Genomic DNA, 72089 nt, shown 5'->3' with positions numbered 1-72089 from the left:
GCCATAGTAATGGCAGGTAGAGCAGCGGCACTTTGCTGTTAAATCCTCAGTGAGTGGTTAATTATAGAATTAGGGACTTTACAGCAAAAACCTGTCCATTTTCCTGCTAGCACAAGTAGAGTCTCAAAGGCTTTGGGAAAAAGATCTGTGGGTTAATGAATTATATATTTTTAAAAAGGAATAAAATAAACTACTAAGGTTCCTCTGTAATAAAAGATGGCAGATGTCTTATAGAAAGAGACCAAATTATTCTGTTGAAAGAAGCAATACATATGCGCTTGTGTCATAGTTTAACCCCAGCCAGCAGCTAGAACCACACAGCTACTTGGCTCATTCCCCTCATGGCAGAATGGGGGAGACAATCAGAAGAGTAAAAGCGAGGAAAAACTTGTGGGTTAATATAAAGGCAGTTTAATAGATAGAGCAAAAGCCACGCACACAAGCAAAGCAAAACAAAGAATCCATTCCCATCGGCAGATAGGTGTCTCCAGGAAAGCAGGGCTCCATCACACATAATGGTTACTTGGGAAGACAAAACGCCATCACTCCAAGCGTCCCTCCCCTTCCCTCTTCTTCCCCCTGTTTTATATACTGAGCATGACGTCATATGGCATGGAATATCCCTTTGGTCAGTTGGGGTCAGCTGTCCCAGCTGTGTCTCCTCCCAGCTTTTTGTGCACTCCCAGTCTACTGGCAGGGCGGCGTGAGGAGCAGAAAAGACCTTGACTGCTCAGCAACAACCAAACATGCCAGTGTGCTATCCCACTATTCCCATCCCAAATCCAAAACATAGCACTATATCAGCTGCTAGTAAGAAAGTTACCTTTATCCCAACTGAAACCATGACAACTTGCTAAACTGATTTGTTTGCTGCGACCTGTTTCTTTAAACGCCAGCTATTTTGTTCTGTGTGACGGTAGTCACAAAGAAGGCACAGTTATTTTAGCTCCTTCATGGAGCCTTCAGAGCATTTATTCAAGCTGGTTTTTTAACCCAAGAATGAGTTGTCTGCTGAGAACGCATGGCTTGCTCACTTTGGGATGGAGTTTTACTCTCTGTAAGTAGGGGAATAAACAAAAATGCATATTCCTTTTTTGTCGGATGCCTTCAATCCAGGAAACAATGTTGATTTCATCTTCCTGAGTCAAGAAATTCTTTTCTAAACAGAGAAGCATCTAATTTTGCCTTCTAAGTCCCTGAGGGTTTTGTTAAGGGGTAATCATTTCTGAAACTACATGGGCAGTGAAGATAAATCCTATACTGGCATACACCGAGACCTGAAATTGAGATCTATCTGGAGCACTGGACGGTTGAAACACGAAGCAGATGGCTTGGCAGCTTGGCAGACTGTAGGTTCGTACTCCATCAGTCTACCTTCATAAGTTTTTAAAGCATAAGCTAGTTTGTACCAAAAGACATCAAATAGACAGAGAATGTTGACATATCATCCATGTATTCTAGTAGTAGAATAATTTTGAATTTGATATTTGACACTAATAGAAGATAAGTCACTCTAGTACCTTCAGGGTAGGCCAGGGAGCCAGAAATCCATTATTTCTCCTGTAGAGCGTTGCTTTTGTCTACATCCCCGTACAATTCTGCAATTTCATGCAATTAGGCTGAGTCAGTCCTACATACATGCTTAGCTGTAAACTTGCCTGTTGACTTCCCCTGGTCTGAATGTGCTTTCAGGTATGATCTAACACCATTATTGCATTGACTTCACCAGGAAAGCTTACAGTGTACACCAGTAAGCTCGTGCAGAGCTCTCTGCAAGAAAATGCAAGAGACTGCTGGCTGTATCTATTGCTCAATGCTAAGTGAAGAAAAATCCTTGCATTAACGTTCATAATCCATGGTAGGCAAATCAGACTAAGTGGAAACATAATCCTAAGACTTTTAGAGATGTTTAATCAAAGTAACACTTTCCAACACTTTGGTACTCAAAGCTGTATTCTTAAAAGTGAAGCCTTTACCAGCAGGGTTATGAGAAACAGCTGGTGAGATGGGAAAAATCAATTACTCATATTCACACAGTGTAAGAATAAATTAATAAGTTCCCTTTAGTTTTATCTTTTAACAAATCTTCCAACTGAGCAGATAAGAAAACTTTGGCAAGACTACAATACCTACATCTTCTTATTTTTTACCTGCTGGCAACAAAAACGAGCCACAGAAATCTAGTGATAAAAAATTTACAGGTTTTTTTTCTGCCTTTTTTTTTTACTTCTATAATGCCAGGTGAAAAAAAAAATAGGCTTCTTCTACCTCGTAGACATGTAGAACATTTTAATTTCCACTATAACCGTTCTCATCAAGTGTGTTTCTAACAGAGATGAGAAACCTGCCACTGAAGTGAAGTTAGCTATGGGCTAGCGAGGAAGAAATGGGCCCATCGCTGATGAACAGTCAACACTTCCCTTGGGTGGGAAGTTGGAAGCTTCTGTTAAGGAAATTATATAGTACATGGCTACTCAAAATGCAACTCTGGACATGTTCTCACTAACACTTTGTTGCCCAGTTTCTACCTTTCTGTTTCTGATAAAAGTATCGGAGAGGCAGGTCAGTGTGAGAAAAACTTCAAGTTCACCGGCTGCCTCAGATATCCTCTGATCTTGTCAACGTGGGCATGACACAAGATCCAGACACACAGCTAATGGGAACCAGGAGAGATCCTTGAAGCTGAGGCTTCAGATACTCATTATGACTTTTTTTAAAACCAATTTTGGATCTTGAGGACATGAAACACAGCCTTTTTTTGCTCAGATATCTAAGGAGAAAGGAGTATGCTAAAGAGTGTCGGGGTATCTTTTTAATAGGATACTAAGTAAGTGTGGCATAAAGGGGACCTAAATAGATTTGCACCCAAAAAAGCCCTGTGAATCTGTGTCAGTATCTTCGAGGAGGACATAGTGATGTAAAACTTAACAAAATGCCAGTTCAACATACTACACTATGTCTTAAAGGTTCAAGCTACTTTGGGATTTTCATTTTGTCAGGCAAGCATCTGAAATCCTGCTCCTTTCAGTTTTCAAGGCTTTGTAATGTCTCTTTGTGCAACAAAATTAGTTAAGACAAAGAAGTCACTATGTATACCTTTAAATTCTTTTGCCCAAATTGTCTGCCTGTCATGGATTTCATGCTGACTTGCCACAGGTAAGAACAAAACAAAATCCTGACAAAGAGTATCCTGTCCTTCAGTGATGGAACAGGTAGAAGGCGGCTGATAAGTCCTGTTTCATTAAACAGATTTCAGAAAAAAGCTGAGTAATAAAAGTTTCAGTACACAGTGGTCACAAATACTCGTGACAGCCTCATATTTTTATTTTAAAGACCGTTCATAACAGGCAGTTTACTATTTACATAATTCAGATTACAGAGCAGGATATTAAAGCTTTTTGATGGTCATCCAAATATTCTTAGGATATCATCAACAAAAATGAAGTCCAAAATCACCCAGTCTTCTTATACCAGAATAAATTAGCATTGAAAAGCAATAATAATTTACAAAGGAGACTACATGGACAAAGTGATCAAAGCAACACAACTCTGTTGGGGAATTCATCTCCTGAAAGCACTTCTGCTTCCATGGGCTTTTAATGTCCCTCTTAGATGTTTTATGAGTTAAATCTTGATGCCCTTACTCAGTATTTCTACAGTGAAAAAGGCAGTGATTTTGCCTCAGAAGAACATCAGATGTAGTTACTGACTTAAGAACTCCACAAGTCAAACACTCTTCTCCCTAAAGTCCTCCTTTCCCCCCAGCTGGAGGCTCACCCTCCCAGTTTTGCTGGTGGACTGGACAAGGCACCTGAAAAAGATGCATCTTTTTGAATTTGTTTTGAGTTTGATTTAGTTCCTTATCATATTCACAGTGTACTCTCACAAACAGCCCTGCCAGCACAACCGTAGGGGAGCTGCCTGGTGGCGCACGGGCTAGGGATGGGGAAGATGGCAGTGCCTTAAGGCATCATTGAACCACAGCCTCAGACATGCGCCCTTTCACTAGGGAAGTCTTTAATTAATGCCTAGCTTGTAGTACTGCTTTCTGTAAGTTATGATGATATATGCAGACAAATCGGTGAATTGATTGCCAGGTCATGTAAAAGTCAGCTGGCTGTATCACTGACTGAAGAGTGCAAGCTGGTGAGAAACTACTGCAAGTAGTTTAGAGTCTTTCAGCCTTATTGAAAGCAGTTACCAGTGTTCCTCAGGCAAAGACAGGCTCCTCTGTCCAAGGAATACTTTTGATGTTGAATAAAGTGTCTTTAAATTAGTATTGCACACAGCAGAAAATCACGATTTAGTATTTATGTTTAATTCTGTGAATAAAGTGTCTTTAAATTAGTATTGCACACAGCAGAAAATCATGATTTAGTATTTATGTTTAATTCTGGTAGATAGAATTAGCTGCAGTACTTGGAAAATAGCCCTTTCATTAGGATCACATTGATTTCAGCATCAAAATCTGGAGGTGAAATTGAATACCATGGCCAAATTCATCTAACATTTTGCTGATGAAAAGGAGAGTCTTGGCTTCTCCCTCTTTCCTACGCAGCACCCACATGAGGGTCCTGAGTGCATCACCACCTTCACCCCACTTCCAGGGGTACGGCTACCTATGATTATGGCCAGCTTTGATACCAGACAGCTGCCCAGCCTTGAAGAGCTAAGAGAGCAAGAGCTGTGAGGTGCCTCTTTGAAGTCAACTGCCCTTTGCTCAGGTGAGGCTTTTAAGGTGATGCTCTTGGCCTTGGTCCTTGCCAGAACTCTGCTGCAGCCATGCCTATGCCCAGCAACACATCACACTGACATGGCCACAGCCCATGGACTTAACTTCCTGGCTTCACCTCAGACCCTGCCCCGTCACTATCGACTTAACTGGTGATCCAGGCTCTTGGCTGAATCCAGCTGCCATCACAGGGTCTGTTCCGCTCGCCTCCCTCAGGTACTGTGGGACAGGGTTGTGGGGTCTCTACCCTGCCTGCCCTGCTGTCATCCCATCTTCCAACTCCTCTTCCCTGCAGGACATCCCCACTCCAGCTGCTCCCTGGCCATCTTGCTGATCCAAAGGGACTCACTGCTCTGGCAGTAAGCGATTCACCTTTTTGTCACGCCAATTCTCTACTGAGCATTGTTATTACAGTGTATTATTATCATAACATATCACATAACATAGATGACACAACCCATAAAGTTAATGGCCACTCATGTCCATGACCTGGCTCTCCTCCGATGTTGCAAGACGTAGGATGATATCTGTAGTGTCATTAGGTGGGCAGCTGCTGTTAGGACAGCTCACAAACCTGAGCTATTTCTGCCACAGCTGATGTGAGGACCCTTTTAGGAAGGGTCCTGCAAGCGAATCCAACTGCCCAGCATAACCAGCAGGCTATTTGAAAAGAGGGCTCAGATAAGGTAAGCCAAGTCTGCTAACACCCAGAAACATCTGAAAGATAGTACAGCTATACCACAGTGCACCATAACGTACACCTCAGTTTTTGACTCTGCTAACCACTTGAGTTCACATTGAACCAGTGATTAATTATATTGTTTGTCACCTTGACAACATCTTAAACTCTGATTTTAGTAGCTGGGCTATACAATAGTAAAAAGTAGGAGGCCTTAATTATGTGTTTCTACATTCAAGATGTCTTCATCTTTATGCCAATTAAAATTTGTATTCATTTTACTTCATGAAGAAGCCACATTCCCCTAGAAAATTAGCCCTTTCTGAAGGACCTCATGTCAGGACACCAGCACTGAGAAATGAATTCATTTGCAGCAAGAACTTTCCCTCCTCCTTCTCTTCCGTCAGAAGAGGAAAAAAAGATTTGCTGTCTCCTCTGCTGTGGTTGGTCATATTGCTTTTCAGCATGGTTATCTCTCCACCACAAAGGGGCTCAAAAAAGCAGCAATTGCTTATAATATGCTCTTCCCTTCATCAACTAGAGTGCTAACTGGAGCCTGCCCAGGAAGCAGCGATGTTGAGAGCAGCACAGGAGATAATATGAGAAAGGAGTAGCTAGATGCCTAGTGAAGCTGCAATGCCAGAAGTCGTAAGAGGGTTTAGAGACAACAAAACCAGTGTCGGATGATGCACCCTCAGCAAGTTTGCCGACGATACCAAGCTGTTTGGTGAGGTAGACATGCTGGAGGGGAGGGATACCATCCAGAGGGACCTGGACAGGCTTCAGAGGTGGGCCCAAGCCAACCTCATGCAGTTCAACAAGGCTAAGTGCAAGGTCCTACATCTGGGTCAGGGCAATCTCAAGCACAAATACAGGCTCAGCGGGGAATGGCTGGAGAGCAGCCCTGAGGACAAGGACCTGGGGGTGCTGATTGACGAGAAGCTCAACATGAGCCAACAATGTGCGATCACAGCCCAGAAGGCCAACCGTATCCTGTGCTGCATCAGAAGTGTGGCCAGCAAGTCAAAGGAAGTGATTCTGCCCCTCTGCTCCACTCTCATGAGACCCCACCTGGAGTACTGCATCCATCTCTGGAGTCCCCAACATAAGAAGGACATGGACCTGCTGGAGTGTGTCCATAGGAGGGCCACGAGGATGATCCGAGGGCTGGAGCACCTGTCCTGTGAGGAGAGGCTGAAAGAGTTGGGGCTGTTCAGCCTGGAGAAGAGAAGGCTCTGGGGAGATCTTATTGCAGCCTTCCAGTCCCTAATGGGGGCCTACAGGAGAGCTGGGGAAGGACTTTTTACTAGGGCATGTAGCGATAGGACGAGGGGGAATGGCATTAAACTAGAAGAGGGCAGGTTCAGATTGAACATTAGGAAGAAATTTTTCACTTTGAGGTTGGTGAGGCACTGGAACAGGTTGCCCAGAGAGGTTGTTGAGGCCCCATCCCTGGAGGTGTTGAAGGCCAGGCTAGAAGTGGCCTAGAAGGGCAACCTGATCTAGTGGGAGGTGTCCCTGCCTATGGCAGGGGGGTTGGAACTCGATGATCTTCAAGGTCCTTTCCAACCTAAACCATTCTATGATTCTATGATACAAAAAACACTAGTCTCGGTCATCGAAAGTTGTGGAGTAGGTTTTGTCTCACTTACCTTGTACACTATGTACCAACTTCAGAGCACCTGGAGTGCCTTTACTAACCAGTGATGAAACACAGGCACTGTGAGGGCATGCACAGTGGTCAGATCTTTCTAGTTATTTATTTTACAATTAATGCACTTATTCACTTTGTTGACAGAAAGGGAAGCCTAACGTGGCAGACATAAACATCCCAACCGTTATCTCTTGCATTTTGACAGATACCCTTCAAATATGTCCACTCTGAACACAGGATACTTCTCACTGCAAAAAATGCCAAGAAAAAAACAGGAGGATGAGGTTCACCAAGAGCAGAGAGGCAGAAGACTAGAAAGGAAATGTGAAAAAAATGTCCCTTCCTTTGTGAGGACTTTTACATCACATTCAGAATTTTTTTTCACAAAAGGTTAGTGCCTTTTCAGAGAGATGAAATCCAATCAGAAGGTGTCTCGGCCCTATATAGATAATCATTATGAATTAAACCAATTTGTCATGTTGAAATGCAGTTTCATGGCTCATTATAGAGATTAGAGACAGAAAAAGTGTATCTAGTTCAGGTATTAAATGAATCTTCTCACTGATTTACAGACGTTAAATGGTCTGAGGTATCCAGACTATGCCTAGAATGAAAATAAGGTTAGACTCTTTCAGAGTAGCTTCACATCCAGCTTAGGAGATGCAAGTTCATTATTTTAGTCATGGATTTCCAAAATCAGTGTCACAGAGAGCTTCATTCCTTACTGAATGCTGACCAAATGTGGCAGATATCCCTTCTGGGTCAAACAGCTGAATAAACATATGAATGTGATAATCAGTAGTTGGCATTTTTTACCAATTTTAAATGAGTTGGTTTGGTTTCAAATTGACAGTCATCAGAGGAGAAAAATACTTCGTATCTCTACAAAACATTATAGCATGCTATCCCAACACGGAGTTATCACTTTGAGGAACAAAAATCCCTACAAAAACACCTACTTCAAAGCTAGGGAGACCTACACTACATTTGTGGTCACTGCAGTAACTGTGGTTTATACCCAAAAAGACTATAGGCTGTATAGACAAAAATGATAAAGAGTACTGTTATTGCCTCCTGCTTTTGTTCCTCAATTGAGGAAATGAAGGATTAATCCCAGATCCTCAAATATGATTAATCATGGAAGTGTGGGTCTAATTAACTCTGAGTCTCACAGCCAAAGCAATTTGCTGAAGGTCACCAGGAAGCCTGTGACCATTTCAGAAAAGGAACTTGAACCTGATGAATATGAATCCAAAACTGTAACCAAACACCGTTTCTTACTTCCGCTCGCAGTATTTAGGAATACTGAGAAGACCACCTCCATGATGACCTCTCTGATACTTTGAAAGCACCAACACAAACAAGCTACCAACAGGCGAGAGAGGCTGTGACTTCACAAAGTACTAGTCACCCTGCAGCGACTGATCTTTAAATTGTGGTTGTGTCAAGTGGCTTGTGCCTTGGTGACTACAGGCTAAGCTACCTCACAGCTGCTGTGGGGTGAAAACACTCCCATGGGCTCGCCCAGCAGAATACCTCCTGTGGTGTAGACTTGCCTTGCGGTGATTTGTTTGTACAGTCAGCCACTGCTTCTGCTAACTTCCACGGATTAGCAGAAGAAACGCCCCGGAGGTGAAAAGTAGCCACATCTTTATCCCATTTTTTGTCATAAAGTATATTAAAACATTTTATGGGTTTGGGTTTTGGTTTGTTTTTTTTTTGCTTGTCTAGTTTTGAATATGAAATAGACTTAGTGCAATTCTCTGACAGGAGTTCTATCATTGCTAAGCTGATTAGAAATCCAGGAGCAACACAGCTGAGCTCCATTATAAGCTATCAGTAACAATCACCGCTGGGAATTACTGTGTACTCCTGAAGAACAAAATCCATTTAAAATCAGAATGAGAGATGCAGGACAGTCAGAGCAGCTTGGAAGGTGACTGGGTAGTGTTATCAATTAAATGAATTTTAAAAAACATCAGTTTTTTAAAGCTTTACTCACTGACATGGTATAAAACCCGGTCCACAGGGATTCCGCATCTCATCAGGGGCAAAACTTGGCAGCAAAGAGAGAGCTGGGCTATAAATCGTTCCTGATGGCTTGGTTCCTTGAAAGCCTGCAGCAGCGTAACCACTGAACTTTTCAGAGTACTTGATCACACAGCCAGCCTGCCCTAAAAGGGCGTTCCAATAAAATGCCTCTGACACGCCTTATCAAGCAGCGCAGAAAACTGCTGCACATGCAGGACCCCTGGCATGAATCCAAGCCTTGAAGGTTGCATTCAGCTGACGAGGAACTTTCTGAAGCTGAAGGACATTTCACGCTCTTCCCACTGCTGTCTGACATCATCATCACGATTTGTGCCTGATGCAGGCCAGCTGTGTGCCACTGCATAAGTGCGCGAGCTGGCAGGGAACAGGCCAGCAGCTCTGTTACAGAAGCAATCCTGATGGCTCCATGCGTTGAACAGCGCTGAGTGACCATGTGATAGCGCATGGTGGTGTGGCAATGGCAGAGTAGCTGAGCGTTGAGCGCAAACTGTCTGCATCCTTACCTTTGTTGTAGAACAGCTAGTCGGATAACTATTGCTTCCCCCTCCTCCTTGTCTTCCTCTAAAATGGACTTCTGTTGTTACCTTGCTGCCATTTGATCCTTACCATGATCTTAGCCATCTCCCTGAGCAATCATTCCTGCCTTTTAGTAAGGAAGTGTGGTTTTACGTAAGTAGCGAGATTAACAGGCATTAATGGTAAGGCAAAATTATTACAAGTTTCCTCCAACTTCTTTTTTGACTTACTTCCTTCCTAATTTTGAAGAATTATCTATATTTGCAAGAGGGAACCAAAGACTCCTTATAAACTCTATTTTTTTCTCTGCTGAAATAGAGAACACACATGTCAAGACAAGAGGTCTACAACTGAGACAATTCTCTCTCCACACAGACCACCAAAGACTTCAAATTCTCCATTGCTAGTGATCTGCGCCAGATGGCTCAGAACAATTGCTTTTGAAGAATATCTTGGAACGTGTGCTTGCTTGCTTTTGAATATGAAGCTGAATGGACTTGAAACTTATGTCAAAGGGTCATCCCAAAGCTCCAACTCCTATGGCAACCTCATCCTGGAGGTCCCTACAGCTTGCTATTCCAGCATTTCCCCAGGACCCTGCACTTTTTTTCTCAATATGCCCTCCTCTGGGGACCTAGATGCCTAGTTTTTATGTAAATCTCTGGACAGTGAAAGCTACCGTACCAGAATTTGGCTCTGACTGACAAGGAACACTTCACACAAGACGTGGGATGACAAAGCATGCTGTTGGGTGTGGGGAGCTGGGGGTTGTGGTTCCTGTTCACAGAGTAACTTCCAGTTTTATTCAAGGATTCTGTAAGCTGTGTTATCACTTCAGAGGAAGGAACCCAGGTCTTCGCCTTTAAACTTCTCAGCTGTGAGACTTAGGATCTTTGAGGACTCATCTCTTGACCCCATTGTGCTTGCCCTCCTGACTGCTTAGAGACTTCACTTGGAGGGAGCTGCTGTGGGTACCCTGTACCCAGGTACAGCCTGGAGGTCAACACACTGTTGGAAGGAAAGGTAGGTGGTTTGCATCCTCTGAGACTGATGAGGATGCTGAATCCAATTTGCACACTTCCTGGATCAGCTAGACTCTTAGAAGATGTGAATTCTGTTCTGTGAAGTACTTGTGTCTCGATGTAGCACTCAACTTGATGGCGGCACTTGATGTAGCTTCCTACCTCTAATGGTAGAGAAGGACTGGAGTTCAACCACCCCTTTTCCCATGGGCTAACTCCTGGGCTTTCTGGATTGCTCTTTGGAGGTTCCCTGGTACATGCCTATGCTATGTGCAGAAAACAAGAGTGAAGTGCTGGATGCTCTTTTGCTTTTGGGTTCTACTACGTCACTCTAATGATGGTGCTAGCTGAGATTCCTGCATTGCCCCATAATGTGCTCAATGTCTTAATTCTTCACAGTGTCTACTTTGGCTCTTAACTTACATGCTCATTTTTAGTTTTTTTCATCAATCCTCCCGGTCAAAGGGAAGAGGTTTGAAAGGGCCAGTTGAATCTGGAAAATCAACAAATCATTACAGGACTGATGCCACAGCCAGGGGTTTGGCTACTTAGACCATGGGTCTTGCTTTGAGAAACCACATCTACTGGGGGCTAATAGGGTCCATCTGTCAGAGAAGGGGAAGAGCATCTTTGGTCATAGGCTTGCCAAGCTCGTGAAGAGGGCTTTAAACTAGAGTTGCTGGGGGAGGGGAACCTCAATCCATCCCACTCCTACCAGTTTGATGCCAATGCCAGCAATAGATGCCGAGAGCCTGGAGAAGGACCACAGGTCAGCAGGAGAGCACCTGGAGTGCAGCACAAAGGAATTCCAGCCACTCCAGCCAGTAAGTTAGCTTTGTCCGGGGCCCACATCAAATGTCTCTATGCAAATGCATGTAGCATGGGGAATAAACAAGAAGAATTAGAGATGTGTGCATGCCTGTAGGGCTATGATCACAAAGACATGGTGGGATGGCTCCTATGACTGGAGTGTTGGACTGGAAGGATACAGGGTCTTCAGGAAGGACAAGCAGGGAAGATGAGGAGGGGGCGTCGCCCTCAATGTCAATGACCAGCTGGAGTGCACAGAGCTCTGCCTGGGGATGGATGAGGAGCCGGATGAGATCTTATGGGTCAGGATTAAAGGGAGAGCAGGGACAGGTGACACTATAGTGGGGGTCTGCTACAGGCCACCTGACCAGGAAGACCGAGCGGATGAGGCCCTCTACAGACAGATAGGAGAAGCCTCACGTTCACGAGCCCTGGTCCTCACAAGAGACGTCAACCACCCCGATACATGTTGGAGGGACAACAGAGCAGGGCATGAGCAAACCAGGAGCTTCCTGGAATGTGATGATGATAACTTCCTTCTCCAAGTGATAGAGGAGCCAACAAGGAGAGGTGCTGGACCTTGTTCTCACCAACAGAGAGGGGCTGATGGGGAATGTGAAGCTCAAGGGCAGCCTTGGCTGCTTTTGAGCACAAAATGGTGGAGTTCAAGACCCTTAGGGCAGCAAGAAGCATGCACAGCAAGATCACTGCCCTGGACTTGAGGACAGCAGATTTTGGACTCTTCACAGATCTGCTTGGTAAAGTATCATGGGATAAAGCCCTGGAGGGAAGAGGGGCCCAAGAAAGCTGTTTAATATTCACGGATCACCTCCTCCAAGCTCACGAGCAATGCATCCCAACAAAGACAAAGTGATGCAAAAATGCCAGGAGGCCTGCACGGATGAACAAGGAGTTCTTGGACAAACTGAAACACAAAAAGGAAGCCTACAGAGGATGGAAGCAAGGACAGGTAGCCTGGGAGGAATACAAAGAAATTATCCGAGCAGCCAGGGTTTGGATTAGGAAAGATAAAGCCCAGATAGAGTTAAACCTGGCCAGGGACATCAAGGGCAACAAGAAAAGCTTCTACAGGTACATCAGTGATAAAAGAAAGACTAGGGAAAATGTGGGCCCTCTCCGAAAGGAAATGGGATACCTGGTTACCCGGCATATGGAGATGGCTGAGGGACTCTAGGACTTTTTTGCCTCAGTCTTCACCACCAAGTGCTCTAGCCACACTGCCCAAGTCACAGAAGGCAAGGGAAGGGACCATCTAAGGAACCTGAAGATGCACAAATCCATGGGACCTGATGAGAAGCATACACGGGTCCTGAGGGAACTGGTGAATGAAGTTGCTAAGCCCCTAGCCATCATATTTGAGAAGCTGTGGCAGTCCAGTGAAATTCCTGCTGACTGGAAAAGGGGAAACATAACCCCCATTTTTAAAAAGGGAAAAAAGGAAGACCTGGGGAACTACAGGTCAGTCAGCTTCACCTCTGTGCCCAGCAAGATCATGGAGCAGATCCTCCTGGAAACTATGCTAAGGCACATGGAAAATAAGAAGCTGATTGGTGACAGCCAACATGGCTTCACCAAGGGCAAATTGTACCTAACAAATGTGATGGCCTTCTACGACAGTGTTACAGCTTTGGTGGATAAGGGAAGAGATATAGATGTCATCTACCTGAACCTGTGCAAAGCATTTGACACTGTTCTGCACAACATCCTTGTCTCTTTGCAGAGACACAGATTTGACCAATGGACCACTCAGTGGATAAGGAATTGGCTGCGTGGCCACACTCAAAGAGTTGCAGTCAATGGCTCAATGTCCAAGCAGACACCAGTGATGAGTGGCATTCCACAGGGGTCAGTATTGGGATTGGTGCTGTTTAACATCTTTGTCAGCAACATGGACTGTGGGATTGAGTGCACCCTCAGCAAGTTTGCTGATGACACCAAGCTGTGTGGAGCGGTTGACAACCTGGAAGGAAAGGATGCCATCCAGAGTGAGCTGGGGAGGCTTGAGAAGTGGGCCTGTGCGAATGTCATGAAGTTCAACAAGGCCAAGTGCAAGGTCCTGCACTTGGATTTGGGCAATCCCATGCACAACATGAGCTGACAATATGCACTTGCAGCCCAGAAAGCCAACCGTACCCTGGGCTGCATCAAAAGAATTGTGGCCAGCAGGTCGAGGGAGGTGATTCTCCCCCTCTACTCCACCCTGGTGAGACCCCACCTGGAGTACTGCATCCAGCTCTGGGGCCCCCAAAATAAGGAGGACATGGACCTGTTGGAGTGAGTCCAGAGGAGGGCCACAAAGATGATGAGAGGGTTGGAGCACCTCTCCTCTGAAGACAGGCTGAGAAAGTTGGGGTTGTTCAGCCTGGAGAAGAGAAGGCTCCGGAGAGACCTTACAGCAGCCTTCTAGTACTTAAAGAGGACCTACAAGAAAGATGGGGAGGGACTCTTAATCAGGGAGTGTAGTGATAGGATAAGGAGTAATGGTTTTAAACTGGAAGAAGGTAGATTTAGATTAGATATTAGGAAGAAATTTTTCACTTTGAGGGTGGTAAGGTACTGGAACAGGTTGCCCAGAGAAGTTGTTGAGGTCCCATCCCTGAAAGTGTTCAAGGTCAGACTGGATGGGGCTTTGAGTAACCTGGTCTAGTGAGAGGTGTCCCTGCCCATGGCATGGGGGTTGGAACTAGGTGATCTTTAAAGGTCCCTTCCAACCTAAAGCATTCTATGATTTGGTGAGACTAGAGGGCTACTTCTTAGCTATTGTAATATCTATGTGGGAGGCATACCAGCAGGTATTGTGGATCTTTTTTAAATGAACTTAAAAACAGAAGTCTCCTTAGCTTTGGTGATGGCACTAATCAACTTCAATCCAAACTCCCTGTAGCAGCTAAGACTCCTAATTTCCATAAATGTCATTAAAAGATAGATATTTAACTCCTGGGACCTGTATCGCAGGTCCTTCAAAATCCCTGTTGCCCAGCTTTTAAATCCATGACTAATCCTGTCACCCAATGCCAAGATTCTTAATTTCTTATCCCCAGTCACCTCTCCCGGAGCTGGTGGTAGCTGCATCTGCAAGAAATTATGAGTCAATCATGAGTCATGACAAGCCAAATGCTGTGCACAATTAACCGCCTATTTACAGTTTTAAAGAGACACTGATCCTGTTAGGGTTGCAGAGACTTATGAATAATTATGATTTCTGTGATAGATTTCATTTTTCCTGAACTGACACAGTCAGATGGCACTGTCTTCTCAGCACAGGCCACTCACAAATATGTACATTCTTGTGCAGGAAGATCTGGTGCTAGAAGCCAAACAGCAATCTGCAGTTTATAGTACACACCTGTAATTCCAATACCAGCACTTGAACACAGAATGGTAATTCATGGAGTTTTAATACGCAGAGCTCTTTCTCACAAATGGCTCTTACAGACTCAAAGCTCGCCTATGCTTTAGACACTCTTAATGTTTATCATAACTGATTATAGTAGGTCAATGATATAGGGCAGTGCTTATATAGAAAAGCTCTTTTGGATACCAATATTATTTGCCATGTGGTTTGCTTTAAGTTCTTCAGCTGAGATAGCGCTGGCCATAATGGAAAATCTTAATCTTTTGCCTACTGAGGATGCAGATGGACTTAACTCCATGCAAAACCCTCAGGTCCTAAGGCACCCCATGTGGTGTTTGACGTTTGTGTTTTCTGCCTGAGTACTGGTTATGCCTTGGCTGTGCAGCCCTCTGTAGACTTTCCTGTAACAATGAGAACCTCTTGATCACATAGTTTTAATAGAGGGAAATCTTCTCATACTATAGTTGACAAACACAATAGACATCAAGCCCAAAAGACAATGGAGGGCACATTTTCCTCTTCTAAAATCTTTTGTATTAGATATGGCATCAAACACTAGGGACCCCATCAGGTAGTTACTTGTCCATCTTCTATTCCAAGGCATTTCACAGCCTGATAGAGAGAGATCAGATGTGTTCCTGATGGAGAGAGCAGCAATCTGCAAAAATGGATAGCTAAGTATTGAAATGCAATGACAAAGTATCCAGCATCTGCTACAGATATGATGCCATACATTCCTTATTGCACATAGAAATAAGCGTGGCCTACTGCTTCAGTATTTTACTGGTGTGTTTGGTTCTTAAAGACATTCGCCTCAGAAATCTGCAGTAAACACTTTCATTGGGTCTTTTATGTGGTTGAACAAACTATGAGAAAAGGTGGGCAGGTACTGCTATTTCCATCATTCTCTTGTTTTTTCCACTGAGTCTTTCAGAATCACTTCTTCAGGGGGAAGGCCAAGTCCAAGACTTCCATGGAGTTATGCCAACAGAGAATTTGGCCCCAGGTTTCTTTTTGTGTATGATGAATTGACAGCCTTGTACCTGTAGCCAAAGGGAGCAGATGGAAGAAATTCTAGTGACAATTTTGTTCTGGTTGTATGCTTCAACAAAACACAAAATATTGCAGGGAAGTCTTTTTCTCCTATAATTTTATATATAAAATGAGGGCATCAGGAAGCCAGAAGTGCCCATTTTAGTTTACATTCAGCTCTGGAAGCCACCACAGCACAATTTCCCAGTGCCACTTTCATAATGGCCAGTGCATTCACTGTTTTGTTCTTCCTCCTCTCCAGCTTCTGAACAAAAAGAAATAAAATATAGCTTCTGACATTCTGTCTTTTTTGGTTTTACAACTGCAGTGAACCCCACTGATCAGTGTGATTGTGCCTCACGTAGGACTCCTGGGGTTCAATCAAGTCTCCTGCTGTGGACGTGAAGCTGTGAACTCAAGCCTAGTTTACAGACACAAGTCTGGAGGCTGTTCCTGGTTGATCCAGCTGTAAGTGGAGATGCACGAATGGCCAGACAGGCTGCGAGCTGCTGCCTACAAGAACTACAATGCCCTTAACAAACCAATCCGGTGGGTTAACTATACTATTAGTCTTGATCAACACAACTGTCTTTTTAAAGAGACTTGTCCCATAAACCTCATATTCCCTAGGATATTAGCTATTAGTCTCAGCGAAGTCTCCTACAATAGCTACTATGAGACTGTTAGCTTAAGAAACAGCTGTGGTATCATCAAAAATAATCTTTTCCTCATGCTTACAAGGATATGAATTTGGACAGGGTCAGAAGAATGATGCATCTAGCCCAGACTTCATCCTTAAAAAGGAATTACTACGTGGTTTGTCAGAGGTAGCACATGATATGTGGCACATTTGGCCTCAAATGTCTCAGTTTAACTATGTTCCTCTTGCCAATGACCTTCCATTTCCCAGGAGCATGGACCATCAGTAATTGCCAGTCTCCAACACCTGGTACTAGGATTGGTACTTCTGGAAATCACAGAATCAGAATACAAGGGCAGTGATAAATGAGACCCTATGAAACCCCAGCCCCACCCACCTTTTTATTCCGTTTTCTCCCACCCACTGACCAAAAGCACCATCCAGTGGAGTGGAGCAAGGCTTTGGCCAATCCTGTGCCCATGGCAGCAGACAGACTTCAAATGTGGCAGGAATGGACGGTAATACCCCTCCAGTTAAGGGACATCCAGCGAAACACTCCATAGAGCAGTTTCTGGCACTCAATTCAATAAGACTAGTTTCTCTTGAGGGGAAAAAAAAAAGAAAAAAAAAAGGAAGAAAACAACAACAACAATTCCCAGGAAACCAGTGGTTAATATGCTTGATAAAGGCAATAAGGACAGTACACTCACAGTAGCGCTTCCTCCAAATGCCCCCATGGCAGCCATCCAACAAATAATCATTCGAGGACTCCCTGAGTGAGAGATATTGTCACTATGTATATTACAACTGTATTATGCAATTGTTTAATACAATTGTGGTGTACACAATGGATACTTAAAATATATGTTGTATACTGTTATATATAGTACTTTTGAACATAACACAATACATCTGTGTTTCACTTTGGTTGAAGTTTTCTTTCTTGAATTAGTCCAGTCACTTTTTGAATTATGCAAACTTGTAGCATCCATAACTTTTTGCAGCAAAAATATCCCCAGCTGGACCAAATATTGTATGGAAATCCACCTCTTTTGTTTGCTTTTATCTGGTCATCTGCTAGTTTCACTTTAAGTTCTCTTGCTTTTGTACTGGATGAGACAGCTTTTAATAACAATTTTTAATTGTCTTTTCTAGCCGCTCATTTTCATAGATCTTTCCGCCCTCTGAGTTATCTCTCTGTCAGTCTACTCACTTGTCTATTTATTATTTAGCAGTTCCACACCTTTGATCATCCTTATCTCTCATCTCTGTACTTCTTCCACTTTTACTATCGCCCTTGAGATAGAAGAACCAGAAGTGCACTGAGCACCTCCAAGAGGCACACTGCGCACATTATTTTCTGTTTAGTTTTCTAATGCTTTCCTAATAATTTTTAATACACTAGTTGCTTTTTGCGTAAAAACGGAACAATGAGTAATATATTAGAGAAATAACAAGGAAATAGCTTAGATTACCCCTTAGGACCAATGAGGCATACACTGATCTTGGCATATCAAATGCAAGAGCAGCAAAGATACTAAAGGTGCAAAAAAGTCACGCACATGCTCATAACTTACAGAAAGACCGCTGCCTCCTACTGAACCCTAAGGAACTGTCTTAAATAGGAGCTTTTATTAAAAATAATGCTTTGATTAACCTCGTATTTCTCTTGCCAGCATTTATTGCCCTATGGAAGGGCTATGACATTTCCAAGGGGTCAGCATTTGAGCAGTATTTCATAACTTACTGGGCCAGAAGGAGATCTAGATTAAGACTTTATGGTTCTACGGTTCTCAGCTGGGGAGAGCTTCCTAAGGAGCTCTAATTAATGGGCATGGAAGCTGGGACATGTGAGGGGAATGCTTCCTGCCACTGTTAGCTACCAGCCCAGAAGAAAGCTCCTCCAGCAATTCCAGGATTTCCATTTGGGCGTAACTACTTCCACATTTTATAATTACAAAGATCAAGACTGATTTAATTTTGATTCAGGAAAAGGCCCTTGAATACTAAAGTAATTCTCTTAGCTCAGTGTTTTCCACACAGATTTGGTTGGAGTCAACACAAACACCATTTGGAGGACAGGCACTGTGAGGAGGCTTCTTCTCAGAGTTTTCATAGCTTTGACAAGCAATTAGGGTTTGAATTTTGAGTCATGACAGGCAGAATTTTAATTAGGAAAACAAGAAAATGAATATGTAAAGAAAGGAACAGCGACAGATTAGCATCAACTGAATGAGAGCAAAAACAGAACTGGCATGGTCACGTTATCAGAGCTTTGGAGAGAAATGCTGAGAATTTTTATGGCACACATAAGGAAACTGGGAAAAGAGAAGTTTGAGAGAAATGTGTCTTTTGAGAATAACCAATAAAGGAAAAAGAAGCCAAAGGGGAAGAACTAATTTAGAACTAGGCATGGGTGATCCATAACATTTCCAGTACCGGGTTCAACTAGATTTAGTAAAGTCATTCAGAGATGCTGATGCTGAAAGGAACATTTCAAATTCTTGGTCCTCATCTACAGAACAGATCTGTTGAGGAGAAAAGGGGAAAACAATGAATGTTTTAACAGTATATTAATTTATTCACATGTCACTTGTCCTGGTTTTCAGTGGCCAGTCCAGCCCAAACCACGACTTTGCTCTGCATTTAGACTTGCTAAACTAACCTATCATAGCCCCAGCAAGATCCCGCAGCACTCACAATTTCAGGCACCCTTTTCTGGGGAAATTGGGAACATTTCCATATAAATCCGGGAGAATCCCATGGAATTGCATGAAGACAAATCTAACTCCCTTATCTTCAAATCAAGAATATAAGGTCATTTCAGATCAAGACTAGAGTTTGCTATTTCAGTAACAGCACTCTAGACTTTGCAAGAATGAAGTGGGAAAGAAAGGAAATTAATCCAACTGAATGAAATCAGCACTGGTGGTTTCTGGCTCTCCTTCCTTACTGCACTGTAGTTTACTTCCAGACCCCACAATCTCTGGCAGAAGCATACTCTACTATGCACTCAACAGGAGCAGGAGAGCAACAGTCCCTCGTTATTTCCATTTTTCTAATTGAGTCTTTTACTATTGTGTTTTGAGAGGGGTGAGATGGGTTGTTTTATTAGATATTTTTTTGCCTTCACACATTTAACAAACAGGTTTTCAGCTGCATGTCTTTGACTTTAGCTTATTTAGCCCGTTTAACAGCTTTTAGCTTATTTAGATAATTTTAGCTTATGTCTTTTTCTCATGATGACTGCTGGCAATGCCAGTTGATGATTCTGGGACTCTCGGCAGGTGCAGCACGGCAAATCACAGAGACAGTCTCTGTGCCACAAGAATTTCTGGGTAACTACCAGACAGAACACGATCCACTGAGTAAAACATACCTCACCCACATGAGAATAGGAAGTGAGAATTTAACACATTTTCTTTTCAAGAAATTTTTCTTGATGGCTTATACCCCATCCCTCCCTTTCTTGCCTCTGCTCTCCCTTCCCCTCCCCTCCCCTCCTCTGCCCTCCCCTCCCCTCCCTCTTTTCTGTGAAGTACAGGTGTCTTTTCTACAAATAACCTCAAATATTCACAGCTAGAGCCGTAGAAACAGTTTTCCTCAAACTAGAAGCTTTTAATCTTTAATTTTGGAACATATTCATTTCTTTATATGAATATCAGTATGGATTCTTGGCAGATAGTGCAACTAGAAAAGAATTAGTTTTCATACAAAACATTTAAGGTGAAAGCTCAAGTCAAGAATTTTCCAAAGTGCAATTTTGTCAAATTTCTTTATTCTGGACCAGAATTCAGGAGATGGCTTTGAAAGCTAGAAATGACAGGCTGCAGGAGACAGACAATTGTGTTAATGCACATTATGCTTTCTGGTTCCTGCCAGCGATAAACTCCTCAGCCAAGCCTTTCTGCTGGGAAGCCTTTCTGTTGGTGTACACATGGAAGGAGCAAGATGAAATGCTGGTTTGGGGAGTGAATGGAACTTGAAGTATAAAAAGCTTCAGAAACTGAGCTTTGCCCTGAGATTGCTTTGTCCCTCCGTGGTGAGGGCTGCCAGAACCACCAGTGTCACGGGGTTGCCCTGTTTGCAATGCTGAAACACTTGTCCCTCACCTCGACTATTCTGCTGTGGCCTCAGCCTACTGGAGAGTCACTGCAGTGGCAACTTGTCTGCAAGAAAGCCCTCCTCTTCAGCATTATCTGAAGGGCAGCTTTGCAGGAGGGTATGCTTTGCTCCATCTAATTGATATAAGAGCAGATACAAAATCCCAAATGGCTGTCCAATGTGAAGAAATCTGAAAACCTTGTGGAAAGCTCCAGCAGTTGCACAGAAGTGCATTACTGCTACAACAGCATTGAGCCTGTTTCCACAAATAAGAAGATACCAGTTGCCAACATCCCAGCTCTGCCCCTCTTGATGATCTAGAGAGAAGGACACCACAGGGAGCAGTGCTGACCATTGCCTTGCTGAAGGAAACTCCTGTGAGCGAGTATAGGGAACAACTCAGAGCTAATAAGGGAAGAGGTGGAAAAGAAGACAAACTTCTCCTTTGCCACAGTGAGGAAGACGCAACCCTACATAACAGAGGAACGATCCTTCCCCAGAATACAGGGGAAGGAAAATACTTGCAGAAAATCTTTCCACCCAATTTGGCTGGTGCATTATATTTAAACAACAAACAGTTTTTCAAACTATTCTAATTAGTGTGACCGAGCTCTATGGTCCTTGATGTTAATAACCTGAGTACCATCAAAAGTAAGATTTATGGTACCTATAGTTGCATTGAAGATGGTTTAGAGAGAAGGAGGTATTAGATCATTGGATTTGAATCTTTGGTATTTCACAGACAGTTTCACAGATGTATCCCTCAACTCCACTTTTATTGTGGTATCTTGTGTTTGGCTAAACAGATATTCCAGCAATTTACCTAGGCTCAAATCCAAGAAACAGAAAGCTGGAGAATTCACCGCTGCTTCTTTAACTTAACTCAGTGGTTAATCAGCTTCACTGTTAAAAAATTGTGTCTAATGTCCCGTTTGAATCTGTATGACTTTAGTTTCCAGGAACTGGGGGTTTTGCTATGGTTGTCTCTATTTAATTCAATTTAATTCAAGTACCTTACTATTATTTTCTCTTCAAAAAGGTACTTACAATGATGTCATGTCTCAGGTCTTCTTTTTGAGTGAACTCCTGCCTCACTCTACAGCCACCCCTGCACTTTCCCTAAAGCCCTGCTGTGAAGGTTTTTTCCATGTATTTAGTTTTCTATAAATTTGTTTTAAAACAGAAAAGCTAGAATTGTTAGTAGTATTTCAGAATCAAGTTTCACCAGTGTTCTACAGGAAAATGAACCTGTCTCCCTAACTGTGAGCATTGAAAGTGACATTTTTACTCGAACATCACGGTGGGAGTTTTTGGTGAGATGCTTGTGCATTGTGACCTTTAAATCATTTTCAGAACCACGTTCTTGCAGTAAAAGTTCCCCAATCTGTAAGCTTGGCTTGAATTTCAAGTTCTCAGCTTTGCATTGTGGTAAAGTCAGTTTTTTGAGGGTTCCAGGGACACAGCCACAGCCTCACTGCAACTTACCATACCATGTATCTTCATATGGTCTGTAAATTTCATCAGATGTCTGTATTTATTTCCACATCATTAATTCAAAAGTTGAAAAATATCAGGATTAGTGCAACTCTACGTAAAACCCCACCACAGACATGCATACGCAGTTATGACTCTACGTGGACAATTCATCACTGGCCTCTGTTTAAAAAAATCACTTCCCAGACTATTTTCTTACTGTTCCTTTACTGTTCATACACAATACTGATCTTTATCAGAATGCACTGGTATGCTGCCAAATTTCTTACCAAAGGCTAAATTAATTACATTTTGTACTTTTCCCAAACAAACATATACTATCTTAAAAATACAATTAAAAAAAAAAAAAAACACAAACAAATCAAAATAAACCCAAAATCAGACTCACTTTAAAAGGCTTATTTCATATTAAAAAGAATCTTCATTGGCACTTATTCTGTGTTTGAGTTCCAACTCTTTAATAGCTATAATTCACGTCTAGTCTTCACTACTGAAGATTTATATACCTGTGACTTACATCAGGATAACCGGTATATACTACTTTGAGCCATCATCCCTGTCTCTGGAATATTTCTGCAGCATTAACAGTCTTCCTTGTCTCTTGAACAGCTGTGGTGTTCCAAGATTTATTAAAACTAAATTTCAACAGACAAGAGGTCTACCTGACCAGCTCCTCAGGCCTCAGTACAAATTATATAGGCCTTTAGACTTAACAACATTTTCTTTTTGCAGATGTTTAACATCCTTTCTAGTTGCTACTGAACTGGAAAATACTTTACACCTTCTCTTATGATGGAAAAAAAGCATGGTACATTTTCTAATGAAGTAACAGAAATATTTATTAAACTTCTATATTTTTTTCCTTAATAATAATTTTATCACCTCCATTTAGTAGCGGGCCTAAGAAGAATTTCTTACTAATAATCTTCAGCTTCTCACTTTTTCTATGTGATGCTAACATTCTTTAGCAATTTTTCTACATTGCATGGTTGTATATTAATTTCTAGTCATAGCCCCTTACCTACTTTTCATTACATATAATTTTTTATTAACAAATCCTGCCCTGGCTTCATTACTGTGTCAATACTGGCTCTAAGCCAAAGTTGTCCTTTCTGAGAGACTGGAACTGTCTTTTTTAACCATCTAACAAACACTTCTTTTAAACCAACTATTTTCATTCTTTTTTTTTCTGTACAATTTTGCTCACTATTTTTTCTGTTTTAAAAATTAACTCTTATACACATGCTGTGCATGTTTATGTGTAGCGTGTATTTTTGTAATTACTGTTTAGGGTAATCTTTTTTCCACTGCAATTAGTCTTGGTTACTGGTCCACCAATTTTCTACTCTGTGATTAATTCTTCTTTATCATATACTGGCACTAAACAGTGCAGCATCTCTCCTGTAAGACAATTACTGTCTCAATTTTTTAGAAAGTTTAACAATGTCTCAGCACTGACTGTCCGAGCCCTCCCTCCTTGGTGTTCTACACTTTTAATGTAATAGGATGATGTATTTGTTATAGAATAAACTGTTAAAAGATCAAAAGTTTTGTTGATCTCCCTGACCAGGACACGCTTGAAAGACCATTACTTTAAGTACAATCACTTTATTATGTGGGAGTAAAGAAGCAGATAAGACTAACAAGGCTAGACGTGGGTTAAAGAGCAACTCTCATGCATTACATTAATACACTAAGTAGTGCTGGCTGTCTTGCCTGTCAGCAAGCTACCAAGAAATTAAGGATATTATATACAAGCTCACGTCTGATGCCAGTGGAAATAGGCCAAACACAGCTGCAATTGGTCATGTCATTGCAAACATCTGACACACTTACCCTTGTAACAAGAGATCCAGGTCATGGGCAAACTAGGAGGACTAAACACAGTAAAATAAATTATTAGCCTTCGGGGATATCATTGCAATCAGGAGTGGTGACTGATTTTTGTGTTAATGTTTCTTTTTCTTTTTTCTACAAGCAAGATGGATCTTCCAGACACCACCTGAATAAGTAAAGGCATTGTGATTTCCTAGATAGTAAGGACTGAGTTGCAGAAGAGACTGTCAAAAAATAAATGGCTTGTAGGTCCAAATTCTGCTTGGAGTCATATTTGCATAGCTATGTGGAAACTGGAAGAGTTGACTTTATCCTTACCGATTTCAGTGTGGCTCCTCAGCCTGTAAATCAGAGCTGAATTTGGCAATTAGCAGTCCTTCATACTAGATAGTAAACAAATATATAGACATGGGTTCACTTTATTAATACTGTTTTAAAAACAATCAAACCAACAATGCCCATTTAAAATAGATGAGAGGGCAGACTGTAACATCTAGATTGTCTGCATCTAAAAATCTTTTTTAATACATGCAGTTTCAGAGGAGAATAACCTAAACTTCCAGCTTGTGTTCATTATCTAGGGCACAGAATTTGCATTTTTAGTCACCACTAATGAGGTCCAAAATCTGTGTATGCCTTACACTGCAGACTGTCAATTAGCTTTATCAAAGTACTGGCCTGAAGTTACTGGCCATAAAGAAGAGTGGAGGAACATCTTGGTGGAGCGGCAGTACCAAAGAGAAGCAAAGAGGAACAGATTTACAGTTTTCAGACTTGTACATGTTTCTAAACATGACTTATAATTCTTTTTTGAGAAAAAGAAGCCAAGCAAGAATTATCTGGTCATTAGCCAACTTGCATGCATTACTTGGAATAAAATTGTCTTCACTAAAACCCTTGTGTGAAGAATAATTTATAATAAGAACATAATAACATGGGAACCACTTTCTTTATTTCATAGTATTGTACAACAGATGCAATATAAGTAGGAACATCTATAAGTAGTGAGAATTTTTTTATACAAACTATTTTATTGAAGAGCGGATAAGTCATAATCATCCTTATGTTCATATATAGCGAGCTAAACAAAATTCCTCAATGATTTTAGCATGCAAACTTAAAATTGCATTTTAAACTTCCTACTCTGCTTTCAGTAATTTAAATGCCCAAGTCTATATAGGATGGAAAAATGGTCCAGAAAACTGAAAGTGGAGGGCAGAAAAGTCTAGGTTGCACATTTTTCCCTTCCCTTCCAAGCACAATCCAACAAATGATCAGGAGGGTCTTGACTGTGTAGCACAGACCACTATAAGACTGCTTGCACTACAGTACAAAAAAGGGTAACATGGTATTTCCTTCACAAAGCTCCATGAATATCTACTTCTTCTTGGGAAAATTCTGGATCTGAAGCTGACCATCTCCAATGTACAAAGAAACAGACTCTTAACTAATTTTCCTGTACTGGAATATGCAACCACTAGCATTATTCACCATAGCCATTAAGTCTGCAGTGACCAAATTAACTTCTAGTCTTCTGTACGCCAATAGCTGCTTCTAAAATAATAACCAGGATCTGGACAGACTCTGAGTGTCTACTGAATAGTACAAGCCATTGATCCCAACTGGGAGAAGTTCATCCCATGAATCACAACATTTATCCTTTTGGCTGGAATGGATAAGTATTATGTAGAAACAGATGTGCCTCAGCCAAATGTGTTGGCAGGCTACAGGCACTTCTGGGTTCACAAAAAGCTTCTGAAAAAATACATGAAGCTCTTTTGCCTAGAAATGGCTTTTGATGCTAAAGTACAATGGGGTCTGTGACATGCCTCCAGAAATACTTGCATCAGGTGTGCGTAGCTGCAATTCCAATGTGGTAGAAAGACTGTAAATCAATACAAATGCTTGAGGTGAGGTTGCATGATGGGACCAATAAACTCAATGTTTGAGAAAGATGTTTCATGTGAAGTAGCAGTCCCAGGGCATCTAGTAACTAACCAAGGAGCTGGCCCTAGATCTCTGAAAGAGAAGAAGGATGAAGGCAATTGGAATTAAAAGATATAAACAAATGACTTAGCAGTGCTCTGATGGCCCTCTAATGACTCCCTTCTGAGTTTTCTGAGGGCTGATCTCAGGCTCCTGTATTTGGAACCAACTTGATCCAGTTGGAATTCTGGGCCCTGACTCCTGCAAAATTAAACTGTTTAAACATCCAACTTCAAAAGAATGTCTTTGAAAACAGGTGGGTCCCCAAGGACTTTCCAACAGGCTGTTAATCCTGGATGCTTGCGGGCAGGCATTAGACAAATGAGACATGCTCTTGGTTGTCAAGATGAAAAGCTGAGAATAGCTGTATGGATGCAGTACAAAGACAGCATACTTGTCCAGAAGATGTTATTCCTGTTCCTAAATATACAAGTCTTGTAACATCAGTCTGAGAAAGGAGATAAATAGCTTTGTGGGCACAGATTTGGTACTTTCCGAGGATCAAGCCATGTTTCAGCCCTGCAGAGCGCTAGTTCCTTCCCTTCTCTCCTGCAAAAACGAGTCCCTTTCGATCTCTGATAGTCTGAATCTGATCATACTGAAGTCCCTATATATGAACTCCCTTTGTACCTGTATTTGCCAAGCTTTTCAAAGAGAACAGGAATAAGTTACTGAGCAGAATACAACAAGACAGTTAAAAAAACATGAATTCAAATGCTTTTCTGTAAAGGAGATGAGTGGGTTAGCAAAGCGTGTAAATGAGGACCCTACAAATGTTATTCACTGCCAGTTCTTAATATGCGACTTCATAAACCAGGGCATTTTGACTTCCTCGTGTCAGGAACATTCTACACCTCTGTCCTTCCCTTTCTTCAAGAATGGGTGCTCTCTCCATCACTGCAGTACAAAAAAAGACAAAGAAATCGTGATTCTCTTACTTTTTAAAAAATGGTGGCTTAAACAGAACAAATCATAAATCCCCAACTTCATATTGAAAAACAAAACAGAAAAACCTCTGTGACTGTGTAGAAGAATTGGCAAAGTTGTTATTTTCACAGTTTCAACAAAGTGATAGAAAAGTGTGCAAAAAATAGCTCCAGTTCAAGAAAGAAATTCTTTTTAACGGGTCAGAGCCATCCTCATCCACAAAGGGGACTCTCAGGTGTGAAATATATCTTTCAGAAAAACTAGACACTTTTGATAACACTTACGCATGAGAAATGTGTGGCATTAAGCCAAAAATAGAAAATATAAATTTTACTGTCCAGATAACTATGCCAGAAGTAAATCTTCCAACCTTTGCTTGAAATGACATGTAAAACCTACTTATGAGAACTATACAGGAAATACTGCACTGCTTGATTAAAGTGAGAAAAGGCTACTCAGAACACAACCTGTGGGAGTAACTCTATGGTAGGAGCAACCCCAAGGCGTGACTCCATTAGATCATGAAAGAATGTCAGCATGGAGGTCAAAAAACATGAGCAATGTTACCAATTGTTATAGGAAAGGAAGGAAAAGATGCTGAAATTCAGATACAGGTATGTGTTGCCTGTATTTGGCAGTCACAGATACTAGCAATGGACGGAGGAGCTAATCTGACATATTTTCCTGCCAACAGAGGATTGCTTCCCTTATCTAGAGCTCTGCTTCCATCTAGTTTTAACTTTCTTAATAAGCAAGGATCTCCCTATTTCTACACTAAGAGAATACTTCATAGTCTAAAACTGAGCTCTTTACATTTTCTTTTTTTTTTAAGTTTTGTAAACTTATCCCATTATTTATGTTTGCTGCTTCATTAAGCAGAGCAACTATGCCTACTTTTGCTACAGTAAGCAATTTTCTTCTCTGTTATTCACGCTTTCTTGGCTATAAGGAGACAGATCTTCCAGCATATTATTTTAAAGTAGGCCTGAATCGAATGATTTAGATTGAGAAGGAATCAATCTGTGAAAAAGTAATAACTGAAATTAGCAGATAATGACCTCTGCCAAGGTAATAACTGTTCCATACTACTCACACAGAATAGGAGATAGCTAAGGACACATTCAAGGATGCTGGCTCTACATGGGGAGAGAACATCCAGAATGACACTGATCCTGCTCAGGTGCTAAAAGCAATAATCACCACCCATTCACTGTGAAAGGAAATCACCTACACTAATAATATGGGCTCCAGGTAGGGTATGCTTCAGTAATTGAAAGGGCATCAAAGAAACACTGTTCCAAGATTTAGAAGGGTTCTAGTAATTAAAGCTGTTGAGATCACAGAGGCTAATAAATGTCCAGTGTGAGGTTGTCCTGGTTTGAGATAGAAGAAAACCAATTTTCTTTGCACTAATTTTACTTTTCAGTTAAGTCTCTTCTAACTGACTGCACTCTCTGAAATTAACAGTATATTTTTCAGACAGTGGCTGCTTCCAGTAGTGAGAATGCCTGATGTTTACAGTTAATACTAAGGAATGATATGCAGAGTGGCTCTTACGTGTATTTATTGTTATAACAACCAAGGCCAGCCAACTTTGTTATGTGCCAAGTTGGAGGATCAAAAGTGGAAGGTTGCACCTGCGGGGAGTAGCAGACAGGATAGGTCCACTTCCCTTCCAGGAAGGGAGAGGGGTTACTAAAGAACATCTGTTCATTTTGTAGCCAGCCCAGCCTAAACCTTGACAGAGGTCCAAGGCATATTCTAACTCCTGTCCTGCACACTTTTATTCAGCTCTATTTTTGGTTGGTTTTATTATATTGTGGGTGCTACTTTTATTTATAAGCTGATCAATTTATGTCTAACTAAATGTAAATAGATGAAAGGCAAGACTTACTGTCAGCAGACTTATATTGTCATGGGACAAAAGTAACCATGCAAAATGAGAAGTGTCTGGGGAAAGAAACCAATTTCTGATGGCCATTTGATGTCATACATATATTACAACAAGAATTCATATCCATAATGCAAACCAAACTTCTGTTTAATTAGTTTTTTACTTCCATGATTTGCAAAAATAAAGTTATCTGTAATTCATAAGTGTAGTAAGTTTCTGACTTCCTAGTATTGTTAAGAAACAGAAACACTTGAATGGTGTAAAAAGGGATGCTCATAAGATTTGATTAAATTTGTATCAAACTTGTACACTTATCTGAAAACGAAGTTTTAACAAACTGACTACAGTAGCTTGAAGTCATTTGCTTGGCTATTCACAGTCAGACTTGAGCACTCTTTGTCACCTGGAAATTCGTATCAGTGAGCATATTGGTCACTCTGCGCTTTGCCTTCCTTTGAGGGGAGACGTGTTTTGAGGCTGCTGAGCTTTTGAACCTTCCCATGACTGTATCACTGTGCAATTTGACTTGAACCCCAAGACCAAGTAGGAGGAATTAATGTGGAGATTGCTACGCAGTAAGAGGTACAATAAAGTCGAAAAATCTCTCTTGACTATATATTCATATTTTGATTCCTTCATTAAATGACGTTTCTAAAGGGATGTGCTTTAAAAATTATTAGTTCTCAGCTTTCTCCAGCAGTCTTCATTCCCTTGTATCTTTCAAGTACCGTTCATAGCTGTTTTAAAACCCCAAATTCTCTCTTTGACTAGATCTTTTGATTTTATAACAGAGCAATAAGGTTACAAGATAATTTGCATTTAGATTATGTTTTCTTTGTGGCGATGTCACAACACTGGATGTATAGATTTCATAGAGCCACTTATCACAGAAGTTCTTAGTATGGCCTGTGCTCTTAAAACACACAATAAAGGCAAATGCGCTTCCATGTAAAAGAAAGATAGATAGATAGATAGATAGATAGATAGATAGATAGATAGACAGATAGATATCGAGTGAACAGAATTCATATAATCACTCAGAAAAATGCTGAAATAATTTCCACAATTTGAAAATATTACTGCAACTATAATCACTAGTGTTATCTTGGTCTGTAAGTAGGACAGATCAGCCTCTCCAATGATGATTACCTTACTGAATCTTATCCTGTATCTATTTTTTAATACATGTTGTTTCCTGAGACAATTAAGAACTGGATATTAAGAACTGGCACAGAAATCTAGACCATTAAAATGAACTATTTCACAAACAGATGAAAGAGACACCAGCAAATTACAGAATCTATTTAAACAACAAGGTGTCAGCCTAAGAACAAATGAACTTACTAGTTTTCAATAATCACATTTGGCATCTCCTCTTAATTGCACCTGGGAAGGTGAAACATGACGCAGCTGCATCTGGCTGGATGTCAATGATGTACAGACTAGTGACAAAATTTTCCAAACATGACCTTCCTTCCCCAAGAGCTGGATTGCCAGAAATGCAACCCAAGGAAACTAATACTTTGGTTGATTTCTTTTCCATCATAGTGTTTCCTTTTTCTGAGCAAACCAGGCAGGAAAAAAAGCATCAATGGCAGTTTTTTAAGAAGGGTTTCATTTGTTAGCTGTCACTAATTTAATTCCTCTTTATGTTTCTTTGCCCTCAAGCAAGCAGATGATAAGGTTCTGGGGTAAAAAGAATTGGATAATACTTCACATTGCAGCCCAGTAATAGGTTCATCAAATATCAAATCGATTTGCTAATTAATTAACCCCCTCAATATCTTTGTAATATATTGTTAGTTTTCTGGGGGTTTTTGTTGTTTTTTTTTCCTCAGATGAGGAAAACGAGAACTAAGGAGTATGCTTCCAGGCACACTCTCCAATGAGATCCCCATGTGTTACCAGGGTGTCTGAGGTAGAATCCAACTGATTAAAAAAGAGAGGGAGTTTTCAGCAAAGCATTTGCTTGGAAACCTCAACTCCGGAAAAAAATTTCTCATTTAGCTTCGAACTGTTTCAGTCTACTGGTCTGACTGGCCCATGTCAAACCTGGCTGTCTCAGTGGGGCTTCAGAGCAGTGTTGGGGAAGGGCACAGGCAAGTCCTTTTCCTGGGATTTAAAGGGTATTAGCTTCCCAATTCTTATTTGCATTTTAATTAGTTATAGTGTGGATACATGCAGGGAGCATGGCTGGAGAAAAATGCTATTGGTTTTGATTCATTATTACTTTTGATTTTGTTTTAATTAATGGCAGGTGCACTTAGAATTTTAGGTAGGCATTCTTTCAAGATGCATTTAAAGCAAAAGAAATAAACTAAAATTATTTCAATGGAACTATAATGTGAAAAAAATCCAAACATTTACTGACGGCAACAACCTCTGCTTCAAGGAGCTCAAATCTAACAAGGTGAGAGACAGGAGGACAACAAGGCTACGTGTAATTTTTACTTGTTTCACTACTGGCACAGATGCAAGGCTGAGTCCTAAAGAAAGGGTCTCGTAAGTCTCCCCAGCATGGCTGTAGCAGAGATGAAAAGGCACCGAGGTAGGTGCGGGGAATGTAAGTCTCCACTGACAAAAAAGAAATTCCAGTTCAAACAGTAGAGCTGGCAGCCATCTAGCCCATGCTAAGGGTGACTGGTGGGTCAAAGGCAATGAGGACAGGGTTACTCAGTTCACTGTGATTTATCTAGGACTATACATCGTTAGCTATTTTGACAAATGAGGGAGAACTCTATCATGATACGGTCAAGGGTGAAAACGAATGGCTACAAGCGTAAACAGCATAACCACCTACCTTAATGACAGGAAAAGGGACCTGTGGTAATTGTCAGAGAACAAATGGGGTCAGCACCGTTTCTTTAATATGGGATGAACTGGTGCGTGCAATGAGAAAGGCAAGAACCCACGGCGAGTAAGGAGGGAAGAAAAATGAAGGGGGGCAAACAGCAGCTAATCAAGAAGATGGGGGATTGAGGAAAATTCAGTGCTGACACAGGAGGAGGAAGTAGAAGGAAAACTGAGGGTAGGCATGATAGTTGCATTACAAGTCATTTTTTTCCAGCAATAAAATGTAACACCTTTGCAGAAAAAAGGACTGGACTGAGGAGTGAAAAATGGCCAAGATTATGGATACAGCATTCATTTGCATTACAGAATAAAGATGTTTACTCAGGAATAATATATTTGTAATGGCACAAGATGGGTGAAGATGGTCTTAGCTGCTCAGATGAACATTGTAATAGGGAGAAAGCGTCCAAAGAGCCATGTAGAAGTGAGTCAAGGAGAAAGTCAATACCCCAATGAAGGAAAGAAATAGTAAGGAGCAGCAAGCTGAAAGCTACAGGAGCAATAGCAGGCTGGAGGCCATGAAAGGGCTAAGCAGAAGAAGCCAAACTGCAGCTCCCTGCCCCCGCTCTCCAGCTGGCAATGGCTGGAGCATGAGGACACAACCTCAGCCCATGGATGGCACGCGTGAAAATCAGCGTCAGGACAGTTTGGGTCCAGACAGCCATCACAGTGATGAAGGCAAAGTGAGTAAGATGTCGCTAAGGAGGAAAAGACCTTGGGCATTCAAAGAAAATAAATGTATCAGCCAGTAGATAGCAAAAAGACACAAGGAGCCTAACTCTGGAAAACTGGGCATTCCATTAAAACTGTGAGGTTGCTGGTTGTTACCAAGTGTTGAAAATAAAAAGTATGTGTCCCTTCGGGGAACTTAACTCATTATAATGTGAAAACCACACCTCCAAATCTTAAGCTGTGCACCTCCTAGATGAGACCACTACTCACTGAGCATGCGTAGTAATTCGCAAAAGTACTGTGCCTTTAATTTGAAGCAAGAATACAAATAGCCAATAGAAGCTTATTGAGAAATCACAAGCCAGCAATGCCAGTTAGTCGATTTTTGTGAAATCTAAAAGCTTATAGTGTATAAGCCAAGGTATGTGCTAGCTTTGTGGTGTTTCCACCTAACGCCCACCTCTGTGCAGACATGAAATAACCAAACATCTCCACTCTGTGTGTGGATCGACTCCGTGCATTCCGGGCAAAGACCAGGGATGTGGGAAACGGGACCACAGCAGGCCATGGCCAAACACGCTGGGAGGGCCAAACAGCACCAGTGGCTATGACATGGCCGCAAGGGGGCTCACAAAGGGGCTCACAAGGGGGCTCGCATGAGGGCTTCGTGCGAGTGGAGGTGGCGCAACCTCAAGGCAAAGTCCCAGAGGCCCGTCCGGGAGCCTGCGCCACCATTAGGTGGAAACCCGTGCCCTTCCCCTCAGCGCCGCCGGGCACGTGGCCCTGCCTCCCGCGCCTCGCACCTGGGCACGCTCAGCCCGCGCACGCGCGCTTGCCCCCCCCCGCCATCGGCAAGATGGCGCGCGCGCGCAGCGCTCCCCTCTCTCTCCCGCCCTCCCCCACCAGCCGCCAAGCCTCCTGCGCGGCGCGCGTGCGCATGCGCGGTGACCGCGGCCCTGGCGGCGTCTGCGCGCTGGGGCGCGGTGGAACGGGCTGAGGCGGCGGCCTCGGTTACCGGCGCCCTGCGGGCCAGCCCCGCCGCCGCTCCTTCCTCGTCCTCCGCCTCCTCGTCCTCCGCCTCCTCCTCGCCGCCGCCGCAGCTGGCGCTGTTCGTGATGCAGCCGTGCGGCGGCGAGGAGGCGGCGGCGGCTGGGGCGGCGGGGGGCGTGCTGCCGCTCCCCGGAGCAGACCCGCCGCTGCAGCCTCCCGGTAGCGGTGGCCTTATGTTATTCTACGAGCTGGGGGGCCCCGGCGACGGTGAGGCCGAGGTGGGGGAGGAGGCCGAGGCGGCGGGCGGCGAGAGCACGGCCAGCCCGGAGGAGCTGGAGGAGGAGGAGGCGGCGGCGACGACGGCGACGGCGGCGGTTTCGAGCGGCGAAGCGGCGGCGGGCGGCGGCTGCAAGAGCTGCACCTACCAGGGCTGTAGCGAGACCACCACGCAGGTGGTGAAGCAGCGCAAGCCCTGGATGTGCAAGCGGCACCGCAACAAGATCTACAAGGACAAGTACAAGCGCAAGAAGAGCGACCAGGCCTTGGGGGGCGGCGGGGCGGCCGCCGCGGGGGGCGGCCCGCGGGCCGAGGTGAGGTACCTGCGGGGGCCGGCGGTGGTGGCGGCGGTGGTGGCGGCCTCAGCTGGGGAGCTTGTCGAGTGGTAAAGTCGGTGGGCGGCCCGGCTGCCCGGTGGTCCCTTCGGAGTAGGGGCTTCCTCTGGGAAATCGGTTTCTGTCAGAGGGAACTGCACCTTTCTTCCCAGAGGGAAGGGAGGACATCGAGGACAGTCCTAGGGCTCGCTGTTCCTCTGGTGCCAGAGCAAACCCCGTTTCTTTTTTTTCTTCTCTGATAAAAATAGCTTCTTCTACAGCTATGCCAGAAGATTCCAGGAGGAAAATTCTTGCTAAAAGGTGCTTCGCTGTGCAGCATATGTTTATTTCACAGGAGGAAAGATGAAAGTATAGATCTAAGAGAGATGTTGGTCGTCTTGCCCAATTAGTTCTGGAATGTGGGGATTTAAAGTAACAAAGGCTGTTGAGTGTCAAGTTTATATTGTATACAAAAATCAGTTGTGTAGGTTCTTCAAGATACTCGTTGATTTTTATTTTTTTTTATTAAATGGCAGTTAAATATTTAGACCACTAGTAGTTTATACTTATTTTACAAACTTATGTGTATTGTTTAGATGAGGAAATATTGCCAGTGTTAGAACTGATGCTAATGTTCAACTTTTTAGAGTTTTTTTCTTACAGCTTGTGACTCAGGATAACACAGTTTCTGGTGGTCGGTTGTGCTGAGTTAGCTTTTAAGATCACGTATTTAAATGAGGTAGAAAGAAGGAAATGGTTTTACTTTTGAAGGTGCTTGCTGGTTTGTGCTTGAAGGGACAAGTATAAAATAGTGGATGCCAAAAGAAAAAAAATCTTAACTGGTGCTTCTGCTAGAAGCAACCCTTTTTTTCTCAGCACAGCTGTCTCTGGAGTTGTGTGACTGGGAACTGATCTAACTGCAAACTAAACATCAAAAAACTTTCCTTTTTCTGTTTTTCTTCATATAAATGTAATAGTGACCATACTGGGTGGTATACCAAAGAATCTTTTTTTTGTCTAGCTGTGAAAGCTGCCATGAAGCTGATGTGTAGGAAAAAGGCAAGTGTGTGTGATGCTACTAGGGAGAGACTTGTCTCTAAGTTGTTTCCTTCCTGCATGAAAGGGCACAGCGTGCTTGTTCCCAAGTGAAAAGTTGTGTACTTTTATCATACCTGTTGCCGTTCTGTGAACCATTTCTAGTTCTGGTAGCTACTTCTCTTCTAGATGAGAAAACAGAAACCGCACGCAGTATTCAAGATGTGGGTGAATTCTAGATTTATATACCAGCCTGATTTCCCCTCTTCTCCCTTTCTTAATAGGTCATCGTGCTCAATTCACGATGTGTCTACACAAATACTCGTGCTAGTTCAGAAAAGGGGACATATGGGAGAAGGGCAAAATTGCTGCATTTCATGTAGTGGTGCGTCAAGAATTTTTGATCTGTAACATGAAGTAGTGATTATTGCATGTTGGAAGACAGTGGGCTTTCTTCTCCTAGTTTGTGCAAGTGCAGGTTGCTTTGAACATTATGAAATTAAGGCCTGAACTTACAGAAGAAAGCAGGATATTTAGTCTTAAACTTAGCATGCTTTTTTGCAGTGATGTCTACAAGGCCCCACAAGATACTGTTATCTTGTGGGTTCAGAGTTAGATTCCTAACAGAAGGTTCATTTTTCACTTCTGTAAACAGAATTGAAGTGAAAGATACTGGGATACTTTGTTGTTGTTGCTTGAACCCTTTCAGGTAAATGGAAATGTCAGTAAGTTGTGAATTTAATATGCATAGGATTCAACATTGGTTGAAATTTTCCAAACAGTGAATATTTTCTTAACAGCAGATTGTAGAGCCATGTTGTTTAGAAGACAGTCTAATTCATATGACTGGTGATTGTACAGGAACAGAATAAACTTAAAAGAAAAAGAAAATGTAGATTTTAATGTCTCTTGCCTTTGGCTTTGACAAGTTCATAATAGTATTCTGAAGTATGTTTTGTTTTGCTGTTAAAAGTATTATTGTCATTCCTACCCAATTGCAAACATTAAATACAGTTCACTTCCACAAGCTGGAGATTGAGTTGTTGTGAATGGCTTCATTTTTAAGAAATGCTATCAGACAAATTCAAGTGCTAACTAACTATTGTAACCTGGTTAATTTTGCAATTTAGAAGACTAACTCAGCTGCATTGCGTCACTGTGATTGATGAAATAGTGAAAATAGTGTGGAAAGAAGAGGACAATTCTTTGCTGTTATTTTCCTCTGCAGATTAATGAAGCAAACATTCTTTACTGTTGGGACTTTCTGTGGTGAAAAGTAAGTGTATTATTATATCAGGGTTTATAGTCTCACTTGTCTATTTTATTTTTTTTTTTCTTTCATGTGCAGGATAGTGTTGATGGTTCCATTTCTGTTACAAAACAGAGAACGGGATCCATTGGAGATCGCCCAGCAAGACCTACTCTTTTAGAACAAGTATTGAATAAAAAGAGGCTGGTAAGTTTTGTTTCCTAAGAGGTTTTGAATGCAAATAAATAAAGGTAGTGTAACAGGGTTTAACTGTCACCCTTGTGAAAGATGAAGATCAGTTTAATGATTGTACACTACATGTACATGTTTTCAAATTTGAAATATACTGCATAGCAGATGTGTGTCTTGGCCTCTGTGTGAAGAATACCAAGATGACTAAATTTAATGACCACTGCCATGTTAAATGAAGTTGAGTACTTCAGTAGTACTAAATAGATGTGGTTATTTCTTTAGGGTAAATAGTGCTTATAAGTATAACTGAGATATTTTTAACTTGTTAAACTAACTTTTCTGTAAAGCTTCAGATAGAACAATGCATGGACTTTAGGTCTGATATAAGCTTTGATTACTGTAGTGTGTTTTAAAAGTTGTAGACCTATCATATCACGCTTAAAATTGCATATATATTTAGTCTTAAACTTAGCATGCTTGTTTGCAGTGGTGTCTACCAAATAAACAGTGTCTATCAGATAAACTGTTTATCTGTTGATAAAGCAAACTGTAAGCAAACAGTATGACTTGTAATATTTGTAGACTGTATGAATGGCATGTGGTTTAAGTTTTGAAATGCTTTTGTTGCTCCTTTAAGTATATTTAAAAAATTAAGCCCAATGAAGGGAAATAATTCAGTACTTGCTGTTCTTTCGGCTTCTTCATTACAACTTTTTATGTTACTGGTTTTTACAGTCTCCCTTCTCCAAAAGGTAATAGGACTGATTGCCTGTTCTGTTAGCTATGCAAAGCAATTTAACAGTCCTCATTAAAGTGCTGTAGTCCTTGTTCAGAAATTTAAAAAGTCTTTTAAGAAACAGCAGTCTGAAGTATACAGCTATATAGATGTATTTTATTGAATTCTTTCTCAATAATAGCACCTATTTAATGATTATTTCTATAACTTGGAGGGATATCTGTAGCTCTTCAGTTTTTACAAGAAAAAAGTAATGCACTATGGAGTTTATTTTTCAATTTATCTGTTGTTCTTCGTGCCCCACTTAATGAATTGTTGTCCCCTTTCCTGCTGTTTCTAGTCATGTGACTGAATTAAATTTGAAAGGTATGTTATTAATGAAACATAATTTTTTCTAGAAGTAGAGCAACCAGAAGCTGTTAAAGTAATAATATGTTGAGAGCTCTTGCACAGAGTTATGTCAAGACTTCAAGAATTGAGGTTTCCTTGCAGTATTCTGGGGAAGTGAGATTCAGATTCTCCTTGATCTGTTTTTTGCATCTCTCTGTCTGCTCTGACTCAATTTCTGTCATTCATCATTGTTTCTTCTAGAATTTCATCTTTCTTTTGTGCATATCTATGCAACGCAAGGCCTGAGGGATGTGTGGTGACCCAGAAAGATCTCTCACGGCCTGTTGCATCCAAGACTGTTCTGTACCTTATGTTCCTGCATGTGAAAGTTACTGCATGTCACTGGTAGCTGCCTGCGGGTTTATCACTTAGAAGTGTCAGGTCCTTTGTGCTTGCTCATAAATTTCTTGCATGTGGTTACTGTCTCTGAGAAGAGGTTTTTGTGGTGGCCCATGTGTGCCTGGATGTGCAGCTTGCACTGGATAAAGATGTAGAAAGCTGAGGTGAGGGACTGAGAAGCAGCAAATTGTGGGTGGAGAGCCTGAAGCACCTTAATGTCATGAAACAGCAGCAGATAAAGAACTACCTACTGCAGAACTACCCTGTGCAGTGAAGTGACTTGATTAAACTAATGTACAGTAAGGAAAAAGTGGCTGTGCATCTGTTCAGTGAGCCTGTTTGTTATTAGTAACTGCTTTCAGCGTCTGCTTCGCTTACCTTCTCTGTTCAGTGCTGGTGTAGGTGTGAGGTATATGCAGGATGGTTGTTTTCAATTATAATCTGCAGAATTGCCCCTAAAAGCACAAAGTTCTAGACCCTGCCCTGGAAGTTGCTGGTCCTTTTGAATGTAAATCTGGAGTACAGAGTTACAGTACCTCTTTCGTGTCATCAGTGAAGTGACCATGCATAATAAGCAAGCAGTCTAGGGAATTAATTCAGCTGAAAAATAACCTTTTTCCTGCATTAATTTTTGGAAAGATCCATTCTCAACCTGATTTGCCATTTGACCTTACAGACACTTGTGCTGCCACCATGCAGGAATGAGAGTCAACAGCCAGTTAGATCAGACTGCAACTGTTCAGGCCGGAAGCCAGATGCAAATAGTTATAGATACTTCAGTCTTTTGACTGAAGGCAGAGGGTTTTTTTTAACTTACTCCTTGTGGCTGGACTGCTGTTTTGAAATGTTGGGAAACTACTGAACACTCGGTGAACGTAGAACCATAAGGTATCTCAAGTTGGAAGGGACCTACAAGAATCATTGGGTCCAACTCCCCGTTCCCTTGTAGGAATACCTAAAACTAAACCATATGACTAAGAGCATTGTCCAGACACTTGAACTCTTGGCAGGCAGATGAGCTTTGCTGTAGTATTATAGTATTTTATTTATTTATTATAGTATTTTTGAGCTATCTAGAGCAGGAAATGCAGAAATCGGCTTAAAACTGAAGCACAATTGAAAAGTGGTTGTTTTCAATATGTCAGTAGGTTACTCCTTTTTGCTGTCTTTATGTCTTTTGGGATATTATATATTCTTTACATTCTGCATCTGCTTTCAGGATGGGTATTAATGCTGCTTCTGGTTACCTGCTGATGTCCTGAAACAGTTTCTAGATGGTTTTTCTGAGCGTATTTGTAATTCTTCCGCATTTAATTCAACTCTCATTTATATGTGTACTGGTTTTGATTGAGATACAGTTAATTTTCTTCACGGTAGCTTGTATGGGGCTATGTTTTGGGTTTGTGATGAAAACAGTGCTGATAATGCAGCAATGTTTTAGTTATTGCTGAACAGTGCTTCATCCCACTGTGGGGGGAGAATGAGCAAGAGGCTGTGTGATGCTTAGTTGCCTACCAGGGTTAAACCACAACAATGGGTAATGTGCAAATTGATTTAATGGAAAAATATATAAACTTAATCATTATATAGCTATTTATGTGGTTTCTTTAAAGTACCCTTTCTCTTTCTTGCAGTCCCTACTCAGAAGTCCAGAAGTAGTGCAGTTTCTACAGAAGCAGCAGCAACTGTTAAGTCAGCAGGCTTTGCAACAAAGACAGCAACAGTTTCAAGGAGCACCTGGGTAATCAGAACAGATCGATGCCCTGTAGATGATCTGGTGCTGAAGGAGGAATAAGATGCGTGTTTTATATAAATACAAAGAATCTCAGTGTTTAAAGGAAAATGGAAGTTGCTGCTGTTATGTATTTTACTTGTTTCTTGTTTGCACTTTTGAGGTTTTGAGCTGCTTGGGTGTCTGCAAACTTGTGAGCAAATCTGGAGTCTATTTTTTGATTCTTTTTAAAACTTCATTTTAATGTTTAATTTTATAATATAAATTTGTTTATATTAGTAATGTTTAGCTGTACACCCTTTTCCTACCAAAGTCTTCCACTAAATTAACATTTTTCTATATAAGGATTTACTGTTAAACAAGTCACTCTTTGATGACAATCATTGAAGTCAGTTACTTTCTATGGAAGTTGTGAAATAAAGTCCTGAACTTGAGCCAGTCCAGTGGCATGACCTAACAGCAATTGCTCAGGGATATGAGAAAATTATGTCCAGTAGAATCTTGCACTAAAGGCAAAGACAACATGCCACGAAGAAGTCAGTCCAGTGGCTCAGAAGAGTGCAAATCAGGTGATCCTCCTGCTATATATTCATTATCTGCAAGTTGAGTATGTTTGAAATGCTTCATTGTCTGTGCAAAGCGTGTTAAAGAATTTGTGTTTAAAAGTTCCAAAAGAGGTAAATGGCAAAATGCTTTAGAGAAGAATTAGGTGGAACGTATGCAACTGAGAGTTGGACCTTGTTTTGTGGAGTTACTTTGTAAGGACCAACCTCTCATACATGAAATATAACTTAACTACAGATGAGAAAATCACTCATTTTTAAGTGACTAGATTAAATTTTAAAGCTTTTAACTCATCATAGAAAATGCATCCAAAACCTAAAAATGTAATTGTGCATTTTTTCCTTTATTTAGTCTTTTTTCTTCTAAAAAAAAAAAAGTATAGTTAAAATTCTTCTATTACGACAACTGATACCTAATCAGCTCTAGTGCTGGACTTCTCAGGTTTGCAGCCAATTCAGATGAACTTGCAATTGATTGGGTTAAGAATCCAAACACCGAAACACTGTATTATGTAAGTGTTGAATCCCACGTTTTGTTTTTAAAACAAAGTTTTGTATTAAACCACATTTCTGAATAGAGGTTATCTGAATGGTGTAGGTGCTTATTAAAGTACTGCTTTGATATTGCACCAGTTTCATCTGCTGAATAATCTCCCTTCAGGAGTATTTGTTAGTCTTATGAATTGTTACAAGCTGTGCTTTGGGTATGTGTACAACTTGTTCAGTAGGGATTTATTGTGTAAGTTGTTCTTTAAAAAAGAAATCCAAAAACTTTGTATCAACAGTTCTGGACCAATAAGTGTTTGAGTAAAATCTTTGTTTTTCTTTAAAAAACAAACCCAAAGCCTGTTCTTTTTCTTTCTGTGTCATTTGTATAAGGGTTTTTTTCTGTACTAAAATGGCTAGCTCTGACTAGGTGGCATGAAAACTTGTGTGATCCAAGGCTCTTGTTATAGAAAGCCATTTTAGCTTTAAGTAAAACCAGATTTCTCTTCTCAGTGTGTCAGAATATATGTGAAAATGTAATGGGCTGAAATTGTAGAATAAAATAATTGCTTTTAAGTGGTCAGCTTATAAAAGTATTTAGGTGAACAGATCTGATTAAACTTTATAAAAACCAAACCAAAACAACCAGCAAGTAGAAAAGAGGCACAGGGAGTGTCTGTTAGGATAGTGTGAATGAGTTTGTTACCTCAAACTAAATGAAACTTGCTGAAGATGTGTAGGGAGATGTTCAGCACAGCTCAGCTGTCCTGTGTGTCTGGTGGTCTGTGATACCAGTGCCTGACAGGCTGGCACAGATGTCAGGAGCTGTGCTGGTAACGGGGTTGTCAGATGGGATTCCCAAGCTGTGTGTGAACCCAGCAGTGCCTGCGTGGCTCTAAGACTATTATGTCTTCTACTCCCTTGGTTCTGTTAATACAGAACAAAATCTGCATTTTGGGAAGATTAAAACCTGACTTCCGTAACAGTATATTCTTCCTGTATCTGTTCCTTGAGCAGTGTGAGACCTGTGCAGCTGCAGGTCTCTTCCCACTCATGTCAGTCTGGTCCATGGTGAGGGCTTCTGTCATAGGGCAGCATCGCTGCTCATTAGCAGCCTGTCAGGATCGGGGCTGCCTCATCCAAAAGTAAGCTGAACCATCCTCTTGAATCTTCAGATTTACTACAGGACAGCCAAGGATGCATATACTCTATAACGTACAGATTTTAAGCCATATTAATTTTCAATTTATTCTACAGCGTAGCATCCTATCCTGCTTGGAGTGTTGCCTCATCCCATTGCTCGGTGAAATCACTGATTCCTCTTGCCTAAGACTGAGTAAACGCTTTGTAAATGCTCTTGTTGACAGAGTCACTGGTGATCAGACTGGGACCTACAGCTTTCCAGGGCCAATCTCTTTCAAGGAGAAAAATGGCAGACAAACAGGGAAAGAGCTCTTAAATCAGAAATCTCTTTATTAACAGTAAAACACAAGACGTGAATAATCCCTTTTACAATAGAATAATTCCAGCCAAAGAAAATGGAGTGTGTTAAAAAGTGTATTGTTCAAACATCAGACTAAATACGTTGACTTTAGAATGCCTCAGATTGAATGCAGCAGGAGGAATGCTTGTGAGAAGGTCCACTTGATGAGCAGGTGTTTTATCTTTCTCAATATGACGGCGCATGGGATAGAGTACTCTGGGGCTGATGGCAGGACTCCGTGCTGCCCTGATCTCTCAGGCTTCTCAAACTAAGTATGTCTGAGATTTTTCATTCTCAAGAGGCAAGAGTCCAACTAGCGTTCTTTATACAGTGATTTAACTGTTTTACAGAATATCACTAACTGTGAATAATACTTTCTTCTGCATGGTGCAGGTGTTCTGCCTTGATTCTGATGGAAAAGAGGGCAGAGTTCTTCATAGACAGAAGTGACAATATTACATCAATGTATGATTCATGGTTCTTTATGCACCAGACTGTGATTGCTCATACTTAACACAAAAAATATCACACCTTGCTCAAATCCACCGTTTTGGCCCCTTGACTGCATAGAACTTTCCAACCTCTTGGCTTCATTGATCCGCACAAAAAGTTTCTTCACTTGTCTCACTTCTCAACCCAATTTATATCACAGAGGTGAGACTGAAATGAGGGATTAAATTGCTAACACTGAATTATCTGCAGAAAGTATGCTGTGGTACATTTAACTTGTACTTAAAAAGTGTTATAAATAATTAAAAACTCCAATTGCTTGAGTGGGTGAAGAAAATTTATCTGATCATCGTTAAGTTTGTTCCCTTGCTCTCTCGTTTGCAAAGCGTCTCATGGACATACCTGAATTCATAAGATTTAACACACACTTTAGCATCAAAAAAACCCACTTTGAAACATGATGTGTTCACTACTGTGCAAGTGCACGGGGTCAGACTTTACCAAGCTTTTTCTAGCTTTTCTTTGCTGATGAGGTCTGTATTTAAAATTATCAACTGGTTGGTCTATTTCTTCCTATGCTATTCATATGCAATATTAATTGAATACTAACACAGAATATAAAATAGCAGCATCCATGGATAATAAAAACACTATGACTGAAGATCTAAAAACGGTTCACAATTAGCTGCAAATGTTCACATTGGCTATGATGGAAGAGTAGCTGACTCTGGAAGATGTAGTGGTTATGTCTACCTTGCATAAGAGACACGGCCCGCAAATTAATTAGCTGTACAGGCACCAGGTTTGCAAGCGTGGCCCAGGTGCAAGTGGAGGTGTCCTCTCCATAGGACCCTCATAGACCTCACCTCCCTGGCAGGAAAGTGTGGCATCAAATATGGCAATACAATCTAAGGCACGCCCAGGCAAGCTGTTTGGAAGGCCCTGGGGTGAACAGGTATCAGGATCCTGGCTGCTCCTGGCCACTCTGGAGCTTCCTGTGAGGAGATGATGGGTACGAACCAGAGGCTGCATTTCGTGCTGGTGCACAACATGCAGAAATGTCTGCACTGGAGACACAAAGCAATTTCTCTGCTGGGCAAAGACTCAATGCCCTCTCAGGCTTTGTGCACGTTGCAGAAAGGTACTCACAGAGCTGCCGTTAGGAAGAAGCCCTGTTTCAGTGGCTGCAATGAAGCCTCCACGTTGAGAAGCATTTTATTCACAGGTTTAAAGTCTCATATAATCTCTCTCCCTGCTGCAAGATGGGACCAACTCTATTTTTTTGATGGTGACCTGGCCTCTTAGTTGCTTTCGGGGAAGACCACCTGTCCGTTCTTAGTTCCCGTTATAAATGTTATTCCCTAGTCAGGAGTGAAGGCTCCTGCTGAGTCCAATCTTCCTTTGGGCACTGCAGTTTCCCACCTATGCATGAAGTGAGTTGCTTTGTTGCAGTTCCCAGGCAGACACTCTATATGGTCCACATCTTTCAGTCACGCAGTTTCTCTTCAGGCTGCAGTTTCCTTTGGTTAGCACACAGTGGATGTGCTTACAGCGTCCTTGAATGGTTGCCCAAAGCTGAACTCCTCATTAGTCCTGCAGCGAGGCAGAGGGTCATCTTGCCAGCGTAGTTCCCAGATACAACCAGAGCCCACTCCCTGGATCACATGGGATACCATTTGCCCCAACATACCTAATGGCTTAACTGGGAGGCTGGTGCACCCAGCCAGGCTTGTGTATAGAAAGCACCAGATCAAGGATTGTGGTACTCCAAGCTGCTCCTAAACCAGGTCTTGATGGCTAGTTTAGATGTGAATGTAAAAAGCTCTAGTGAATACAATGGCTGCCCAAGCATGTACTGCCTTCCAACCTCCTGTGATGACCACTGAGCATATCTGGTCATATGCTCCCTCTTCTCCAGACTCTTCATCTTCTCAATGCACGTCTGGCTACAGAAACCAACCACGAACCAGAAGTCCTCTAAAAATCTTCTCAGCCCCATTGGTGGAGTTTGCACTCACCCAGAAGGGCTTGGTTGGGTTCAGAGGTTCAGGTAACAGCCTGCTCTCCAGGCGTCTGCAGAGCAAGGAGCTCTCGCCTTTGGCTTGGTGAGCCCATGGGACATGTTACATTCAGTACATTTCTGATGAAATAAATCTATGTTCTGGGCAGCATCTCTCAACTTTGAAAAATGGTATTCAATTACTCTATGACTCATTAATCTTTCTTTATTGTGTTTGGTTTTGGTTTTACTGTCAGGTTACGGGGAGCCGGGGAGAGAACTGAATAGTACAGAGGATGCAATGTTTCTTTCCTGTGCTGAGCACCAAATAGTGCTCAAGTATTCCTGAAAGCTACAGCTTTCAGCTGTAGCTGCACCAGAGAAGTCTCTAATGAGCCAAGAAAATTTGCCATATACTTGAGACCCCTTCAGAGTTACTAAATTCGATCAAGCTTCTTTGTAAAACGTTTCCATCCAGCCGAGATGCAAATAGTCTCTGCCTGAGCTGCCTCTGTAAATCCATCTGTTTGCGCAACTCCTCAGTTGCTGGTGAGACTTTCTGATCATAGCGCTTATAGGCGAAGGTGAGTGTTGTAAGCCAGGAAGAACAAGGGCAGATTAGATAAAGCTACAGTCACAAGTGCCTGATTTTCTCCATTTCAAGAGTTGTGTGCTGGAGATGATGTTTACAGTGAGAGATTGCAGTGTTGATTATACACTGAGGGAATATTAATACCTCATAACTCTGTCAAGCACTGAACTCATGCAGAAATAGCTAAGGATAAGCATGCTTCATCCTGAAACTGCCTCTACTAACAGAGAGCTCCTGCCTGCGGCGGGCAGTTGTCATTGAATCTCTGCGCAGACCCACAGAATAATGTAAATTGGAAGGGACCTCTGCAGGGCATCAAATCTGACGCCCTGGAGAAGGCTGCTCAGAGCAGTGAAACTCTTGACACAGTACCTGCTGGAGACACCGAAGGAATTTCCTCAACTCCAGCTGATGTTACCTGGGGGCCACAGTTCACCTTTGCGTTGCTGATACATTATACTTCTGACTGAGCACGGCAAAACATGAAATGTTCATGAGAAAAGATGCTTGTGGCATAGCCTGTGATGGGGAGGCAAAGCACATGCTGCGCTTCTTAACACCTCAGCCGTTGCTGCTCCGTACCTGATCAGCTGTGGGAGTGCAAGGTTTTGGGACAGAGCCATCAGAGCAGCAGCGCCACAGAATGGCTCCATGCAGTCAGCGTGCTAGATTTGTTTCCATCACCTCTGCATGCAAATGGCACATCAATACTGGTGCTGCTGTAGAACAGCAATTAAGCAGTCATCTTCTCTTGGCTACTTAATAGAAAAACAAGTGGTCTACGTACCACGATGAACGTGCTTTATGCCACTGCCTGCTGATGCATGGTACTTCTCTAGAGAAACTTTCAAGACAGTTCAAATTGTTGATGGCTCAAAAAAACATTTTAAAAAATCCACCTTTGACTAAGTAGTCTCGCTGTAAGTGATTTTAAATCTCTCAGGAAGCGTATCTCCAAAGCTTGAGTATTAATGAGTGCATTTAAAGGCTTTAAATTGACTACAGGTTGATAGGTTCATGAAGACCTTTCAGCAGAAAATATCTCCTTCCAAAATGAGACATTAACGTGAGATACAAAGTTACGTTGCTGTAAATTACGAGAAACCTGAATTTTTAACTGATCCCAAATCACATAGTAGAGAAGCCTGTAAGAGAGACTTTGTTCAAAAAGAAAGGGAAATAAATGGCTTATTTGCCTTACTTTTTATCATTGCATCTGGGCAGGGGTCATCTTCCTATTTACTTGTTTGCCTCGTCCACTGTTACCACTTCTCCCTTGTGATGTGAGCTCTCCCCTTCTCTTGGGAAGGAGCTGTCAGCTGCTGTGTGTGTGCACAGCATCTCATACAGTGGACTAAGCCCCTAGAGGTCACTAAAATAGGAAAGAGTTCACACAGTGATACCAGCCATCCCAAATGCTAACAGCTCTGGGATGGCTGTTGGCTTTGATTGTCCAGAATCATAGAATCACAGAAGACTTTGGGTTGGAAGGGACATTTAAGGCCATCTAGTCCAACCCACCTGCAATGAGCAGGGACGTCTTCAACTAGATCAGGTTGCTCAGAGCCCCATCCAGCCTGACCTTGAATGTTTCCAGGGATGGGGCATCTACCACCTCTCTGGCACCTCTCTGGGAAACCAGGTGCTTCAATCAAACAGTTAAATTTGCTGAAATTCATCTCATCCCAATGCAGATATTTTAAACAAGTCAGAAGAATCATGCTCCAAAAATGCCTCTTCACTTACTAGCAAGGGATATTAAGAAGACTACCTGTGATGAGATGCGTGTGTGGACTGCACTGAAGCCAAATCCTACTCATATGAGGATTACTATAAAAGTACACATACAGGAAAGGAAAAATTGCTCTGAATTTACCAACTTCCATTTAAACAACACAAACACTTACTGAGCCAGCATTATTACCAGGCAGGGAAAGCCATCACATCCTCCCTAGGGCCCATCTCACCTACTTTTGGATATGTCCAGTGTAGCAGTCCACGTTTGAGCTAGTGACCCTGAGTTCCCCTTATACTCAACAAGATGACATAAGCATGCTCAGAGCGCAGCGTATTTCACCTCCTTGAAACACCTGCCTTATGATGAAACGAATGATGCCCCAGAAGAACCTGTTTCTCTTCACTGGCCATCCACTTTTCCTCTGCAGCAGCGATAGGGAACTGGGTTCTGGAGCTCCCCAAGAGCAGGTGCACCTCAGAACGTCCCCCTTTGCTCTCTCCGAGGACGATGACAATGCTGCGAATGTCTCAAAGTAACCCCCAGGCTTCTCTCTATGTTAGGAGGGAAGGAAGTTTCAGCCTAAAAGGCAAGGAAGAACCTAGAATGAAGGACAGAGCTAGATCCTGGACAGGAGAGGAGATTTTCTCTGTCCTTAGCTGCTAAGAAAGCAAAGGGATAAGCAACGTGAAAAGCACAGAGAAATTACTGGAGAAAGGGTGCAATAAACAAGCTAAAAACCATGTTACCAGTACCTCAGTACGGTGAAACTGATGACAGAGGGAGCTGAGGAAAATATCTTTTTCCAAACTGATCTTTCTCAAGTCTGCTAAGCAGTAAACGGCACATCTGGAATTTCTGTGTAACATTATTATTGGATTTCATTGCTACAGGAGACTGTAAAGCTTTTCCTATCCCGCAGTGACACTGCTGCCGTCAAATGGTGACAGAACAGGGTTCTTCACATTTACAAATTTCCTATACAACTTGCTATTACTGCTCAAACTTAACAAAAATTTATCTTTCTGTGCCCTACTAATTCTTCAGGCGGCTGAAGATGCATTCAAACGAAGTAACCATGCTAGTTTACCGACTCTTCTGCTCTGTCATAATTACCACCCCACAATAGTACTACATAGCATCTAAAACACATGGAAAGTCTTTCCAGTGAATGTTATTTGAATCGTATATATGATGTAGCTGAAGATTTCAGGCATCCTCTTCTAATTATGCAGTAAAACGTTTAGCACCAGATATTTTGTGAGAAGAAAAGAAACATTCTGTAAAACATTTATTTTTTTTTTTTTTTACTTGGGATACTTCTGGTGTGTTCTAAGGACCAAGGAGATTGGAGAAGTTATCACTCTTTCTGACCCTTAAAGCAAAACAATTTTCAGTGGACTGTTATGCCTGGAAAGAAATAATCCTCCACCCTTTCAGCAAGGTAATGACCATCAAAATGTACTGAGTTTCACCTGCCTCCTCAGAAAAGGTTACCAAGTGAACAGCATTTTGTAAGGCTGGCTCTGTGGATGAGAATACAGGCAATAGGTTTCCCTGCGTACAGAAGGACCACAGACAAGACAAAGATTCACTCTTCGCTTGTTCATGGCTGACACTTTCTCACCATCCTCTGGCAAAAGCACTGCAAATGATGAAGCCTGTATCTAAGATGAGAAACCATCCATGGGGATGTACGAAGTGACTGGCAAGGAAGCCCTCTCTGTCAAACTCGAGCGTCGCAGTCACATCGTGAGGACTGGCCCAGCGCAGGGGATGGACGTGGCTGACTCCCACCTCCTTCTCTTTGCATCCCGTGAGCATGGGGCTTCCTGTTCCCAGTACAGAGACCACGCCAAGACGAATGATAAAATAATTATTCGGTTCTTCAACGCACACTTCATTTCCCTTTTTTGAATCACAGTTCAAGTCCCTTTTAGACGTACCCTTGATATCAGCACAGTAGCCTAACTACAGACAGTCCTAACTTTAAGACAAACTACATCAATACTGTATAATGGATAGGATTCCGTTTACATGCCAGATACATATGCAAGTATGTATGTACTTTGCAAAAAAGCACTGGAAGTTAATTAGTTTTTTAACTTATAGGCATATATTTCAAATTTTCTTTTTCTTTTTTTTTTTTTCTTAGGAGCTTGTTGCTTTTCAGTGCAGCAGTACCGTACACTACTGTGTTAACAGTATCAGACTATTCGGATGTGTCCAGAATGCTCTGATAAGGCTCCAGTGCCGAACGCGTCCTGAGGGCTCTCTCCTCCTGCCAAATCCTAGGGGAGACAGTGGTGCCTCAGCTCCTCAGAGGATCTGTTGTCCCATTGCGCTTTGCAGTAGGGAGACAGACTGGAATTGCCATTTAGTCCTTCAGTTCACTGGATGAAAGTCATCTCTATGCATAAGTCCTGTGCACCACCTAAGGTCCTCTTTTAGACCTGAGATTAGGATGTAAAATGGATATAAACGGTGCAGAGATCTGACTTTGGTTGCCTGCAGAGGGGTGAATTTCACCTACTAGGAACAGCTACAGCCAGGTTTCTGAATCCATGTGGAAGTGCTGAGAATTCGCACTATTTACTGGCTTGGCTGGGGAATGAAGATGCTCACGGGAAATGTTTGACACTTTTGCAGGAATTTGGCTTATTTTGTACTAGAGAACAGATATGCTATACCTGAATTTCTAAACTTATTATACTGGCATCAGAGTAACTAGAAACCACAAAACGTAGCATGAAAAAGAAAAAGGAGACTATGTATAGGTATATTTACATCTACATACATCTACATATAGAAGCTTCTGTTCACTGGAAATCCTATAAGCCACTGCCTGCAATAGCATCCATCCTAAGGGAATTCTAGAGATGATTCTTAAGAGACTGAGGAGATGGGATTATGAGGTGAGCCCATCTGTGTCAGCACCTTATCCAGCCATTGCAATGGTCCATGCAGGTGGATCTCAATCCAGCAGGGCGTGCTTGTAACATCTTGGCGATGATACTCTGCTCCCCATCCCTATAAAAACATCAAAGGACCAAAAAGTGAGGTTTTCTTTAAAATAAAAAACAATATTAAATCACAGGCAGTCCATTACCCATTAAACTACAGGCAGTCCATCACCCAAGCTCCCAAGAATTAATGCTTTTCCCTAGGGATAATTTTCTCTAGAAACTTTGCTCCTTTTTAAGGTCATTGTTATCACAGTTGCCAGGGACTCTATACTATCAAATTAAAAATGCTCAGTCACACTTCCAGGTGCTGAGACCAACTGGCATGGAAAGGCCTGTTTCCAAGCTTGGCTGCCTGCAAACAGCCCATGGGGAACGGTCCCTGCTGTTCGCACCCCAGAGACGTGCCCAGGAAAGTCTGCCAGACTGCTGTCTGGCACAGAGGAAAAGCAGGCCAGGCCCTGTCATAACACTTTAACGGGAACTGGGAATGATCCTGGGAACTGTTTCACTTCTTGGTAGAGACGCATCCTACGAGTCTGAGAAGTTCTAGCTATTTATCTGAACCTCTGGAAACTTCCAGCAAGTTTCCTACATACCACACCTAACCTATGTATACACATTTTCCATAGGTTTTCTATCCTTGAACATGTCCTCTTTTCCCACGGGAGTTCCCGCTTGTCTGCTGTGGGAAGTCCTGCAGTAATTTCTCCAGCTTTTTCAGGGAGATAAGGGACACGGAGCCTCTGACAGAAGACGGGGATGTGGTGTTGGCAGGGAGAAAAGAGAACCAGAAGTCCCTGCTCCTCAAGCGGGCACAGTGTCTGCTTGTTAAGGCAGACAACCGTGATTTCACAGCCCCACAAGACATTCAAGTCACAGCCCAAAGTCTCACAGCTAACCGGCTGCCTCACTGCCAGAACTGAACTCGGATTTCCATAGGGCAACGTGCAAAACGCAGTCCCACTGCAATATGAGGCTCTTCATTTGTGGGCCGCTGATCAGAGAAGCTGAGCCTTACCCATCATCATGGTAGTCGGGCAGGTCATATTGTTGTCACGAAAAAAGGACGTGGAGGTATATTAAAACTGAGGCCTGCCAAAGGTACCTAAATTGTGGAGCACTGAACAATTCAGGCAACTGAGGCTGCTAGAACCCACTTCTCTAGAACGATCAGCTGCAAAACCAGGATCAGCACCAAAACTGAATGCCATAATAAGTGGTCTGGATAAAATTCACTTCCACTTAATGAAGAAAAGGGGCAAGAAAGCAGCAGAGTAAGTTATGGACCTACCAAAGCCCAAAGAGTACTTTTAATCAGGCAGCATTTTTCTGACCTGCAGAGCATGTATCAGGCTAGGAAGGGCCTGTGTTCACAGGCACCTCGGATTTATGTTCGGGAAACGTTTGCATAAAATGCCACTCTCTAAACCAGCGCAGTCAGGTTTGAGTTTGTGAAGTCTTAAGTACGCTGCTGCAGCGAAGATAGACGGCCTGAAGGGCAGGTGTCAGAGGGGTCGGTGCACCTCTGTTGACTGGCAGGATGCAAAAGCCGCAGGGGAGTTGGACTAGATGATCTCCAGAGGTCCCTTCCAACCCTGACCATTCTGTGATTCTGTGAATAGGAATTCCAGGTTGCAGGCACAACCTGCTCGATTTGGAGGAGTGTGGCAGCGCGTGTGGGTGGCTGGCCATCTCCCTCTGCTGGCAACTCCCAGGCACTCACAGTCGCCTTCCCCAGCCCGTGCTGCCGTCTGGAGCTGCCAGCAGGGAAAATGCCAGGAGGGCAGGACCCCCTGTGCCTCCCATACATCACTCCTGGGCCACAGGTAGCTTCCTTCATCCCTGGGGCTTAAATGAACTGGGAGGTGGAGCTCTCTTAACGAGGGAATAAAATGAGAACAAGTTGCAAAGCTGTGGTGGTGTTTTGCGCTGATGGTGGGAAGAGGATACGGATACCCGCCACGGGGAGACGTCCCTTCTGGCACGGGGAAGATCAGCTGAGGGGTCCTGCTGCTCCTGCCAGTCCTTCCCACCTCCTGTGGGCAACAGCTCTCTCCAGACCAGGGTCCAGGCATGTCCCAGAGCGCTGAGCTGCCTCGTGCTGGGGAGCATGGCCGAGTCTGCTGGCTCGTCCCCTTACCCCTGAGACCTGGGGAAACGTGGGAAGGAGGGCGCTGGGTTCAGACCCTGGCTTGGAGAAACTCTTTGTCTCTCCACTTTGTGCTTCAGCTGCCTCATCTGTGGAGAGGGGACAACAGCCATCCTGTTTTGGTTATCAGCAGCGCTAAGCAGATGGAAACTGCTGCCTGCTCTCACTGGTGACACACTCACATTTACCTGAGGGCTGAGCTCCTGCCAGCTGCTCAGTGGGCACAAGAAGAGTATCAGAGGGGACAGGGCCTTCACCTCCCAATCCCATGTCCTGCCTCCAGATGATGGTACAGACCTGGTAAGTCTCTCATGTTGTGATCCCTACCCATCCCTGCCTCCCAGCTGAAGCACTGGAGGAGTAGGAGAGGGTCTCCAGCCCTTTGGCTTGGCTTGCCCTGTGGGTTGTAGGCGACCAGCAGCATCTGGTCAGGAATCAGGGGAGAAGCCACAGGACTGTCCTGCACCTGGGCCCTCCTGGTGTGTGGCTCTGACAGACAACACGCTCCTCTGTGCACTGCATACCCAACACCCAAGGGCATTCCTGTCCCCACACTGAACACACCAGGGCTCACACTTTGGGAGAGAACTAATTTTGAGAAGACTGAGTACAGAAAAGGGTTTTTACAGGCCGGGAAGGAAGAACCTACATGAGATTTGCATAGCCATTTTCCAAAGGTCATGGGAAAAGGGTTCAAAATAACTCTTTGTGCTGGTCTTCTGGTGCCTGAGGCACTATAGTGGCTGCTATTGTTTCAACAAAGCAAGGTGATAATATGGCAGCAGCACTATTTAGTGCATCAACACCACCATTTCTGTTGCCATGCTGGGCATGGAGGCAGATAACACATCAAAGAGATTACCCCTGAGTTGCTGAGATAATGAAAATATTGCATAACTGGCTACACTGCCTTTATAAACAACATGCCTGTTCATGTCTTCCATTAAAGAAAATGCTGTTTGTTGGGTTTCTTGCTTTCTTTTTTTCCCCTAATGCTTGCGTGTGAACAAGATGTCAGTTCCTTCCCAAGAAAAAAGCAGCAGCGTGGTCACAGGCAGAGAGATTTTGGCTTGGACTCTTGGGAAAAATTATAAGACCCTCTTAATGCTCTCAGAGAGTTAAGGAGATGGGTCCCCAAGGATGGCTGGAAAGAGTCAGAACCAGAAAGGTGTGTGGGGCTCAACTCATCTGCTTTGCAGAACATAGGGGAACTGGGCTTGAGCCTCAAGCAGTTTTGCAGTACCTTAAATGTGAATTCAATCAGCTCGATTCAGTCATTTGTATAAAACCAAATCTGCAAGCCAAACGGACACACTCAAGCCACTTCTTATGGTACCTAGCAGGCCCAACTTGCTTCTAATGGTACAACTTCTGTAGTTTGCAGGCTGAAAATTGCTGCCAGCTCTCCCCAGCAGCCCTATAGGAAGTCAGCCTAGCGCAACTGTAAACAGTCTTGAAATACTCACCATCCTCTGGGGTTTAGATGCTACAACAGCCACCTAAATAAACCCTAAGGGTTAAAAGGACTCGAGAGATTTCATTCTGGTGAGGCCATTCAGAAGATTTAAGAAACTCCCACAGAGACTGATACATTGCACACAGAGCAGTCATACTGCAAAGTTCAGATATGAAAGACATAGAAACAGTAACGGCTTTGGTGGTGTCCTGTCTCTTCCAAATATCAGGAGGAAAGGTCAGACGATCTTTTGGGGTTTGTATTCTGCTTGCCAGAAGCCCTTCTGGTAGTGTGGCTGGCCAGATGAATGTCATCAGAAATCAAGACAATCTCTTGCCAGGGATCAGACTGGTGGCAAACAATAGTTCCCAGCAAGCTCAGTGGGGGCTGAAGGAGGACTCAGTGTGTCTTGACTGAGACCATATATACCAGTCTATAGTAATGGTGGGACTGTAAATTAGTCTAGAGACATAAAGACGTTCTTTTCAGATCTATGGCTCTACCAAGCTCTATTGCAAACCAGTAATGATAGGAGAGATCACAACCGCCTAGGATATGTGCTACAAAATTTACATCTTGCTAAACCCCTCTAATTTGAGCTCTTTATGCAATCAATGGGCGAATATCACCATTCAATCTCTGCTTATTTTCCACAAAAAGCGTATGGAATACCTAATTTTGGAATGTAAGATATTTCCAGGTTGACCACAAAAACTACTGATTTTAAGCACCTAGAAGTTTACGGCAATACTGGAAAACAGGCAGTCTGAACTGCTATTTGTAAGCTGGGTGTCTAAATCCCCACTTCGGGATGATTTGATGGGGTCTAGTTTTGCGCCAAAGCTAGCAAGTGATGGGATTTGCCTTTTCAGAACTGCAAGAGAAAACAAAGAATCCTTACTTTAACAAAGCTCATTCGAATAGTACACATCTTGGTCAGCTCATACACCACTTCAAAACCATGATTGACTGACTGGGCAAGCAGCTGGGCGAAGAGCTGGTTGTTGAAGATCTTGAGGCTGCAGCCACTGGGGATCTTGCAGACAGTGGCCGGGTGGAAACCATGCTGATAGTTACAGTTGCGGCTTTGCACAAAAATACTGCTGTCACTGACACATTCAGCATAAACTTCCCCACCAACGTAGTAAAGATGAACACCTTGGAAAAGAAAAAAACCACGTATATTATTTCTCCGTTGTTCACAACACACTTTATACCAGTAATTCTTTAACTATTTTACTGGCGTGGGCACACAAGCCCAGGACCATCCCAAGCACTCAGTCCTATACATTGACTTTTAAAAGACATTAAACCGTGTGCATGTCCATGTATCTGTACAATGGACCCACCAACTTTAAGAGGAAACTGTTATAAGCGCTATTTGGAGGTACTGGTCTAGGAGAAAAAAAATCTTGGCACATGATGTGCTGCCTTGTTTCTCAGTGAAGGTTGGTTTACTTCTTTAACCCAACAGCATAGTACTTTGTGACACGCACAAACATACACATACACATAAATGTCAAACATATGTCAACCATGTACAAAGCATGGATCAAAACGGTCAAAGAACTGACAAATCTGTTATGCATTACACATCTAAATCTATTTTCACTGTTGAGCACATGCACGCTGACCAAGACCGACTTCACTGCACGCTATCTTTTTACTACAGGATCCTATCATCTCATGCAGTTCAACCATAGCATGGTGTGTACTTAAAATAGCTTTTCTGTAGTTTGTTTTATACATCACATCAGAACCATGTATTTGCATTTACATGACGTGACTTACTCATCAGATCCTGTTCAAAGTGACCTTTAGCAAGAAAATGACTGACTTCCTTCTGGACTTTTCAGTGCCTAAGTGATTTACCAGCACTAACTCTCAAATTTTTACCGTGCCTTGGGAAAATGAAGATGGAAGCATTTCTATCCATTCAAAGACTTTGGTCCCCCCAGGATGTCTGCTTGCATGAAAATACACTTAAATTGGTGAGAGGATTTATCTTAGCCCAATTTAGCAACCTTAAAGTTAGGGATCTTGTGTAAGCTAACTGTGTAGATGCCTTCTCTAGCTGATAGATGATGAGAGGCACTGTGACCAGACGATTCATTCCATCTGCTACAGAGTGCAGGCTCACAGCCAGCTTAAACTGATGGAAGTCTGTGCCGGTGCTGAAAAGGCTCTCTTGTTCCCTGTCCCTGCTGCCTCTTACCACATCTCCTTTCATGCTGGCAGCAATGGCTGGGGACGGGGCAACCATACAGATTGGGGAACTGAACCAGCTAGTAAAATTAAAAACTAACAAAACAAAACAAAAGAAGACTTATTTGCAGTGAGAACTTCATCAGTGGAAGGGTGGCAATGGGGACCCAGACTGCTTAAATGTGAGCATGAAACCACACCCTGAAGGGGGGCGATTCATCCTGCGAAGATGCTCAGACATTCACCCTTCCCATGGCTAGATTAGGTGAGATGAACCCTTCCCATGGCCAAGAGAGGTGGAAGAACTCCGTTCTTTGTTCTCACAAAAACCACCACTAAATAAAAGTAAAATCTTCCTCTCTATTCCCAGGTTATGGCATTCAAACCCTTACATACAAATGCACATGTTCACAGAGTCTCAATGGGCTGCCTGGAAAGCTAGTGATAGCTATGCTTTAATAATTCAGTTGTAATTAGTTTTATTCCTGTTGTCTTTCATACAAAAAAGACTGGTTACATATTCCCAGCCTGTTCATCATTCTGTGGTCATGACAGCAAGGGGCAGCAGCACATCCTTAGGACAAAAACAGCCTCTGAACACAAGTGGGAATGGCTCAGGGAAAAGCAGGTTGAGTGGGAAAAGAATCTGGGAAAAATACGCTCTCCCATAGACTTCCAGAGTGACTCAGACAGGAACCTTGAAGTCTGTCTTCAAGCCATCACTTGACTTTGACTTCTATGCACCCACGAGCTCTCAAATTAGATGTGAGTGGCAGGGGGGTGTGGTTCAGGGCACTTGCTAATATTGCGCTGGGAACACGGGTGAGATGACAGCTCCATTAGACCAGTTGTCAGCTCCAGTCCAACTGAACCAGTCATCATGGGATGCTGCACATTGTGACTGCTCTTATTTGACCTGTGTCTCCTTTCCCTTCTCTGGAAGATGGATAAAAGGGAAGGACCTTGATGGACTCCATATAACTTTCTGAAATAAACAGAGTGAGAACGCAGGGTAGGGAGACAAGAATAAGGACGTAAATGGTCACCACATTTCAAATCTTCAGGTGTGGCTACTTGTTTAGGGTGACCACCCATCCAGGGGCTAAGATGAAAAGCTTTAAAGTTTGGGGTTTTGGAGTATGTTGAGTAACGCAACTTCTGAAAAAAAATAAATGCTTTCAAAGGCATTGCCCAAACTGCATACTGCAATAACAAAACCACCATAGTCACTTCTGAAAGCAGAGGCTACAATTTGCTTTTTCCGTGTGGACTTTTTAAAAGCAATAAATACATCAGTAATGAAATGTCAGTGTGTATTTCCATTCTTCTGGTATTCATTTGCAGAGACAAGCACCCTCAAGGAAGCCAAGTAGCTGAATACATATTTGCAAAAGACCAACTCAAGGGTCCATATGTTTTAGTGGGATTTCATTACTCTCTGCAGAAACTGGAAATTCAGCAGTCTCCAAGCATCCACATCTTTTTGACACTCGATCAGGAGTCCCCTTTTTGTCCTTGAAGTCTGACTGCTGAAACAGGTCCAATTGCTAGTAGATGTTGCATTGTGTTCTGGATTGTTTTTAGCTTTGATGTGGTATTTCCAGGAAACCATTTCACGCTGATACACTAGATGACAATTCAATCACATATCCTTATCATACCGAGCTAATCTTGTTTACTCACTCTTTTTTCTCCCCTGTTAACATGTGACAATTGTATCCATTTCAGTAGCTTTCATCTGTCCAGAATGCCTTTGAACTACACACTTTTGGAGCTGCTCTGCGCTCTTCTGCAGGCCTGTACTGGTGCCACTTCTATTCCACTTGAATATGTTTCTTTAAGATTTGCATAAACAAGGAAGAGCAGTAAAATTAAGGATCTCTGATATACTAAGCTCCTCTCTGGGCAACCTGCTCCCTTCCCTTGGGCAGATTCCCTAGTGTAGAACGTTAAAAGACTTTTAATCAATGAAGACAGATCTTCAGATTTGAATGGATGAGGACCATTAGCATTTACCTCATTTTCGTCCTGTTCTGTCTCTTCCTCTTTTGGGGCAGAAAGTCACAGAATGTAACATCCTCAAATGACAGCTCTGACTGGGATCTTTTGTCATTCTTCTTTTAGGGCTGGGCTCAGCTTTGATCTACACCCCTCTGACAGCTTATGCTGATAGAGAAGCTTTGCCTTATTTTCTGAGTAAGTTAGAACTAGAGGTACAACTCATTTCCACCCATCACAACAAACTACTACAACAGACACTGTTAGCATCACAATGGCTTCACACAGTGCAGCTGCAACACAAGTGTTTTCCCTTCCAGAGAAAAGTGCAAGAGCTAAATACAACATCTCCTGTGGTAGCCTTCAGGTACACTGTTGTTTATAAAAACTATGTCACATTTGTCTCAGAGCTTCCTCGTATTCAGTCATTCAACACTAGACTATCAAGAGCCAATTAAAATACTGCTCTAGGCCTGGGAAATGAGGTGAGGTTGACAAGATAATAGGAGTGGAACAATTAGAGTTAATTAGCCCAGTGGGAAATCCATTCCCAGGCAGCTACTGGTGAGAGGCTGGGTTGGCAAGATAATGAGTCTAGACTGGATATACCAGAACAGGTAAAGCTTCATCTGCACAGAGAAGTGGCCGGTACAGGGCTTCTGACTCACCGCCACAAACAACACTAAGTTCTGGGAGAATATCAGGCCCTACACAAGCCTGGTGAGGTGGGATGGAGTGCGTGCGGCCACGCGTGCCCAGGTATGGTCTCCTCGTACTTGTCACCAGTAGCATATGCTCCCGCGTGCACTATATGTACACACCAGAAGTGGAGCATACATGGGGAACTGTTGGAGGGAGAATCCAAGACAGTTTTACTGGCAAGAAGTTGACAAGGCAGGGAATCAGACTGGTAGGGGGGAAAAAGCTACAAAGGCAACTCTGGTAGAGTTCTTCAGCTAAATAACTCAACTACTAAGTGTTTCATCCATCTCCCTTTGTTATTTGGTGGTAGGAGAACCAGCCCTGAGGCACCAGCAATTATCCTTTTAGTGGCATTTCAATGGCAATATTCCCAGCTGCCAGAAGCTCTAATAAATAAAATGAAAATACATACTGCTAAATTAGAACACACAACTATAAACAACATTTTTCTCTTCGCTGGCCAAGTAAATAGCTTTTGTAAGGAGCTACTCTGCTGATTGTTATCCAGTCAGAAAAGAATCAGCTGCTTTTCTTCTATTTCCAAAGTAATCTCAGAGCGTTGGTTATAAGACAAGCACATTTGACAAATCAGCTAGGTTTGTTAATGCAATGCACGGTTCTTTCAAGCTCTGAATATTCCCGAGGAGAAGGGATTTCCTCTTACCTTTTCCTATGTGTCTCCTGGTGTTTTCTATAGTAGAGTTGCGGTTTACATTTGAGAGCAGTCCCAGGCAGAACCTGTTTTTGTTATTTGAGGGATCTGTAAATCCATCTATAAGGATACTTCGAGAGGAAGCCTGGAAAGTCTCCCCTACCCGGTTGTTGAGTTCATAGTAGGCAACTGAGCACCAGTGCTGGGGTTCCTCATAGCAAACAGGCCGAAAGTCTGTAGGAAATAAAATTAATCAGCTGGTCTCAGTAATACTTTTTAAACAATCATTCGTTTTTTTCCTTCCTTCTTCCCTCCCACTCCCACCCCCCCCACCTGGGTCTTCATCTAAACAGTCACTTATGTCACACTTTATCTCAACAGCAGCTTCTGTTTCTTCTTAATTTTATGACTGAAGCCCCAAACATGCAAAGGGCTGGTACACCAGCTTAACTCTAAGCCTCTGAGGAGTCCCACTTGTTCTTAAAAGTGATAACTCCACTGCATTAAATTAAGCACATGCTGACATTCCTTGCTGAACCGGGGCCCAATCTCTACACTGAAAATAGCAAGGGATACATCTGCTCTGCAGACCAGCAGGAGCTAGGGATGACAGATGGGCTCAAAGCAAGTCACAACTGAGCCGAGCCTTCAGCCTAATACCAAACTCTGAAGTTCAGAAGTAATCAATCACTCCCCTCAATTTTTCGCATGCTTTGGGGCTTTCCGCTTCCATGTGGGACCGTAAGCTGAAATGTCAGCAAGGTCATTTCTTTTGGATCTACCCCTACCTGAGTTTTCTAACTCAGAGACAGAGAAAGACTCAAAAATGTAACAGAATCTCTGAGTCTCATTCGTCCTACAGGAATTAGTGGGAAACCTTATCCTGCCTGTCCACCACAGGCATGTGAGACCTCCTGCCCCCAGAGCACCTCTGTGCATAACCTCTAATAAACTGGCAACTAATATTCACTAGGGCAGCAATCATGGATGGTAAACTATGGTAAAGAGATTAAAGTATCTCAACAATTTATTTAAAAGTATTGGTGTCTGATAACTAGTTATTATCTGGCCATTCTGTGTACCTATCTGTAATTAGCACTATCACTCTCATCTTCCTTCTGCTCCAGTTCTGTGATACTCAGATGTTGCTCACTGTTTCAGAACGCTGGCATTATTTTTTTAATGTGCATGTGCGTGCACTGTTTTCAGTCCTCATGGCATAAAGGACATTCATTTAGGACTGCAATATGCTGGACTAAAAGAACAATGGTGATTTTTCCTTTGCAGCAGCAGGAAGCCAAAGGAAAACCCAGCAGAGGAACTCCATTTCCCCTTGCTGCTCCGCAGCAATGGGCTTTGAAGGGTGGAGGCATCATCTGCCACTACTAGTCTGGAGGTAGAGAAGACCATGCTGGAGAGGTCAGGAAGTTTCTTTAAGGGGAGCAAGGAGGATCCCAGTCCCTTCTAATTTGACCACCCATGCCCTCTCCCACTAAAGTATTCTTATATGAGGACAAAGAGCTTGGCCTTCTCTAAAAGTCTCTTTGTACTCCACTAGAACATGTCCTTTTCTAGCCAGCCAGTAACGTAACATTAATACAAAGATGGTAGTAAGAAAGTTCTCAACCACAAGGCTTTAAAGTACTTGAAACCCAGAACTGAAGGTGATAAGGAAATCAGTTCTGATATTGATAGTGCTCTTGTGTGTTATATTGCCTCACCATCCTTGATTTGATAACTTTGTCTTTACAACGTAGATAACAGTGTTTGCTTTCATTAACAGCTTTCTAACTGTAATAGTCCATGGATGCAAATAAGGTCTAAACTCTGTAACTTCACACATAATTCACTCAATTCTTAAATCAACTTATTCTGCTAGCTAATGGATGGGTCTAGTACACAGCCTTACTGCAAAACTGTCTGAAACCTATTATTACAGATCACTGAACCTTCTTGTTCAAACAACAATTTTTTGCTTAACAGGTTTTCTTTGAAGAATAGTACAAATGGTTATTTACTTTCAGCTTCTCCATCGGCAGATTTACCTCCATTGGGCAAAGACAGCACTAGTTGACTTTCAGCTAATGCATCCATTGACCGCCCATTGTGGGTTCCTGGAGGTTCTCTTGCATGGTAAGGCGGGGGTGGAGTTTCCACTATTTGAAAGAAGGAAAGAAAGAAAAGAAAGAAAAAGATGCCCAGATCAGTATGTTGGTAAATTCTCCCGGGCCTTTCCTGGTGAATACTTAATGCTTCTTCAGCATTGTTTAGCTAGAGAAGGGCTGGAAACAGAGCACAAATCTGAACCTGACCTCCCTTCAGTCTTCAGATTAAGACCATTACATGTTCAGGGAGGATGGGAAGGAAGGGCTGTCATGTTGGCCACACTGCACTTGAAAGAGAGAGGGATAGTCACAACAGGGCCTAGACCAGTGCCCAGTTAAGGTCTGTGTTAACACCAGTTGTTACTCTAAGAAAGTAATGCAGTTTGGTCCTTCAGTTCCAGACTTCCCTCACAAATTTCAAACTTGAAGAGGATGATTTAAGAGCAGACGCTAACTTTAATTGATCCCCTGGGAGAAAGCTCTCTTTCTTCACAGGCTATTAAAAAAGCCTATGGAAAGCCTTTACACTCTAAAATCAGTCTTGGCAAAACTCCCTTCAGATTTGTCCTTTTTACCTCTGTCCTACAAGGGAAGGCTGGCCCTCTTCTGGTTTGTTCAGTCTCCCATCAAAGAGCAATGGATGTGGTGAAAAAATATGGAGAAAAAGTATCATCTCACAACCTGTCCAGCTCCTGATTTGTTTCATTTATGGCACAGTAAGCTAGAAAACAGAAGGTGACTTTGTAGTGGGGATTCTCAAGAAAGACAGGAAGCTTTAGAAAGCCAAAGAAAAAATAACTTATTTTTTTTAGAAGATGCCGACATTCACTGCATAAGCACTAAAAGCATGTAGTTTTATTCATTTGATCATAAAGTCAGTGGGCTTATGTGTAAATTATAGCCATATACAAGCTTGCGGAACTAAGGAGCTCTTTAAGAAGACCAGGGTTTAATTTGATTCCAGGTTGAAATTTCCTTTTGTGCTTGGGGTCTGTTGGCTGGCCCTCAAAACAGAACAACTTCACCCAGAGTGGATAAACGTGGACTGTCTCATAAGATAACCATTGAATCTTCCAAGTTAAGTACTGCACAGAAAAGTTATTCTATGTAAGCATTGCTCAGGATTCAGGAATTTCATACACTATATGATATTTCTAACGTACAGATGGCATAACCCTCCCACAGAAAATGCAACAAGCTAGAACAGTAAAACAAAATCAAGAAACAGTGGAAGAGAATACAGGTCACAGAAAGGAATATAATGCGGTTATACAGGTATTTTTGATGTCTATACCAAAGCCAGTCACCATAAGTGCTCCTTATACCCACTGAAGAAAAATGTGCACCTGCAGACACAGTACATTGCTACTTTACACATATACCTTCAGATGCAATGAATCTTGTTCTAGGAGTGCCTGTTTTTCTCCACTGATTACAGAGTATAGACAATTGCATGAGATGTAGAAATTTGCATTGTTGACATCTGTATTTGGTCACACCAATCCCACTCAAGGTTCTTGATGTAACTCCAGTTTGCTTTAGATAGTCTTCCATCCCTGATTGTTACACAGGCAAATTATGCTTATCAGCACGCCATGTGCTGTGATATACTGAAGCTCAGGTTGAGCCATTTCCATTTTTAAGTAGCTTTGCAAGGTCCCAAGTTCAGTTAAATGCACGAGTCAGAGTCATTAAATAGTTGGAATGGGCCTGATTTACCTGTCAGGACTAGCTCCACTGAATCCAGCTTGGTCACACAGAGGTGAAAGAAAAAGATGGGAGAAGACAAACAAGTCCTACTACTTGCTGAAATGTTTCCATGTTGCTAAATATGATTTAATCTAAAGTATAGATCTAGAGAAGAAATGAATGAAGGTCCATTCAATGAATGGAGAGGGAAGGAAAAACATCATATTGTGTTGAAAGTGTCCAGCTTAAAAGGAAGTTCAAATACTACAAATACCTTCTAAAATTAAACGCTTTTCTTGCACTTAAAATCAAAACAGGCATATCATTAAGGACATAAATTTAAATGTTTTGTAGTTGAGACATTAAAACATTAAGCTACAAGATTCTGACCTGAATCCATCTTTGTGAAAAAGCTGAGATTGTTGAAACAATTTGAGAGTTACAACAAAGTGCAGAAGTGGATCTGAACCATGTTTTGATATTAAAGCTAGCTCTCAGCTGTGTTGCATGACACCTTCTTGGTATATTTAACAGCAAAAGCATAGTTAAATTCTCAGGTAATTAGAGCAGTACTAAGTAAGGAGTTCACAACGCAAACAATCTGAGTGGCAATAACCCTGCCGACCTCAGAACTGTGGAGCTGATGAAACACGTTCCAAAGCCATAGTATTTTCCTGGTGGCTTCACCAAGTGTTGGGCCAGATTGTTAAACACCTTGATTTCCTGAAGTTTATACAGCCAGTGGGATCACCTTATATTAAAAAATATTTCTGTGTACCAATTTCCTCATTTTATCCTGTCTCTCTTGATGGAGTTTCTAAAGGTCCCTACCCTGAATATCTCTATTAGAGGTGACTAACTTAGGTGTTGCAAGTGCCCTTTTCTGTGGGTTGTATCAGAAGCTTGGATGAGCACCTTTAGGCAGAAGGTGGCCTGGCACACCTGCTCCTCTCCTTAACTTTCCCCTTACAGTAATCATGAAATCTCATTCAGGCACTCCTAGGAGTGGGATGACTACAGTTCTTAGTCCACTGAGCATCCATCAGAAGGACTGGGAGACAATACTAAGAGACAGTCACAAGAAATCACGTTCCAAATCCATCCTGTCCAACATTTCAATTTGTAGCTACAGCACGGGGGGAGCACACAGAACTGGCACCCGACCCCAACCCCTGACAAGAACCTCAACTGCCTCAGTCGGGATGTCTGAAAGCTCATTCTTACCTGTGAGCTGATAGGGACTTCCTGGTCCAGAAGAGCTTCCTGGTGAGTTGGGGTAGCTGATGCTGTTAGGCGACTGAGAGAACATGTGGCTGGGTGATGATGGAAAAGGAGTGCATGGAGGATGCTGGAAAGAATCAGGATAGGTGGCATTGTGGGGCATCAGCGGCTCGCTGTGCAGAGAAGTGTTTCGAAACTTGGCGAGGAGGCTGAGGTGAGGGTTAAACTCGCTGTGTCTTGGAACGAGTACAGGAGGTAGGACTGAAAATAAAAACAAAACCAGAAAAAATTTGATTATAACTGCACTCTTGAAAGTATATCTCTTTGAAAGTTAAAAAGAAGCATATTCCACGCTGCCCAAATACTGCTGTCTATAGACAAGTCATTGAAAAGCAACAAACCTGCCCAAAAACAAAGATCAAAAGCTGATCCTTGGACCTGTTTTTTCCAGATTTGCAGCCAGTTGCAGCAATTCCATATGCTAAATATGGACTCATCCATGACTTGAACAAGGTACCACAAAATTCACAAGTACGGCATGAGCACACAGCCCTCTTACAGAAATGCAAGTGGCAGCTTTCTCCCCCTTAAAATTACCTATTCCTTCATTCCTGAAAGATTGAACATGTCAGAAGTTTGCTAAATGTTATCACCAGGATTTGCCAAAACCACAGCTAAGTTTAATAACAATTAATAGTACTCCACAATACACTGCATATTTTACTACCAGCATTTTACAGACAGGCAAAAGGAAGCACAGACAAGAAGTTAGACACTAGATTTAAAAGGTTTTCAGGTACTTGAAAATGCTGCCAGCCAGACGGTGGGATCTTTAAAAGGAAATGTAAATGGCAATTCAGATATTGCAGCAATATTCATTTAGCTCTCACAATATAGTTAGAAAAGATCTAGCATGAGGAGGCAAATGTCAATGGCTGGTAGTTAAGACATGAAAAACTCAGGTCAGAAAATTGAAATCCAAATAAATCCATGTAAAAATTGGTCTAATAGAAGATATTGCCCCTCTACACAAACTCTCTTCGCTTACATCTCACACTGTCAGTGCTGTAACAACATTGCTGCATTAAGAAACCTAAAGCTGACCCAAATTATCATGGATTCTGACACATCAGGAGCAAGAGCAGAATTGGAGTCAAAACACTTCAGAGAACCGAACTGTGAGTTACCTATGAAGATACAGCCCCTAGGCTGGAACACAAAGAGGTTTGCTAAATAGCCCTGCATATGGGAGTTCAACTTGAGGCTGTAACTGGGTCCCCCGTAGTCCTTGGGGGGAGAACAGCACCTACAGCGGGCGACTCATGTACCCAAAGATTTCTCTATTATCTACTTACTAGCTCACGTAGTGCCTAATTGTCTTAGTTAAGGCCTTAAACACAAGTAGAGGGGATGAATCCCCAGTTGCTATCGTGCAGATCTAAAAGCCACCAGAGAAGATAAGGAGGCAATTCGAGTTACTGTGACAAGGATGAATTGTCCCAACACCAGGAACAGTTCAGCAGGCTTGTATTGATTGACCCAGCGTCCAGAGTTCCTCTGGCCTAAAACCCAGCAGCATGCAATCTTTCAGTCTATCCTCACTAGCTTATGGAAACAAATCGCAGTGTACGCTCTTGGTTATAAATGCTGACAGGAATATACGGTTTGAACGTGTTTTAACGTATTGTTTGGGCCCAAAAGCTCTGTCTAGGTAAGGCCAATTCTTTTTAGGTAGGTTAGCTAACACCTTTTAATTACAGTGAACTCTCATTTATCCAGCATAATGAAAGAGTGGAATAATTGCTATAAAGTAAATAATATACAGATAATGCAAAATACGTGCATGAGAAGAGGCTGTAGGAACACCCTCCTTGGAGTGCAGCCTCAGTGCGCATCAATTGCTGAGAGAGCTGGGGCAATTCAAGCAGGAGAGGGAGGACCAGTGCCTGGTACCAACAGCAGGTTTACAGCTTCTTGCTGATGTAGCACTACGCTGTACCCGGGGCAGGGTTAAACCATGCTCCTGCCCACCCACTGGCACATAACATTTGGGAATTTGCCAGTCACCCATGAACTGAAGAACTGAGCCCTAAAAACATACAAAAGATTGGACTGATGACACTGGGTTCACTGCAGAAGTTATCTTCTTACCCGCCTGGAAAGAGAGGCACTGGGATACCTGTTAAGAGACTACACGTAGACCCCTCTCTGGCCCAACACATTTCTAGTTAGCTTCTGACCAGCACAAAGATAGTTCTCTGGAGACTGCTTTCTTTTCTTCTGCCTCTGATATGTCCCTACTTGTGGGATGAAGATTTTGCTGCCGCCCTCTTAAGTCCTTTGGTAGAGAAAGGTATTTCTGCTTCTTTACCGCTTCTTTAGCTTTTTGGATTTCCTAGACTCCCCAGGCAGAACTCACACAGGCAATATGGGTAGTCACAGCTGAGGTGCATTGCCCAGTCCCCCATGGAGCTCTTCATAGACAGTGTAGAGAAACAGACTCTTTTAGTGCTTGGTTCATCTGCTCTATACTGGGACAAGGCCAGTACCACCACTGCAGATGTGGTTTTGGTGAGCTGGATCCCTCCCATCCCATACTCTTATGAGCAGCTCCAGGCTGCGAGCTGCTGCTGCTTCTGGAGTTTTCCCCTGCTGCTCCATGAAACTGGTATGCTTGCCAGCTCTGCTGCTGTGCAGCCAGCTCTGACCAGCAGCCCTGGAAAACAGGGAACTGGTGATCCCTCTGCACTCAGCAGAGGAGCTGAGCAAGGGACAGCTGTGCTACAGCAATGCTGTGCAGCGCTGGGAGGTTGGCACCTCGCTGCGGGTACCACCACTAAGGAAGCGGCTTTCTTCAGCCCTGTGAGAACTCAATGCAACTCCTTCTCTAAATGAAAGCTGAGAATCGGGATGTGTGAACAGCACTTGCCAGGAAAAGCCTTTGACTCGCCCTGAATGAGTCAGCAAAAGGAATTTTCAAGCCTTGAACTCCTTCCGAGCTCTGACCAGGGTACTTCTAATTTCTGCTCTGCTGTACAGTTTTTGCCACCTCACTCAATCTTTCCACTGACTGCTCTGTGGCTGCCTGGAGGGCTAAAGCCTCTGTGGTGGTGAGGAATACAGAGATTTTCTTGTTTGTGGCTAAGAATTCCCCAGAGGGCCTTGTTCTCCTTGCTCTTTTGGTAACAGATGTCACTCTCCAGGGCTCAACAACTCTGAAGGAAGTGTGACCAGAGGCACAAGATTCAGTGACTGAGTCTGACCTGTCTGTCCTCATAATTCACCTGTGTTGTCTCCACTCAGTGGAGTGAAAAAGTAAAATTACTGGAAAGAAAATTGGTTCTGATTTACCTCAAACCAGGACAAGCCCTTTTCTTCTACCTGCTATTCTCCACCAAGAGCCAGGGGTGATTCTTCCTTCTACGCAGGCCCAAGTGTTGATGATCTTTGTTCAACTGAAGACAAATATGGTCATGTCCAAAGTTCCTGCACTAGGCTTTCACCGGTTCCCTTTAGCTGCGACAGTTCTTGCTGGAAACGTGGCTGTGCCCAGAGCCTGCAATTTCAGGTGCTAGCAAGCAAACTATTTGCCTCATAGTTTAATTCCAGGTACAACATCCACCCTGCGATTTCTCACACGTCAGCCTGTCTTTGCATAGTTCACTACTTTCAGAGACCTACCCTCCAGTGAGGTCCATCTGTTCCCTATGCCCATGACCATTCACAAACACCAAACACAGGGCCAACAGTGAGATCACCAGGTGGCCTTGATGAAGCAATCAGTTAGTCTAAGTCAGAAGTTCATTTAGGCTCCCGCTGCCTAGAGCAATGGTGCACAGTAGAATTTGCACTATCTACACATGAATGATCTCATATAAAAAGAACAGGGTAAATGTTTAGGCAGCTTTTATATTTTTCCGAAACTGCAGCTTCTCCTGACAACAAACCATTCAGGCTTCTGACCAGCTCTTCGAGGCAAAACAACGAAGGGGGAAGCAAAGCCTAACCACCGTACCTATCTCCTTTAGGCTAGGTGCTCTAACCCCTCTCTGCGGTGGGATGTTGCACAAATAGAGGAAATATATGCTGCTTTCTTCTAAATGGCACCTGCTGCTCAGCAGACCTGCTGGGGACACTGGTAGCAGCAATAAAAGCTATGCATAATGTGTGCAGTATTGGTCAGCATAAACTAGGATGTGACTGGCCAGCCTGAGGACACAGCAGAGGCAATGAAACCCCCGAATCTCAGACTAAAGCTTAAAGCTGCTCTCTAGTAACAGAGGTCTAGCGATCTGCCAGGCCATTGAAGAGAGGGTGAGGCCCTCCCATCTTTGACACAACTCATTCATTCTGAATAGAAGTTAAAGGATCTGGTCACAGAGTGGTTGACTCAGCAAGACAGACTGCAGGGATGACAAGTGATCCCCAAAAGGATGGACGTTTATATGAAAATAATGCTGGCTTGTGGATTATAAAGAAATGCTCTGCTGACTAATTTCATGAGTGGGTTCTTTAGATCCAGAGGATGAGATTCAGAGTATCTCACATAAGCCTAAGATCATCAACAGCCAAGATGCAGAAGATTTCCTGTAGTGAAAAGAGGACTGTTGTTTAAGCAGACTGGCACCTAGATCAGTCGTTCCCAGCCTTTTCTATGATGATCTCACTGCTACCACATTCTCCTGAAGCTCATTTCTTCTCTTGACTCACCACCATCTCCTTGAAGCATTGCTTTCTAACTGCCTCTGGCCTGGAGCTGCATTACTGTCACTTGCAGGGGTGTAAAAGTTACCTCTCCTGCCACTGCCCCAGCACACCTGAGTAGGTTGCACTCCTGGCTGCACTGCATCTTTAGCAGGGAGGTGACTCACTTGTGAACTTCAGCTTCTAAGCTGTCCCTGTAAGAAGAGCGGTACAGGTGAATGAATACAAGAGCCCAAAACCAAGTCCTGGGTCCTGTGGAGAACTGGCACGGCACGGCTTGCACCCTCGCAGCTGCTCTCTCTTTCACCTCCAAAACAAGGTGGTCACATTCAAAGTGCCTAAGGTCCCTCCTGAGGGCTAACCACTGGACCCTGAGAACTGCTAGTCCATGTGAGTCCGCATGGGTCAAAGCTGTGCCCAGGAACATGCTACCAATTCAGCAATACTCAGACCTGCACCTTGGCCCTGTCTCATTTACTGGGAGAGATGCAGCCAGTCTGCTGCACAGAAAACGGCAGAGACACGTTCACAGCTGAAACCTTCTGAGTTTCAGGGTCAGAACAACAAGCCTTGGCAGACATTTAGCAGCTGCTGGATTATCCCAGTACTAGCGTTTGTTAGCTGGCACTGAGCAGATCAGAAGACCGGGGCTGAAAACAGCACTGTGCAGTGCTGTCAGCTACCACGCTGAGGAGACTCCATTAACTACACTGGAGTTACACCAGAAGAAATAAGACGACACTAAAGACTGCAGCCTTCAAAGAAAAAGATACACAAAATGGGATATTTTATGAGCATCTTTTCTTAGATTCTTGAAGAGTTTATTTTAGCGAGGCAGGAGATCAGTTCTTTCCACTGAAAACTGTTGACAACATGCACCACTCACTGCAGCTGTAAAATTTTAGTTGTGACAATGTTTACAGCAGTTCAGATATAACTTCAAAATGACAGCTCCACTGCAGTGGAAGGACTATCAGAAAAGGGAGCAGCCCCTGTTGTTTAACAAATGTAAACAAATGTCTTTCCCTTATTTCATCTGTGTGAAAAGAAACATCCCACAGTTCACTTATCTGATCCCAATGTCACCTCAGAGTAAAGTTCATGCCAGACAAAGAGTAATCACAGAATAATAAGTATACACTTACCAACCGTATCCATTAGTAAATTAAATTACTGTGATTTTTGGCAGCAAGGGAAAGCCAGGTTAGACATTAGAAATCATTTTGAACCGTAAGAATAGCAAAGCAAGAGATTCATTTGCCTGGGGAGGTTGTGGGGCCTCTATCACATGGGATTTTTAGAGCTCATTAGAAAAACATCTGTCAGGAATGTACCTGGTAATTTGTTTTGGTTTGGGAGTATGGGCAGAGGAGAACAGGATGACTGCTCAAGATCTCTGCCAGCCCTGCTTTCTAAGATCCCTATAGAAGTCGGCACTGAACACTGTAATTTTTTAACAGCTGTTTCACTAACGCAAAGCTCAATTAAACGACCTTTCAGTGAGGTCGTAAGTTTTCAGTGCTGACCAAGTCCAGTCTAAAGAGGATCATCAGTGGAAAAAGTCAAAGTTTTATGGGAACTTGGGGGGATTTTCACATAAATTTCGCATAAACTATCCATTCAGGTAAGTAAATCCCACTGAAGACAGGCCAGCAGGCATTTTAGGAAGAATCAACTGACCTGGCTTCATAACCACAGCAAAATAAGCCATCTTACTGCAACTCTAATCTTTAAAGAGAAGCACAGTGATACATTTTTCCTGTGGATTAACGAGTCAATTGTTGGTTTTCAGCCAGCGAGGCATAAATCTAGCCAGGGTGGTATGTCTAGTGTGGTGCCTTGACCTCATGCAAACTGACACCAGTTTGCAGAAGGAGGGTTCAGAGGGCAGCCAGCACCCACATCCACGGAGAGGAAGCTCTCCTTCAGCACCCTGGACAAGATCCAGGTGTCCACGGGGGTCTGATGGGACTTGGACCCCACGGGGTGAGGTGCTCCTTACTCCTGGCTGCTGGAGCTGGGATGCCACCAGGCAGGGAAAGACTCAGGGTCCTTCCATCAAATGGAGTCTGCCTTTTCAGATTTCAGAGCAGAACGCGGTAGGATGCACCAAGACTAGACCTGCCAGTGCAAGAGCTAATAGGGAGATGTGTATCATTTGCAGATGATATAATTACCTGGGGTTTCCACCCGCCGGTAATGGTAGGGGTTAATGCACACTTCTTTCTGTTTTGAGCCAAATGGGAACTCACAACATTCCAGTGGTTTCAACTCATGGTGAGATTGTAAATCAGGCCAGCGCCACACTCTGCAGTATATGACATGGGGAAGCCCCTTGCGGTGAGACACCTGCAGCCGCCCATCCAAGGAACGTGGGATCGTGACACATTTACTGGGCTGACCTGGGCAGCTCAGAGCCCTTTCTAGTTCTTCCATGGCACCTTTTTTCTTCTTTAACTTCTTCACCAAGGAATCAACAGCTTTTTCTGCCCACTTTTCCTCTTCATCTCCTTGTTTCCAGCCCAGCAGCCTTTTCACTGCAGGGCTGGTGAAGGAGAACAAGGAACTGATAGGGGTGCTGGAGTGCATAAGAAGCAGATATTGCACACGAGCGTCAACGGAAGCACAAATTGCTCTCCTGCTTTGCAAGGCTTGCACGGAGTTTCCACAATATTGAGATGGACACTTCCTTCACAGAAAGATTCTTCTACACATATGTTTTTGTCGTCTTAGGCACTGGTTACAAGTAGTCCAACGGGGTGGGTCTCAGAACTTTCCAAACATCAAGAAATTGCTGATGAAGCCTGGAATAACAACACAATACATCATTAGGCTTCACACACTCCTTTCATTGTTCCTTCAATAAAATCTTTTGAAAGAGAAATGACTCAAAATGTGTATTTAATTTTCAATGGTTTTCTGTTTGTTTTTTGCTGTTTATTTTGGGTCCAAGCCTCTCCTCCCCCACTACCTTCCACACTCATTTTAGAGTTGGACCTTGGAAAGCATTAAGTGTCCAGTCACTTCAATTTGTGTTTAGAGTTTAATGCACTAGGCAAATTGTTGCAGGCTCGGGGTTATATTTACTACAAAAGAAAATGTACCTTTAGTCTTTACGCTGGTAGCTCTAGGTTCAGCTCAAGCATCTTCTATGAAATTAAATCTGTAATATCAAGTTTTATGGAAGTAATGAGTAGAATATTCTTCTTATTTCAACTCCCTCTCTGCCCCTCCAATCTCACTCGACTGTCAAGAGCTGTAAAATATTAACTGCAAAATTAATTTAAAATTCAAATAATCACAGATTTCATTTAGTGCGTTTGAAAGATCCATCACTATTCTCTAAGCTTATTTACATTGTCTCATATGCAAGAGAAAACCTTGTTTGCCTCGCCAGTCTGT

General features: G+C 42.8%; 2 protein-coding genes across 4 annotated transcripts; one reads left to right on the top strand and one right to left on the bottom strand.

Annotated features, from left to right (window-relative positions):
• Positions 1–33216: 33216 nt before the first annotated feature.
• On the top strand, positions 33217–41166 carry RFXAP (regulatory factor X associated protein; the record flags this gene model as incomplete). Its single annotated transcript, XM_082484229.1, is given in 4 exon segments — positions 33217–33234; positions 33236–33859; positions 36243–36350; positions 39435–41166. Coding segments are annotated over 4 exon segments (861 nt in total). The 3' UTR covers positions 39546–41166.
• Positions 41167–49726: 8560 nt separating this feature from the next.
• SMAD9 (SMAD family member 9) lies at positions 49727–71479 on the bottom strand (the record flags this gene model as incomplete). Of its 3 annotated transcripts, none has more annotated exons than XM_082483602.1 (6): positions 70865–71479; positions 63987–64244; positions 60987–61124; positions 58981–59202; positions 54313–54569; positions 49727–49870 (listed from the first exon to the last, which is right to left on the bottom strand). In XM_082483602.1, exons 1-6 carry the CDS (start codon positions 71274–71276, stop codon positions 49727–49729), a joined length of 1431 nt encoding a protein of 476 aa, XP_082339728.1. In that variant the 5' UTR covers positions 71277–71479. The 3 variants fall into 3 exon arrangements, with proteins under 3 accessions (XP_082339728.1, XP_082339729.1, XP_082339730.1); XM_082483603.1 differs by having other exon boundaries at positions 61014–61124; XM_082483604.1 differs by lacking the exon at positions 60987–61124.
• Positions 71480–72089: the final 610 nt, after the last annotated feature.

The sequence above is a fragment of the Vanellus vanellus genome (genome assembly GCF_965231255.1).
Source record: "Vanellus vanellus genome assembly, chromosome: 1".
In the NCBI taxonomy this organism is placed as follows: Eukaryota; Metazoa; Chordata; class Aves; order Charadriiformes; family Charadriidae; genus Vanellus; species Vanellus vanellus.
This window is presented reverse-complemented; position numbering and strand designations above follow the sequence as displayed.